This window comes from Hyaena hyaena, unplaced genomic scaffold (assembly GCF_003009895.1).
Source record: "Hyaena hyaena isolate Hyena2069 unplaced genomic scaffold, ASM300989v1 scaffold_423, whole genome shotgun sequence".
Taxonomy (NCBI): domain Eukaryota; kingdom Metazoa; phylum Chordata; class Mammalia; order Carnivora; family Hyaenidae; genus Hyaena; species Hyaena hyaena.
Window position 1 is genome coordinate 972,406 of NW_024081058.1, and position 72,089 is coordinate 1,044,494.

Here is a 72,089-nt window from a genome sequence, read left to right on the forward strand (position 1 = left end):
GATGTAGTGAAACACCTTTGCTTTTTTTTTGCAGTATTCCTTTTTGAAATCTGTTTTAAACTATAATAACTGTAAACACAAGGTAGCTTATACATACCATAAGTATAATTTATGCAGGTAAGCTGCTGTTTTTTAACAAGCTTCTAATGCCATTATCTGAGTTCTTCTAAATCAGCATTTTCATTATAATACATATTTAAGCTCTTTATCACTTGCAGACACTATCTCAGAGACTCTGCCAATTATATATAAACAACTATACCAACATCTATATATAAACATATCTATCTATCATCTATCTTGCCTTACCCAATGTTTTAATACATTTATTTGCTTTTAATTTTGAAAACTAATTGGCAACTTTTACTTGAATAAAAAAGTATTTAGGTAATAATTAAAAATGAAGCTTATTCAACACCATATTTTCCTGTGTTGAACATGGCATATTAAAATATAACGTTCATTCCACATTCTACTTGTGCAAGTGTATTTTCAAAAATTTCTACTACAACCCATTATGATAATACATTTTACATAGCAATTCAAGACATACACAGATACATATAAAACCAAATTGTTAGGAAGCTTCTTCTTACTTCATGTAATATAACCTTAATGTTGTCCATTTTATACCACTGCTATTTAGTTCTTTATATTTAATTCTGGGTATGTGCTGTAATCATTAATTTTTTCTATGCTACCGTTTAAAGAACCCACTTGTAGTATGCTTTATTCTACTTCTGAGACTAAAAAGTAAAAAGAGAACAAAAATACATATGTACTTATATATATATCCTTTTATGCACATACATTCCATTGATTCCTTTGCAGTTATGGTTGTAGATATGAACTGCATTGTTCAACCATATTGGAAAGACAAAAGGAAGCATACATTAGGACATGGTGCTGCTTCTTTTTCTCCTTGTAACTAGAGCATGGTCATCTGTTTCAACCACAGAGCACACAGCAGATATGATGTATTTTTAAAGCCATGAGCAACAACAGTTGTTTTTGTTTTTGGTGACAATTTTATTTTCATCCAGCTTCTTAATGACATAGAGGTAGTGCAGTTCTAAAGCCAGAGGCTTCCTAACATGTAAAAGGTAATGACTAATAACATCAAAAATAATGTAATACTTAAAATAAATTCATCAAAAAGAAAAAAAGACCCTCATCATTAGTAAAGTAAAATTGTTGAAAGAATTTTTAAAAGTTATAAATAATGGAGAAGTCATTGTATATTCATATCAGCAGACGTAATATTTTTAAATGGCAATACTCCTAAATTGATTTACACATTTAACACAGTCCCTATAAAATACCATCTGGCTTTTTTGTAGAAATTGACAAGAGCCATAACAATTTTAAAAAAGAAGACAGTTGGAGTGCTCAAACTTCTTTATTTAAAACTGGGTGGCTCAGTTGGTTAAGCCTCCAAATCTTGGTTTGGGCTCAGGTCATGATCTCACAGTCTGGGGGTCTGAGCCCCATGTCAGACTCCGCTCTGACAACACAGAGCCTAGAACCTACTTCTGATTCATTGTTTCCCTCTCTCTCTCTGCCCCTCCCCTGCTTGTGCATACTCTCTCCCTCTCCCTCTCAAAATTAAATAAATAAACATTAAAAATAACTTGTTCAAAATACAATATTCAAGAGAGAGTGATACAACCGGAAAGATTAACTTATGGATCAGTAGAATAGAAGTCAGATTCAGAAAATGCAACTTACATTTATGATAAATTGATTGCAACAAGAGTACTACACAACTTAAAGGAGAAAAAAATTGCCTTTTCAGCAAATGGTGCTATGGACAGCCACACGTAAATGGACAGACTTGTACTTCTGTCTCATATCAAATATAAAAAATTAACTCAAAACAAACCAATGCCTAAGGGCATGAGCTAAAACTACAAAATTCTTAGAAAAAATAGACACTAATCTTTGTGGCTTTGAAGTAGGTGACTGATTCTTAGTATAACCCAAAAGCATACGTGACAAAAGAAAACTACCCAAAACTATATTAATCAATTTTTTTAAAAAATTTACTTGGAAGGCCACTATCAAGAAAGCAAATACAACTCACTGAGTGGAAGAAAATATCTGTAAATCATGTATCTAATAAGGGACTAACATTAGGAATATACAAAAGATATTTGCAATTTAAAACTAAAGAGCCAGTTCAAAAAAAGGGCAAAATATATGAATGGCCATTTTTTTCAAAGACAATATACAAATGGCCACATACAAATGTCAAGATGCTCAACAACATTAGAAACCTGGGAATATAAATCAATTCCAAAAATGAGATGGGATGGCTAATACAAAAAAAAATAAAACAAGTATTGGTGAGGATGTGGAGAAACTGGAACCTTCATACACTGGTGGTGGGAATGGAAAAGTATGCAGCTGCTTTGCAAAACATTTGGCCATTCCTCCAAAAAGAAAACATAGTCATCATGTGATCCACCAATCCAACTCTCAGAAACCTATTAAGACTACCAATAGTATATATCCATGTAAAAAGTTGTACACCAAGATTCATAACAGCATTACTTATAATAGTCGAAAGGGAGAAACCACCCAGATGCCTACCTAATGATGAATGAATAAACAAAATGTTCTATCCAATGTGATATTAATCAGAAATGAAGGGAGATAATATAAATGAGTCAGTATAGGGAAGGCAAGAGGGACTTAACTCCTTAAAAACCACTGGTCTGAGGCAAGTGTTAAAAGTTTCCATATGTTTACAGATAAATTCCTCCTTCTGGGCAAGAGAAGAAAGAAGATATAATAGGCATCAAGAAGTAATGGTTGTTTGGGCAAAATTAGAATTAATAATTTAAAGCATGCTTACACAAGTATTTCTATTTTCCAGAAGCCCTAAAACAATATGAACCATGAAAAAAAGGCATCCTGTGACAGTCTTGTGTCTACTAAAAAGTAAGGACTATAAGATAATGGCTGTGGCCTAAAAGGCGCTTTCCCTCTCCCTGTCCCCTCACCCTTAGGAAAAAAATACCTTATTAAGTCTTGCTTGCTACCCCTTCTTAGAGTGACATTCCTTCTCGTCAGCTTCCTCGTATGCAAGCTACCTCTAATAAACACTGCCTGTTTTCTTTTTCTTGAGTTCAGAATTCATTTTTTTATTACATAGAGATTCAAGAACTTGGTCTTGGGAGCCCAATAACATAACTACGTGTGCCACGACATGGAAGGACCTAATAATCATTATGCTCAATGAAAGAACTCGGACACAAAAGACCACATACCGTACCATTTCATTCATATAAAATATGCAAATCTATAGAGACAGAAAGTAGATCAGTGGTTGCCTATGGCTAGGGTTTGAGTGGACGGGGACAGGGAATAGCGGCTAATGGTAATGTGATAATGAATGTGAACTACATGTACATATTTGAAAACAGTTTATACTGTGAATTAATTATATAGTACATAAATTACATATCTTTATAAAGATTCAAAAAAGAAATAACTACCTCTGTAGCATAGTTCTAAGAGTGTGTCCTAGGAATTTTCTTGATACTTACTCTGTGTGTTTCTTTAGGTGTTCCTTGATTCTGTCATTTACGCCTTTAAAAATTCTACTCTGGCTTGAAATTAAGTGTAATTCTCTTACATTCTTGCACATTTTCTTTATGAAATCCACTATTCTTTGAAAGACTTAGGGTGGGTAGTAATATCCTGAGAATCTACACATACAGTCAAAATTAAAACCATGTCCATTCCCATACAATTAAGTATCCATGAATATATTTGAAAAAATTATATAAGAAAATTCCAGGAAATATTTCTATGAGCTAATAAAGAGCATTTCCCTGTTTATCTGTAATCTATTTCTATTAGCCATAAGTGAGGTTTGAGTGTTATTTTAATATTGCTGTAATCTATGTGTATTTAAGCAATTTTGGTTTTAATTCTTTAAAGAAAAGGGAATGAAATGTATTGTAATATGGTGCAGGTATCCTGATTAATACTTTGAATATTATACTAAAAAATTGAAATGATATATTAAAATGAAATCATGTTGAAATTATTTAAGAAATAAATTATAATATGTTCCTGTATTTTACAAAAAGTTGACTACTGTAGCTATTTATTTGTCATAAGAGGTATTTGTTTTCTTTCAAATTTTATCTCATTTATTTTCATGTACTTTAAATCTGTTTTAGAGTGCAGTTAGCACAGTTAAACACAACTGATCTAAAATCTGAGAATATTAACAATAGAATCATAATAAATACTTTTAATTTATTTTCTAATAAATGAATAAAAGTGATACTAACTCTTAAATCCAATGAATTTCTTACACAGGTAAGCTTGTAGGTCCTTATTTGTTTATTTATGTAATTATTCACTTACATGGTCATTTATTAAAGCACTCTAAATTTTTTTAATGTTTTATTTATTTCTGAGAGACAGTGAGACAGCGTGAGAAAGGGAGGGTCAGAGAGAGAGAGAGATACAGAATCCGAAGCAGGTTCCAGGCTCTGAGCTAGCTGTCAGCACAGAACCCAACAAGAGGCTCGAACCCACAAACTGTGAGATCATGACTTGAGCTGAAGTCCGACACTCAACCAACTGAGCCACCCAGGCGCCCCTCATTAAAGCACTCTAATACTTATTTCTTACTATACATTATAAATTCATATCTTTTTATGAGTATTTTTAAAATCTTTAAAAATTCTTTATTTTTATTTTTGGGAAAGAGAGAGACATTGAGACAGAGTGCAAGTGGGGAAGAAGCAAAGAGAGAGGGAGACACAGAATCTGAAGTGGGATCCAGGCTCTGAGCTGTCAGCACAGAGCCTGACATGGGGCTTGACCTCACGAAACACAAGATCATGACCTAGCCCAAGTCGGACACTTAACTGACTGAGACACCCAGGCGCCCCTCATCTTATAAGTATTAAAAACTATAAGAAAAACAAGTAGTATATATGTGAAAAAAAGAGCAATTACCTGTTAAAATGCTATTTTAGAAATTAAAATTCCTAATTAGGAACTAAGAAATTCTACAAAATGTCAAAAGCTAAATTCTAAATGAGGCTTTTTTTTTCTCATTTGATGCCTTATGTTAATTTTTCATTTCATATTATTTACTATTCTTTCTCTTTCTCCATGTAGATTCTTTTTCATCCCTATGTTGGTATCTGTTAGAGTTCTGCCTTTAATTGTGCCCAACCCTCCCGTAAAAATTCATGGTCCCATTGTCCAGTAATACAGTTTTCTTCAGAATTTTAGTCTTATAGTTACCTGTGGTTGAGATACAGTCACTGTGGTAGTTCAAACACAAAATGCCTAAAACTAAACTCTTTCTTTCTAAATGCTTATATCAGTCAGCTTTTGCTGCACACCACACCACCTAAATCATAGTGAATTAAAGCTTCAATTATCCTCACAGATCTGTCTCAGCTAGGTGTGTCTGCTTACAGGCTGAGATTGTTCATGCACTTGGAGGTCATACGGGATTCATCTAGGCTGGCTTAGATGAAGTTACCTGATTTCCCTGCCATCCAAAGATTGTACAGAGGGAGCAGTCCAACCTGGATTCAGGCAATAAGAAGGTGTAGTGTCCATAGAGAAATTTAGATTCGTAATAAAACTGATAAGAAGTTGTCTCTGTTTTATTATTATTATCACCAGGAGCCTGTAGCTCTAAACAAAAACAAAGATAAATATATAGTTCTCCCGAAATATTTTATTATCTTAAATTCTAAACAACAGCCGTGTTGTTTAGTTTTGTATATATTTCAAGTGAACACATTTTAATTATTTGCCTTAGTAAATACTGACTTGTACCAGAAGCTTATTAAGATTAAAACTATACAGTATGTGGAGGACAATGTGAACTCAGCTGCATATGTTTCTTTTAAGAGTAATTTCATAAGATTTGAAATTTCGTAAATTCACTGTGTGTACAGTTCATATTTTGAACTTCTCTGGTTCTATTTATTTCTTGGGAAGACCACACTCCATAAATATTTTAACATTTCTGCAAGATATGAGCTCTCTGAGCAGAGTACGGAAACCTGGATTAATGGATTATTGAAGATACCTTGGAAATTAGAGACAGTGAATTGCTCTGAACAGATTTAAAGACCCAAACCCAGAACCACTTGCTTACATTTAGGAACAGTAAACATTTTTACCTTTCCATCTCTGAAAGAATTTATTTATTTACTTTTTTTATTTTTTACATTCTAAGGTAAATGCACACACTCTCTTTCTCTCTGTTCCTCACTGCCCTTTCCTTGACAGAAGCAGAAGCAGTTATGCCAGCTGTCCTATATAAGCACCAATTCTCATAATTTTGGTGTTCTTCCCCTGAGGTGCAAACCCAGTTGCTCATGTAGGTACATCGATTGTTTGCTTTGCTACCACATGGGAAATGGGCATGAGGGACAAACATTACGAAGTTTCTTAGTGAGTAAATAGAATGTCTGTTATTTGATAGAGAGGCTTAATTATTCTGATAGTATATATATCTAAATGTGGAGTGCTAGTATTTTCACTATGCAATATTTCTGATCATAGTCTCTTATTTAACAATTAGAAATCCTTTTGGTTCCCACTCCTTTTTTCTTCTGATTTATATATATATATATATATACACACACATATATATATACACACACATATATATGCATATATATGTATATACACATATGTATACATATATGTATATATGTGCATATATATGTATTTATTTATATATAATATACAATGCATATATATAATGTATATATACATATATGTATCATGTACATATTACCACATATACATTTGTACACATATACATGCATATATATGTATATATGGTAATGTGTACATCATATATACATATAGAGTATATATATATATATATATATAGTGTGTGTGTGTATATATATATTTTTGTATTTAGTGTATATAGTTTCTGTTTTAAGTTTTCTGTAAATTGTCTTTACAACTTTGGATATATCATTTGTCAACTTATTTGTTGAGATAACATTAGACTACATATTTTCTAAATATAAAATATGATACATTACCATTCCACTATTATCTTTATGAAAATTTATACTTAAAACTTATTCATTTTATTATTTATTTAGATTGTTTAGATTGTTTTTCATGTAATGCACATTTAATATTTTTCTCAATACCTGCATTGCTATTTTTATGTTGACAAGATTTTAAAAGTGCTACTTTGTTTTTGTTATCAGTTTATAGTTATTTCTAAATTTCAAAAACTAATATATATCTAAATGTCTATGTTCTGTCTGTACTGATGGAAATATTCTATAACTAATGGGTAGTATGGTAATGTAAGGATTTAAAAAGAATTCCACAGAGCATAAGATTTTTTATTTAAAGACAAAGCATATGGTGCATACAGCAAGAGAAACAGAATGCAGGAAGCATCAGAGTTCTGAAAACTATCCCATGTGCCAACTCCCCAGACATTTATTTGTATATGTGCTGTACAGGGTTTCTATTTGTACATGGTGTATCTGCTCTCCTTCTCTCAAGGAGAGGCGGGGGGAAGGAGAAAAAAAGGAACAAAAGAAAAAAGAAGAGAAGAAAAGAGAAGAGAAGGAAGAGAAAGATAATTGGATTGAATCACCATGATCCATGAGGAATTTTAGCTTTCCTTGAGTTTGGAGTTCCAAGGAGGGTTTTCATACTTCCATGGTACTTGATCAGGCCAGGATAACAAATGAGCTAGACTAGTTGAAACTTTTAGTAAAACAAAACAAAATCACAAAAACACAAAACAAAAACCTGTCTGGAGTTGCTAGTGGAGTTTCAGTCTTTCAACACTGCATAAAAACCCACTGATTTTATCCTGGTCTAGAGTCAACAAACAGATATCTAAGCATCCCTAAAGACAAATATAGAGTTTTTTTTATAGAATTTTTCAATCTACATGTAAATCAACTCTATCTACTACATGTAACCACTAGCCACATGTGGCTCTGGAACACTTGACTTGTGGCTTATAGGAATGTAGAATTAAATACTGTTTACCTATTATTTAGTTTTGACTTAATATAAAATTAAGTAGCCACACGTGGCTAATGGCTACAGTGTTGGATAACACAGATCTAATTATTTATAATATAATAGCCATGTGAATATAAATCACAACATATGCAAATTGAATGAGTAAGCCTGTAGAACTGTTATTAAAACTTGAGTATAAAGGAGAATGTGCACATATCAACTCCTAATGGTTCCAGCTTGTTTTGTGTGTATACCAAAATCTGTCACATGTGTTCTTGTTTAAATATAATACATTATATATATAATGTATTTTTTTACATTTTTAATTTTGGGGATTCTAACTATAAAGCATAATTTTAATTTTCATATTTGGAATGGACCATAAATTTAGTTACCCTTTTTTTGTAAAGATGTTCTTATTTGACAACATAATTTCTGTGAGCACAGATTCTAAGAAATCTATTTGTGGTCTTTCCAATTTTATTTTTTTGTGGTTGATTTCAAGTTTCATAGCATTGTGGTCTGAAAATATGCAGGGTATGATGTCAATCTTTTTGTACTTGTTGAGGATTATTTGTGACCCAATATGTGATTTGTTTTGGAGAAGGTCCCATGTGAACTTGAAAAGAATGTGTATTCTGCTACTTTAAATGAAATGTTCTGTGTAAATTTTTAAGTACATCTGGTCCAGTGTGTCATTCAACGCCATTGTTTCCTTGCTGATTTTCTGCTGAGATGATCTGTCCAGTGCTGTAAGTGGGGTGTTAATGTGCTCTATTATTATTATAATATTATCAATGAATTTGTTTATGTTTGTTATTATTTTATATATTTGGGTAATGCATGTGGGGGCATAAAATATTTACAATTGTTATATCTTCCTGTTGGATAGTTCCCTTTATAATACTATAGAGTCCTTCTTCATCCCTTGTTACAGTTATGGTTTTAAAATCTAGCTTATCTGATATAAGTGTAACTTAAATATTATTATTCCGGCTTTCTTTTGATATCTATTTATATGGTAAATCATTCTTCATTTCCTCACTTTCAATTTATAGGTGTCTTTACATCTAAAGTGAGTCTCATGTAAGCAGCATATAGATGGGTCTTGTGTTTTATCCATTCTGATACCCTATGTCTTTTTATTGGAACACTGAATCCATTTACATTCAGAGTAATTATTGATAAAAATTCACTTAGTGTCATTTTATTACTTGCTTTGTCATTATTTCTGGATATTTTCTCTGTTCTCTTCTAGTCTTTGTCACTTTTGGCTCTTTCCTTTCCCCTCAAAGAGTCCCTATTCATATTTTTTGCAGATCTGGTTTAGAGGTCACAAACTCCTTTAATTTTTGTTTGTGAAACTCTTTTTCTCCTTCTATTCTGAATGATACTTCTTTCAAACCTGTATACATATTTATATTTTGACCTATTCCCATGATTCATGGATACTTTTTTATTTTTTATTTATTTTATTTATTTTTTAATATTTTTATTTCTAGGAGACAGAGAGCGCGTGAGCAAGGGAGGGTCAGAGAGAGAGGGAGACACAGACTCTGAAGCAGGCTCCAGGCTCTGAGCTGGCAGTCAGCACAGAGCCCGATGTGGGGCTCGAACCCACGAACAGCGAGATCATGACCCAAGCGAAAGTCGGACGCTTAACCGACTAAGCCACCCAGGCGCCCCATGGATACATTTTAATAGTACATTTGGAATTGTAAATCCTTTCCATTTTTTCAGCTGACTTTACCCACAACCATCACAAGAATCACTATCTAATGCAGCCTAGAACCTTACAAAATTTATTTCTTAAAAATTGTAAGATTTGAAGTTGAAATTACTCCTTGAAACTTGGCATGAAGAATGGATATTGCGTTAGCAGACTTGAAATGATATTAATTTCTATGTGCATCCCCATCAGACCTCTTAGGAGACCAGGCACAATGTTAATTAACAGTAATATTTTGAAAGTAACCTTTTTTGTTTTCTCCTGAGAAGGAGGTCTGAGTGGTCAGTTTAAGAGTAAAACATATTGTGAATAGATATACTGTCATTCAGGTTTTGTTGTTCTATTTATGTTCTAAGATGGCTTCTTATTCCAGTAGGAGGCTGTTTTGTCTATGTTGAAAATCCGTTGTTTAATTATCATTAAACAATAATTTAATTATCTTAGCTAGATCTTCTGGAATACTTGCTGCAGCTTCTACATCAGCATTTTCTGCTTCAACCTGCTCTTTAGTTATGAACTCGGCTTCTTTTGTTAAACCTCATAAATCAACATTTACTAACTTTAAACTTTTCTTCTGCAACTTCCTCGCCTCCCTCTGCCTTCACAGAATTGAAGAGAGTTAGAACCTTGCTCTGATTAGGCTTTGGTTTTAGGGAAATGGTCTTCCTGGTCTACTCTATCAAGACCACTAAAACTTTCTCCATATCAGCAGTAAGTCTATTTTGTTTTCCTATCATTCATGTGTTCAACGGAGCAGCACTTTTAATTTTCTTCAAGAACTTTTCCTTTGTATTCAAAATCTTTTGGTTCAAGAGATTTAGATTTTGGCCTGTCTTAGCTTTCAATATATCTTCCTCAGCATGTTTTAATTACTTCTAGCTTTAGTTTTAAAGTGAGAAATGTGCAACTATTCCTTTCACTTGGACATTTAGAGGCTATTCTAGGGTTATCAATTGTCCTAATTCCAATATTGATGTGTCTCAGGGAACAGAAAGCCCAAGGAGAAGGAGAGAGATGGAGGGACAGTAGGTCAGTAGAAGAGTCAGGACACATAGAATATTTATTGATTAAGTTTGCTGTCTTAAATCGGTCTGGTTCATGGCATCCCAAAACAATTTTACTAGTAGAACCAAAGATTGCTGATCACAAATCATCGTAACAAAAATAATAATAATGAACTTGTTTGTAATATTGTGTGAATTATCAAAATGTGATACAGAGAAAAGAAGTGAGCAAATGCTTAGAAAAAATGGTGCCAATAGAATTGCTCCATGTAGGTTTACCACAAACCTTCAATTTGTAAAAAACAGAGTATCCGCAAAGCTGGATAAAGTGAAGTTCAATAAAATGAGGTATTCTTGTACAGAGGAAAGCAAAGGACTGCATATGAACCTTTCATCCTGTATTACATTAACCTTGCTATAACTGCTTATTAGTTTTGGTAGTTTTATTATTATATTTATTATCATTGTTTATTATTATTTTTGGTTGATTCTTTTGATTTTTCTACATTGACATTCATGTCATCAATAAATGGAGCTTTATGACCTCCTTTCCAATCTGCCTGCATTTTAGCTTTTTATCTCCTTTTTCCCCCCTTATTGCATTAGCAAGAGCTTCCAGTAAATTATAGAAAAGGAGTAGTTGGTGGAGAGACCCTTGCCCTATACCTGATCATAGAAGGAAATCTTCTCAGGTTTCTCAGCACTAAGTATATTAACTGTTAGGTTTTGTACATATTCTTAAACAACTTGAGAATTCTGCTATATTTCTAGTTTACTGAGAGTTTTTGTCATGAATGAGGCAATATTTTTTCAAATTATTTTTCTGCATGGATTGATATGATCAATGGCTTTTCTTTTTTAGTCTGTTGAAATGACAGACTATATACTCTGATTTTGTAATGTTGGACCAGCTTTGCATATCGAGTAAATCTTGATTGTGGTGTTTAATTCTTTTTTTACTTTTTGGATTAAATTTGCTAACATTTTATTGAGGATTTTTACATTCATACCCATGATAGATTTTGTCTGCAGGTTTATGAATAATCTTATACTTATTCTTAAGTTGCATTTTTAAATATAATAGTGGATTCACACTTTTCAATTGTTATAGCTTCACTTTCCAAATGTAACTCTTCTCACATTACTAGAGATAAGAATCACAAAAGTTGTAATTATGTAGTAATTATGTATAATTAATTCTGTTTCTTAAAAAACTCTCAATGACTAAATCATTCAGTTGCTATCAATAAAGGTGTCATTGTTTCCAACTCACTTTAAAATGCAGTATCTCATTCTTAAAAACTGAGTTTTAATACTACTTCTAGTACCAGTTGTTCTTAGATAGGGTTTTCCCCAAAAGTAGGCATTGAAACAAGGACTTAAATACGTATAATTTTATCTGCAAGGTGGCCTCCAGAAATACAAATGAAGGTCTGTGGATACTGAGGCAGGGAATGTAGTAAAGATGAAAGCAATAAATGTGTTAGTAAGTTGACTATTTCTGGGGACAACTAGAGGTCCATCCTGTTGGTGGTCCTTTGAGGAGTCATACTGAAAATATATAAGAATTAACCCCCATTAGATGCAGAAGCTGAATATTTAGCCACAAAATTTCCATCCATCACTGTTTCAGATTTGCTTCCCTCAATATTTAATTCTTGGAACACTAGGCTGTCCTGATGTATGGGAAATGTCCATGCAGTTCTAGAAAAAGATCCTGGGAAAATAGGTAAAATATACAGGTACTTGTGACGAAAATCTATAGGTACGAGTGGTATAGCATCACTTTCAGTGAACTCAGAGGAGGGTCCTGCTACCACATAACTGAGAAATTTTATAGATGTACTAAAAAAAACCCAAAACTTAAATTGGAAGGAAACAAAATAGTAGGATGTTTTGTGGCCATACAATGGGACATTCTTCCATGAAATTTAACAAATGAAATGTGAAGCAATTATTGCCAGACTACATAAATGAATCTCTAAAACATAATGTTGAGTGAAAGAATCTAGATACAAAAGAATGCTAGCAGCACAATTCCACTTTCAGACAGATACTATATTAACACTTCACCCATAAATATAATAAAAATCATTATTAATTACGGAATATTGAACAAATTTTACTGAGTCTATATTTCTCTTGTCATTTCATTAGTCTTCAGAAGTATCCACAATTCAACTTGGAGAATATTGAAGGACATTTATATAATTACATATTTAGCTATTTGCCAAAATTATTCAAAGCCAAGAAAATTATTTCTCTACATAAAACATATGCCATCATTTGACAACAGAAAGCAAAATCTAAATCTATGGCTAAAATAAATTGCTAAATTCTAAGAAAAATGCACACTATGATAAAATGTGGAAAATGCAATGTGATGTAGATGACATAAAAAATAAGTAAAGGGGCAACCAATACATAAAATTGCTTTTCTCTTAAGTGTCATAAATAAGTATATATCATGAGCAGACATTTTGCATTCTATATTGATTTAGTGAAAACTTAGATGATACATTAAATTATTTGTACTAGTTTTTGAAACAATATAATAATATAAACTTATTAAGTGCTCTCTTTGCAACAGTCATTACATAAACTCTTAAATTTTTAAACATTTATTCTTATATAATCTAAATATGTTTTGTGAATATCATCATGTTCAAGAAACAGGATCATTGGGAAGCTCAGCAGTCTTACCCAAGTTTACCCAGTTACAAGGCACATACTTCAGATTCAAAATCAGATTTTTATTTCCAATCCAGTTATGCTATGGTCAAAGGAGGCAAATTAATTATGACCTGATGTGAGTGTCTGTGTGTGTGCTGGATATGGGACACTTTAGGCAAGTATAGTTCCAATTATAAGGATTATTATTTTTAATAATGTAGCTCCCGTTTCTCATCATTGAATATAAATAACAAATTTATTCTAAGGACTCTGAACACTAATATTTTCTAATAACAATCCCCCAAATACACTTTATTATGACAGGTTTTAGCAACTATATTTTCTCTGAAAACAACAATAACAACAACAAAACACCTTTAGAGGGAGTGCCTGGCATGATGATTTATACAAAACAGCACTCAAAAATAATGGAAAGTGTGTGCACATCTTTACTTCAGAGAACATCTCTCCATGTTGCTTTTAAGTATATATAAAAGACAATCCTCAAAGTTTCATCCCTTGTAGCCACCCATGGTGTATGAATTCTTCTATTGCTTTTTGGTTTATACTAGTATCTCCTCTGGCCTAACCTTGCAACAAGCATAGATAATCTAATGAGTGGAGATAGTATTTGCAGAAGATAGCACTATAAATAATGGTACATATGGCACTCAAATAATAGCTTGAAAAGTTAAACGCAATCCATACATAAAATGAATATAAACATTAGGAAAGAGTAGCATGATTTATTACATCTTACAAAAAATATAGATCTTGTGGTAAGCAAAAAAATGAATTTTATTTCCTCCTGAGGCACTTGCTTCTCAACTACTTTCAACACACACACACACACACACACAAACTTGTTTTTGCATGCAAATTGTTTTCAAGAATCAAATGAATTTTTGGTAGGTCATCATTTACAAGCAGCTAAGTATTGATGATAGGGTTGATAATTTTTGCATTCTGTAGCTGTGACTAAATGCAGCCCTGGATTTCAAAATTTTAATAATGCTTTTATCACTGTTATTTACATGGCTAAGTGCTTTTGAAGTTGTTTTGCATTTATCAGGTGTCAGAACACACTCCTAGAATAATGAGGAACAAGTTAGAAAAGTGCATTAAACACTGCTGACTACTGTCATCATCTTATCAATGCTACACAACAAGAAACTATTGCTAACAATGTAAGTAATAAAAGTCAGAGAAAATTGTTTTAAAAGCTAAAATAATGAGTTTTAAAATGATAGCATAATGAAAAGAAATGACAGTAATCAAGTAGCAGATAAACGCAAATGAAAATAAAAATAAAAGTAACAATGTAGCAAAGGCATATTTGGTTTATTCAGCCAATTCAGAAAAATAATGTTCCTTATTAATGTTTTGAATTTAAATCAATAGGTTTCATTAAAATATGATTTAACATAGTTATATTAATTAATAAATCAAGTTATTAAGGATGTGGCTTTTCTGATATTAAGTTCTAAATTTATCTCAAAATGTTTTTCTCCATTAGGTCAAGAGTTTTGAACAATTTTTTAAAAATTTGAAATCATTGATTTACATATGATAATTATTTCCTAAATATCACTCATTTTAGTGCTAGTGATCACTACCTGAATAACCAGAGCAATTAACAGGGTCAATAGAGATTATAATGGTTGTGATGGAGCATTGCGATGTGTCAACTTGGCTAGACTAGGGTATCCAAATATTTAATCAATCTTATTCTAGATGTTTTGGTGAAAGTATTTTTTAGATGCAGTCAATATTTAAATCAGCAAACTTTGAGTAAAGCAATTATCTTCCATATTGTAGGTGGGACACATCAACTCAGTTGAAAGCCTTAATAGAAACACACTGACCTCCCTGGAAGAGGAGAGAATTCCTGAAGCGTACAGTCTTTGGACTCCAATTGCAGCTCTTCTCTGGGTTGTCAGCCTGCTGTCTGTCCTACCCATCAGGTTTTGGACCCGGGAGGCCTCCACATTCGTGTAAACCAATTCCTTAAATAAATGAATCTCTCTGTCTGTCTGTCTATTTACATATAAAACGTAAAAGTGGCTTTGGCACTGGATAGTTGATGGAGGCTAAAAGAATTCTGAGGTGCATTTTAGAAAAGAGATTTCCTTAAAGAGATTCTTGTCAGGAATATGGATGTTCAAGGTGCTTCTGGAGGAAAGGGGATATATAATCTTGAAAACACAATTCCCAAAGTTCTGCATAGTCCATATCACCCTCATATTAATAAGCAATTTTTTATGAAAAAAATCTTATTTTATCATACAAAACCTTTCATTCTGACCAATTTCTTATAATTAGTTGATCCTTCATTATTCCCTAGTCAAACAATAATCTATCCCCAAGCTCTACATGTAAATTTTGTTTCTTCACACATTCTCCCTAAATTGGTGCCTGACACTTGCTCCTACCTCTTTGTTAATGAAGCAAAGAATATGCTTCTGAAGGTGGCAGAATATGCCACTCCAAAATATGTCTCTTTGGCAGAAGGCTTATTTTGAGCTGATTATTTTGAAATGCTGCAGACTGAGGAGAAGCTCTAAAAACAGAATAGAAGTTACCCTTGTGCAAGGGCAATTAACATTAAAAAGAACCTGTACCAGGAAGAGAGCTAGTAACAGATAGCACTTTCTCACCTGAGCAGCTGATCTGCATTGCAGAGCAACTTTTGTTTCTCAAATGCTTCCTTTCCTCACCTTCCTGGGTATTGCCTTCCCCCAGCTTGAATCCCCAGACCTATATCCCTTTCCTTAGCTCAGGATAGTGTATAAGCCTCAGTGGTCTGGCAACTTTGAAGCTCCAGACCCTTTCCTTTTCTAAGGAAGCCTCAGCTGTCTGGTCACTTTCTAAGTCTAATATCTTTTGGGGACCCCTGTGCATATGAATGTAATTATTTTTTTTCCCTCTGGTTTACCTGTCATTTATACAAGGTCCAGTCTTAGCCAGGAATATAGAGGAATAGAAGAAAACTTATTTTTCTTACCCTACAATTAAATCATAATTCTTTCATGAATAATTTTCAATGTCCTCTTTGATAGATACTACTCTGGATTTCTGCATTACTAAATTTATCACTGATATGTAGTGCATAATATATCTTTGTGTCTGTGTTATACATTTTCATTATACCTCTCCCCCCCTTCCTCCCCCACCTTGCATAAGAATTATAAATCCTTACAGAACAGAAAGCCTACATATATCCTTGTTAACCTAGTGTCAATTCACCTATTGGAATTTATCTTTTATGTCCTCTCATTTCATAAAATGTTACGCGTAACTCCTCAGTATTCAATTAAGATCATAAATTCTTGGGCCACCTGGGTAGCTCAGTCATTTAAGGTCCAACTTCAGCTCAGGTCATGATCTCATGGCTTGTAAGTTCAAGCCCCCTGTTGGGCTCTGTGCTCACAGCTCAGGGCCTGGAGCCTGCTTCATATTCTGTCCCCATCTCTTTCTGCCCCTCCTTCTTTCCATCTCTCTCTCTCTCTCAAAGATAAATAAACATTAAAATCTTTTTAAAAGATCATAACAAATTATCTTTCAAAGACTTATAAAGTTGATCTTTAAACAATTAACTTCACGTGCAATTCTATGTTCTATGCCACAAACAGAAGTATGAGGAGATGAAGGAGTCCTTCAGAGATGACAACACGTATGATCTAAGTCCCAAAGGATGGATATTTAAGGAAGAAAAATGATTCAACCAAAGTGAAATCCAGGTATGGGTTAAAATGATTATGCCATGTTCATACAGTTTGCTGTATTTTAGCATGGATGGAACAGAGTGGACATGCGTTTCGCGAGGGGAAGTATGCCAATTGATGAAGAGAAAAGGTAGACAAATGTGATATTAATAGTCTTCTACATTTTGCTAATATGTTTAATCTTTATCCCTAAGAAAATGAAAAAAAAACCCAGATATATTTTAAGAAAAGGGTTGAAATCATATAATTTGCATAATGCCTTGATATCAGTAAGCTTTCAATACACAAAGAAGTGAATTAGTTAATTTTCTGTTTGAATTTGAAATAAATTTCTCTTTAAAAATATGCATCTATTTTCAGAAAAAGAAAAACTTATGAAAAGACCTTGAATAGTTTCTTTGGACATACACAGAATTATTAGCCAAAGAGATATGGTGAAGATAATTTGATATTGATTTAACATGAATAGCTTTCTTTATTCTCACTCTTGAAGGATTGTGTGATAACAATGCCACTCATTTATTGAAACGTTTTCCTTTAACAGGTATTTGATGTAACAAGTCCTAGTTGGAACATTAGAAAACTTACAATGTTTCTCTCACAGAGTAATCTTTATAAGTTTGTAAGCCTACGATATTTAGTTAGTTATGCATGTATGTATGCATTTATTAACTATTAAGATTTCTATATCAAGTTTGTAGCAGATGCTCTAAAATGCCAATAACTTATTGTGAATTATGATTATAACACTGGAAAACACTGTGAAAAAAAATTACTCTTCAGGATGCCTGGGTGGCTAAGTCAGTTAAGCATCCAACTTAGGCTCAGGTCATGATCTTGCAGTTCATGAGTTCAAGACCCACACTGGGCTCTATGCTGTCATATCAGAGCCTGTAGCCTGCTTTGGATTCTGTGTCTCTCCCTCTCTCTGTCCCTCCCCCACTCACACTCTCTGTCTTTTTCTCAAAAATAAATAAACAAACATTAAAAAATTACCCTTCAAAGCAATGGTACTATATAACCAGATTATACTGGTGTTGAAATAATATGCTAGGCCTGTCTGGTGTGCCAAGATCAAAAACCTAAAGATAACTTTCATGTCACTTGACCAGAAACACAGTATATCTAGTCAGCCAATCTCCAAATGCCAACCTTAGGCCTTCTTATCCCAAACAAGGTTGACTATGTGGTCCTAGCCAATCAGATATTTTCTATTTATATCTTCCTGTTCTTTCTTCTTTATCCTATAAGAGCTTCCTGCCTTCTGCCCCATTTTGAAATCCTCATTCTGAAGTACTAAGTAAAGTTTATATCACTGAAATTATCTTCTTTAATAATTTTTAAACAGCTGGTTATATTTTGATTATATAGATTGAGTTTTCTTCATTCAACCCATCATTTTGAGCACTTCCCATTTCCAGGGCACTGTTCTGGGCTTGAGAGCAGTGAATGAGCAATATGAGGTCCTCAGAGTTAGCGTCCAATCTTGAAAAGTTATAATAAGCAAAAAGACAAAGTAACAATATTTCAGATGGCTATATTTGAATTAAATATGGAAAGTAATATGATCCAGTTTCTAGGACAGGTAGAGGTTAGAGAGGCTTCTAAAAAAGAGCCAAAATTTTGAATTAAAAGAGAACAAGCATTTCAGGCAGAGAGAAGAGCAATGCAAAGGAATGAGGCAAAATGGTCTTGACACTGTCAAGAAAAAGTAAGAAAGCAGTTACGTAGCCTTTATTTAAATCAAGTGTTGTTCATGTGTAAGTGTAGTCTTTATGGTTTCTAAAGAGGCTTACAATAACAATGGGACATGATACTGGATATTAGAGTGAAGTCACATATTTCTGCATTTTATTTTATTTTTTTAAAATATTTTTATTTATTTCTAGGAGAGAGAGAGAGACAGCGTGAGCAGGGGAGGGTCAGAGAGAGAGGGAGACACAGACTCTGAAATAGGCTCCAGGCTCTGAGCTGGCAGTCAGCACAGAGCCCGATGCGGGGCTCGAACCCACAAACCACGAGATCATGACCTAAGCGAAAGTCAGATGCTTAACCGACTAAGCCACCCAGGCGCCCCACATATTTCTGCATTTTAGATTGTACTCGTTGCAGCAGATTCTTCACAGTCCTGTTTCTAAGACAAAGAAGTCAGAACTGAAATAAAGAGTCAGCACAAGACCGAACTTGATCTCATCAAGACAGGAATCCTGCTAGTACAACATCTAAAAAAGTACAAAATATACATTATTTTAGTATAATCCAGTTATTTTATTCATTTGTTCTTGTCTGCCCTCTATATCTACATGACTACTTTTCTATATGAGTAGCACTTCATTTTTGCCCTTGCTTATATTCTAAATTTATCTTGCCCAATGAGAAATATACAATTATTCTTCAGAGTTCACAACTTGGTAGTTTATGAATATATCAAAATTATTTTTGAAATCTTTTAGACACACTCTGGTGTATAACTGCATTTCCTAAGATTATTACACTTGGAACTGAAAAGAATACATGTATAGGCTGAACTAAACAGAGAACCATGAAACTAATTTCTCTGCTCCTGAAATTATAATTCAGCTAATATAGCAACCTAAAATGTAACTAGATTTTATTTTTTAAGTTGTGGTGAATCATCTAAGTTTTTTAGTAAATTAAGAGTCTATGGAAGAAAATTAATCATTTAAAATCATACAACAAATGATAAAATTACTATAGCAAATACATTTACACACCTCTCTCTAAACTTCATGGTACAATTCCTTAGCCTCACTTCCCAAAATTAATTTTATTGACATCTAACCTACAGACTGTGATAGATCAGTCAGTTAGCTAGATAGGAGAAGGAAACAGAAATGTCCAACCACTGAAAAAGACTGAAACCACAAACCACTTCTGGAACTCAAATACCAGGGGAAAACTCCATGGGACATGCATGTGCTCTTCCCTGTGAGTACTGCTCTAAAGCGACCTATAATTTCATTATAATACATTTGCACTGATATTTTAACCTCCCTTTGTGGTGGATGATTGCCATGACAGTTCCCACAAAGAGGATATAAAGCCAAAAACTCCCCCTCCCAACTAGTAGGAGGAGTCTTGTAGATGACTGGAGAGAAATTTAGTCAGAAAGTGCCCTAGCAATGACCCATAACCCATGCAAATATTAAAAAAAAAAAAAAAATAAGACAACCCTGACTCCTGACACAGTTGCCACCTCAGGGCCTGACTGCTCTCCCCGCTTAAGAGTGTACTCTCACTTTGACCATAATTAAATGCTTCCTTAAAAATTTGGCTCTGATTTTTTTGTTGGCTGAACTCGAGAACTGGGGCCAGACAACAGGACTTATCACTAACAACTAAAAGCCCAGTATTTCTCACATCCTGTAAGTAACAGTTCCATTCATGGTACAAGCAGCCTGTTTATCAAGTGGCCAGCAACAAGAGAAACATTCAGTCCTGCTCCTACAAGCAGAAAAATGGAAGCCCTTAGCAATGCCTGAGTGTAATTTTATGTTACTAGAGAACATACTGAGTAGAATCCTTGAATGGAAGGTGTTAGCTATGTTGATTCTTAAAAGGTAGACCAAAAGAAAGATGGGGTTTCTCTGATTATCTTACATTTTAACAAGAGTGAGAACTGGGTTCACTGCCCATGCAAATGACACCAAGGAGAAAGTTTTAAGGAAAAATTGGAGGTCTAGCAAACCCCCATAAGTCTACCTTATCATTATTATTTTTATTACTTTCTATAGTTTATCACACAAAATTTTTTCAACGATCACATTAAGATGTTAACTTTCATGGTGGAATGCATAGATGAAGAGTGACCATTTTAGGTCTGATATATTACAACAGTTCCATAAAATTCTTGATGAATACCAGCAGCAATAACAGTCAGCATACTGGAACATATGGGATGATGGGCCTACGTGCAGGTATCTAATGTCCCCTAGAGATCTTGTGGAGAAATATATGTTTTTCCAAGAGACAGCTACAGCACTCTGGGCTGTGCCATTAGTGGAGAAAACACACACGACATTCCAGATCATCATATCATCTCCATAAAACATATTATTAAAGAAATTATGACTTTTAGCACTTTTAAGAAAGACATGTCCCTTGAATTGATAAGTTTAAAATGGCCATGAATCAATACTTGGGAAAGTAAATACAGGTGGTTTTATTTACAAATACTCTTCTATTTCCAACTTCTTATTTATGTTTTCAGTTCAAATTAATAGAAGTAAGAAAATAAACTTATTTTATCAGGTGTAAGTCATTGCTACTTGATGTTTCATTACCTAAAAGAAAATTTTTATATCTAAGTTTTCTTAAAACTAAACTACTCCCACATATCCAAATATTTATGAATTTAATGGGATAATTTCTAGTGACATTCACTCATTTTGCTCTTTTTTATTTAAAAATTTTAAATGTTTTATTTATTTTTGATAGGGAGATAGAGAGAGTGTGAACAGGGGAGGGTCAGAGAGAAAAGGAGATACAGAATCTGAAGACAGGCTCCAGGCTCTGAGCTAACTGACGCAGGGCTCGAATCCACAAATTGTGAGATCATGACCTGAGCCAATGTCGGACGCCTAGCCAACTGAGCCACCCAGGCCCCCCTCATTTTGCTCTTTAAAGTTAAAATATTCAGTTAAATCTATTTTCCATAAAAATATCCCTGATTTACAATTTCATTTATTTTAGTGCACAATTTGAAACTCAACAGACTGAAAATTAGTTTTAAAAAGTTTACTTAATAAAAGAGATAGCTTATATTCTATTATGAGAAAATACTTTATCAGTAGAAATTTCAAATTCAAATAACTTCTCTCAGTTCATTAAAATACATTCTATATTTTGACAATAAATTCAAGTTTTCATACTACAAGACAAGGATGGTTATTAATTCAGTTAGATTTTGCTAAGTAGTTTGCATTTTATAATCTCTCTTATAAATTACAATAAATATGAAAACCCTTGACTGTCCACTTAAAAGTTTTGCTCCTGGAGAGCCAACACTGGATGATTAACAGAAACAAAACTGCAGAGAAAATTTTACAATAGGAACAGTTTTCCCACATTTAGTATTCAGTAGTTTTACTGATTTTGTAATATTAGGGGCAGTTTTAAGAAGTTTGAGCACCATGCAACTTAAAAGGCTCACCCACCCAAGCTTATTTGTCAAAGAGGATACCCTATTCTAAATTAATCTCCTCAAGAAAGATGCCATTTTTTTCCCATTTCTACATCCAGGAGTCGTTATTTTTGCTAATTTACTAAGGGGAATTCTATACATTAATATAACAATGTTTTATAATAAAATTTTTAAGTCTACATACTATATTACAGTGACATTCACATACTTGTCCTTTTCAGCACTTTCTTTTGTGTGTTGCATGAATATTGACTGATCCTGACATTCATTGCTCAATATATCACAATGGTGTTTTATGTGCTGGGGAGGCCTGAGAAATAATAGTGACAAAAGAAGCAAGACATCACCATGGGGAATATAATCTGTATTAACATACTTCAAGCATGATTTTCCAGAGTCATATCAATATGTCAAGAATGCAACACCAATTGCTTCTGTATCCCATTTAAGGGATCCTAAATTTAGATGAGACATGGCCACAAAGGAATGAAATGTTACAGCTACTTTAAATAATGTTGTTAACATATTAACATATTAACAGCATTCCATTACTACTAAATGCCTTTAGAACTCTGTTGAGCATTTATTTTTAAAAATACAATAGTACCAAAAAGAGCAATGAAAAACTTCAGAAATTTTACTGTTTAAGTGAAAATACAATGTTGATTATATTAGCAAGCAAAGAATCTGAAAACCTAAACTAATTTAGTCCATATGGTGTGTTTGATATGCATACAGAAATTTTCTTCTCCTTGTGCACAATGATAGCAGTTTTCTTAAGCTCTTTATTATCAACTCTTCAACTACTATAAGGTCACAGAAAATATTACTTGATACAGGAAGTTCTGTTTAGAATTAATATAAGGTAACTTAGAGATGATTCTTGCCTTCTGTCAGGGGGAGTTCAAGGTTTCCTTCCTATTGATTCCTAGATCCTTCACTATTGAGAAAAGCAAAGACCAAATGAAGACAATTCATCCAAATTTCTGGCTGATGATTTAATTGGATTGGTATATGACAAAGGTGTGTTGGAGCAACTGTTATCTTTGAGGTCTCATTTGTTTAATCTTTTTTTCCCCTTGTTTTCTCTTTCTAATGCTAATTTTAGATGAGTTAACACTGTGGGATTGGAGAAAGAGTCCAAAGAAGTCATATAGCTAGCTTGTCTTATAAGAAATAGAGCAGAGGTGTTAAAGAAATACTTGCGGGTCACCTGTAGCAGTGCATAACTATTAGGATTAAGTGTCTGTAGGAGAGTTTTGGGCTAAGTCTTTATATCCTCATCAATGTGCCTCAGTCTTCAAGTCTCTTCATTCTGTAGAACTTCCTTAGAAATATCCCAGTTTGGGTTACAGCTTCTCAACAAATTTAGATCCAGTGTCTCTATAATGCAAAATAAAATGGCAAAAACCACACACACGCGAGCATGTGCATACACACACACACACACACACACACACACACACACAATCTTTAATGTTTATCCCAAAGCAGGATAAGGTCTTACACATAATTGTCGTGTACCTGCTGTTTTAATACTATCAAACACTCAGACTCCTTTTGACATAACCAACAGCATATAAAGCATTTCTGAATGTAGCTTAGAAAAATTATTCCATGTGCCCACTAAGTAGCAAGGGACACAACTGCCTATGGTTTCCTTTCTGAACCACTCTTTTCCTGGAGACCTTCATACCATAATCTTCTTGTTTACCCCTGTCCCAACTCTCTGGTCCACAACATAATTCATCAACTGCCACTGCTTTGGTGCCTCTCCAATGTTTCCATTTAACAATGAACTCCAAGCTTAGACATCAAATTCCACGAACCCTAAGCAGAGAAAGCTCTCATTCTCTCATACAGACAATACACAGATCTGTCTCGCTGTTCTTACTTTTTACAATAACCTATCCAAGTTACCAGCATGTCATACTAGGGGAATTGTAATAATTTTGTAATTAATCTTCCTGCAGCCATACTTTATTTAACCCAGTAAGTGTTAAAACTGAAGAAGGTAAATTCATTTTAAAATACAAATTAGATGATACTGATTCCCTATTCATTATTCCCAAATAAACAGAAAACATAGTAAAATGTGACCCTTGGAAAACACTGTACCCTTATATGTCATCATTCCATGGTTTAGACACATAGGATTTTTTAGGCATCTAATATCCAAGTTGCTTGATGCCTAAGTAACTCTGTCCACACTGTCAGTACCAGATTTGAGTCTCTTTTTCACACATCACTTTCATTCTTCCTTTATAGCACAAGATTTATTTACTGGTTAATGTTGTCTATGCTTCCTTAAAACATTGTATTTCCTTGCTTATATGACTATATAAGAGTTTGACATTCATACTTTTTGGAAGAATTTGGCCCAAATGTGGTAAAGGACGTAAAATGTAAAGAACTCCATAACATAATGATAAAATATAACAGACAGTTAAATTTAAAAGTGTGCAAGATATCTGTATAAGATATCTTCACCAAATAAGATAAACAGTTGGCAAATAAGCATAAGAAAAGGTACTCAGCTCATTTGTGATTAGAAAACTGTCAATCAAAACAGCTACGAGATGCAACTACGCATATATTAGAATGGCTAAAATTTTAAAAGAAAGAAACAAAAAAAGCTCTGAGACTTTAACTGCTGGAGACTGTAGAGCAACAGGAACTCTCAACAATTACTAGTGGGAACACAAAAAGTTCAAAGATTTTGGAAGACAGTTTGACAGTTTGTAACAAACCTAAACATCCTCTTTCCATGTGACCTGACAATCACACCCCTAGTGGGCTTAGTAGGCGTCTTGCCCTACACTCCCAGCTGTATATTTTCATATAATTGTTCTTTAGAGATTTAAATTATTCCTCTAAATGATTCCTAGATCCTATTTCCTGATACAATTTTTCAAGTCTCCAAATATTCAAACTTTTTTTTTTATTTTCCCAAACACTTAACAAAACATCATATTATTTTATGCACATGCACACCAAAATATCATCATAAATATTAATAAACACTTTTAACCATGTGTTAGAATACCATTATTTTCTAGAGTGTTTCAGTCTTGGAATGCAATTAGCACCCATTATCAATGAAAGTTAATATGGATTAATAAGCTTAATAAGTTTTAAATGATCAGAAAGCTTTGTGAGAAGGAGTGAGGAGGAGGCGGCAGCGAGGTAAGAGAAGCCAAAGCTTAGATAGGGCTGTAAGAGAGAAACATCAAATCCACAATTATAAATTGATTAACCTGTATCTCTCAATAATTGCTAGAACAATTAATTATAATCAGTTGATTACATAATATCATCAACAAGAATGTGTCAGATCTCAACAAAAATATCAACAGGCAGGATCTAACTGTATAGAATACAATTGTATGTATAGAATACTGCATCCAACACCAACAAAATACTTTTTTAAGCCTCCCCATAACATGCACCAAGATAGCTGTTGCCCCAAATCATAAAACGAACCTGAACAAATGTAAAGGAACCAAAAACATAAAATGTATTCTCCAAAAACAACTGGATCAAACTAGAAATCAATAACAGATGATATGATAGTCTGCAAAGATCTGAAAACTAAATAGCACAATTATAAATAATCCAAGGATCAGAATGAAAATAAGAACACAAGATACTAAAATCTGGGGAACACACTGAACAATTAAAGTACTGATGATATGGACATTTGTAACATTTAATACATATAATCTAAGTAAAAAAAAATAAAAAAAAACTCAAATAAATTATTTAAGCTTCCAAATCAAGAAAGAGCATAATAAAAGCAATGTAAGCAGAAGGAAAAAAATGATAAATTGTGTAACAGGTGTGGATTGGGAATGACATAAATCATAAGTCACAGCCTCCAAACCACAATATTGCACTGATATATGTTAAAGGAGGGGTAGATTGGACAGGCACAAAGTCTCAGGATGAAAGGAAGCTCTGAGAAAATCCCAGCATCCCAGCCAGGGCTATAGGAGGACAAGAGAAAACAGCCTGTTAGAAGATTCCCACATCATTGTATATACTGAGTCTATTTATTGACTGGGTCAGCTTAGGGAGATTGTGGCCAAAGCACAAACACTAAAGTAGATGCTGAGGGCAGAGATACTGGATATTGTTGGCTAACTGTAGTCCTTCTCAGCAGATTCTCTCCTTAAGAGATAAAAGGTCAGTACATTTCCATAGCTCTTGGGTATCTGTGTATGCGCATTTGTGTGTGTGTGTGCGCGTGTGCATGCGTGTGTTGTACATATATACACACATGTACATTTGAGATTACTGTCATTTCTTGATTTAAAAGTAAGTAATATTTTACACATTTCTCTTTATTTTGATTCAGTGTCAAAAATACAATATGGGGAAATAAGGGTGCCCAAAATATACATAGTAGGAAATCACCATTAATGAGGTTTATTTAAATTTTGTTTTTAAAATTTGGGGCACTATGTCACAGGAATATTAAATTCTTAGCACTGTTAGCTCCTACACTGATGCAGAAGTCATCAGTACTTGGTGGAGAAGTATCAGTGTACAGTGGATTGGAAAGATATTTTTGGCTAATTTTGCTATAAGAAGATACTGCAGCTGCTGCTGATAGTACTTTAAGTTAAAGACACATTTCATACAACTTCTGAATTACAAATTAAGTTGAAAAATTCCATATAATTTTGCTCATGAAATTTCAAAAATGAAGCTTATTTTAATGTGTACATTATTAAAAAGACTTTTTAAACCCTCCTGTATATTTGTTTCTAATGTTATATTTAAATAGTATAATTTTTCACTTGAGTGAAAATGTCCCTTTAAAATTTGTTTTTTAATTTTATTTTTGAGAGAGACAGAGTGACAGTGTGAGTGTGGGAGAGGCAGAGAGAGAGGGAGACACAGAATCCGAAGCAGGCTCCAGGCTCTGAGCTGTCAGCACAGAGACAGATGTGGGGCCCAAACCCATGAACCATGAGATCATGACCTGAGTCAGGACACTTAACTCACAGAGCCACCCAGGGGCCCCCAAAATTTCCCTTTAAACTTGAGACTTGGAAATGTAGCAATATCAATATAATTGGATTTCAGGATAAAATAATTTCTTTTGTATTCCTAGGTTTGCAAAATTAATGTTCAGGTTGGAATTTTGTTGAATATTCCATTTTTAAAACACTGAAAATACTTTGTGTTGAAAAATCCACCTTTTTCCCTAGCTCTGAGTTCATACCCATGATTCCTCAAGAACCACTAACCAGTTTGATTTAGCACTATGGCCCTGTCATTATTGGGGTCATTTCTGCATGTAATATTGAATACTTTTAATATCATGACTGAATAGCTTCAGTTACAGCATTCCATCCAGCATAGAATGATGAGAGGACCTTATAGCAAATATAACTCAGAAATTACTGTATTTTCAAGGCAAGTCCTTGGTTAATTTTCTGCACTAGTTGAAAGTGGCCATTGGTTGTTAATAAGTCTTATCATATTGGTATTGTTAATTAAGGAGCTCAGTATTAAAGTTTTTGTTGTTGTTGAAGACTTTTGAAATGTATACTGGTTGTTTTCTTACCTTGCTGGAACATCTTGTAAAATCATTATGTGGTTTGAAAATGTCTGTATATTATGTCTTAATTTTGGCTGAAGAAAATTAATTCCAAAAATCAATTTCTTTATTCTTAATACCAAGAATTCTACAACATTCCTATGTAGTAAAATAATTTTCAAACATAAATAATAAGGTAATTGAGTAAATGATCATATGTTCAGGTTCCTAAATCACATTTATCTTCAACTATGTTCCTGGAATTGTTCTTTACTAGCTTTGCATTCTATAAATATTTCTTTAGGTAGATTTGTTACACTGTGTGAGTGACTGAAACCACATAGCAACAAATAAAGAGTCAAATTTTACCACATTATTTTTTCCACTCTGAGGTAAATATTTAAATGTTTGGATGTCTGAATATCTGAGTTACTTTATTTAGAAGTAGCATTTATTAACAAAACTAATCATTATGATACAAAGTGTTCTTGAAAAATAATTTTTCTATACAGTCTTTAATTCCCAAAATTCATGGATTGGAGAAATTATAAAAAGCCTCTACAATTATTAAAAATTAGCAGTTAATAGTATTACTTTTGGGAAGCTTTTTGTGTAAGTTTTTAGATTCACTTTAAACAAAATACATTAGGGACTACATTTTATTTTTATTTTATTATTTTATTTTGGGGGGGCTACATTTTATTTTTTTAATTTTTTTCTTAGTTTATTGTCAAGTTGGTTTCCATATAACTCCCAGTGCTCATCCCAACAAGCACCCTCCCCCATGTCCATCATTCCCTTTCCCCTCTCCCGCACCCCCCATCAGCTCTCAGTTTGTTCTCTGCACTCAAGAGTCTCTCATGGTTTGCCTCCGCCCCTCAACTATTTTTCCTTTCTTCTCCCCCATGGTCCTCCATTAAGTTCCTTCTAATCCACCTACATGTGCCAACATATGGTATCTGTCCTTCTCTGCCTGACTTATTTTGCTCAGCATAACACCCTCAAGTTCCATCCATGTTGCTATAAATGGCCAGATTTCATTCTTTCTCATTGTGGGGAGGCTACATTTTAATTCTTTCTTGGCTTTTGATTTTCTCTTTTAATGTTTATTAATTTTGAGAGAGAGACAGAGAGACAGAGCGTGAGCAGGGGACAGAGAGGGAGGGAGACACAGACACTGAAGCAGTCTCCATGCTTTGAGCTGTCAGCACAGAGCCTGACACTCATGAACTATGAGATCATGACTTGAGTCGAAGTCAGATGCTTAACAGGTGAGCCGCCCAGGCACTTCATCTTTGGACTTTTTTGGTTTGAAGTTTAGATTTTTATTTTTAGGGACAAAATGTCTTTTGGGCAGCTTAATTTTCCCAATATTTTCTTGTTTCTTTACACTCTAAATAATGATTTAGATTACAGGTGTCTTACAATGGATGCAATAACACATGATATTAGTTTTTCTCCTTATGAAATTTTAACATGATAAATATAAAATTTTCATTTTAAATCATCCTCAGAGAATGTGAAGAGATCCAAAACATTCTTCTTTAAACATCCGTGTGCTACATGTAGTCAAATTACTAATACCTAATGAGGTTATGCTAAATTGATATAATAGTTTATACTAAGTATACTTATATATAAATGTTTTTATAATTAAGAAATGAAATACAAAACAAAGATGCCAAATTATATGTTTTAATAGTCATTTCCAGATGGTTTTCTAAAAAGCTTGCAACTATTCTTATTTCTGGTAGGAGTCTATGAAAATACATTTCCCACTTCTCCATATTCATTAGCATTGGAGATTGCTTAAAAATTGCACGTATGGACAGACAGACAAAGAGACAGAGAGAGAGATTTTTTAACTGTCAATATTGTAATGTAAAATGTGTTGTCTTTACTACCACTATTGAGAAATTTTCATAAATATATTAATCATTTGTTTTGGCATATCACTCATTTTTCTATTAGTTTATCTTTTTCTTAATGATTATAGACGTCATGTTAAAGACAGTTTATTATAGAGAACTTAATTAACATATGGACAAATGAATACTGTAAATCTTTGTTTATAATATGACTTTCCAATAAATTTTAATATTTATATAAGTAGTCTTAATAGTAATATTCTATATATTTAATGTTTTCTGTTTTGTTAATGGCTAGATTTTAGGCTTGTTTTACATTACCAATTATAAAACATATAATAATGGAAACTGTCTATTAAAAATTGAGGAATTTTGAATACTACTGAGGGCTGTTAAGCAATCATGCAAAATCTACTCTATTTTTAAGGATATATTTTGAGCATATTTAATTTTCTTTCCCACTTTGTATTGTATTTTGTATTGAAACACATCAATTAACTTTACTCTGTTTGGCTTTTCTTAGAAATACTTTATTGGGGGATATAGTTGACTCAGCTATTCTTCATAGTTACCAAGCAAGTCTACTTACTCTATTAAGCACAGTGGAGAATTGTTCAACTTTTTATTTTATTTTTTTAAAGCTCTCTTCATTAAAATCAAGGAAATTATATGTTACAATGTGTGTGGTTTGGGAACAGGGTATCTACCTGTTACTGAGTGTTTTCTCTAAGAAATGAAAGTCATCCTGTCATATGGCATATTATAAACTCAAAGTGAATATCACATTATTTACTTAATAATCAACTATAACATAAAGCATTTAAAAGATATAAATTATCTAGGGGAGCCTGGGTGGCTTAGTCGATTGGGCATCTGATTTCGGATCAGGTCATGATCTCACGGCTAGTGAGTTCAACTCCCGTATCAGGCTCTGTGCTTACATTTTGGAGCCTGGAGCCTGCTTTGGATTCTGTGTCTCCATCTCTCTCTGTCCTTCCCCCTCTCTGTCTCTCTCTGTATCTCTCTCTCTCAAAAATAAATAAACATTAAAAAATATTTAAAGGTAGTAATCATCTGTATGAGTCAATTTTACTTTTTCACAGAATTTCATTAAATGAATTTTTAGAATCAGTTTCTCTTAAACCTAGTAGTTTTGGTGTATAATTGTATATTTTGTAAAACCTTTCAAGGTGACCAATGTTTTTGAAAATCTTTTTTATTTTGTTCATTACAGATATTAGATAGTTGACTCTACTGAGAAAAGGAAACATTTCTTTCATAAACACTTCCTCATATCAGTAAAAATAGAAGTAATGGTTTACTTTTTAAAAAATCTGACCACAGTTGCTTTTTACAGTATATTAATAGTTATAGAAAACATCTATTCTAATAAGAACCAAGAATAATCAGTTATTGATTGTTCATTATTTCAAGTTCCAGATTTGAGAATATTCACCTTGAAGAGCTCATCCAATATGCAATGTGAACTCCTAAATTACAGGTTCAAGGAAGTTTAATTTGAGGTGCAAATCCTAGCTTCTAGTGAAAGAGTTAAAAGTCACTGAATTGTGATGAACTTCTTCATTCTGGCTTGTTTCTTCTATTTGATTAATAATAATAGCTTTTTTAATTTAAACTTAACTGTCCTCTTGAAATAAAGCCTCAGTTGATATAATTTTATTACTAGACCTCCATAAGTAAATAGCATTTTCATTGAATATACTTTCTAAAATATTCATTTTAGAATATGTAAAATCCCATCTTCTATCTCTGAATACCAATTCTTTATCTCCTAATCTTCCATCTCCAAATCCCAATTCTCTTGAGAATTTGGGGCAAGGGAACTTTCATTTAAACTTTAACGGAGTAGTATTTTGTGTAACTCATAGCTGATGCCAAGCAAAACATAAAATATTTAAAATAAAATAAAATAATATCTCTTCTAACTTCTATCAACATTAGTAAAACTGCTGTTGCCCATAATAATAAATAATATTTTTGGCAAGGATACTTATTTTTAGTTATTTTATATGTTCTTTATTTTGTTTATTTATAAGCCACTCTTTAAGACTAGTTTTTGAGGGTTTTTTTTATGTTTTATTTATTTTTGAGAGAGAGACAGAGAGAGTGTTCATGACCAAAGAAGGGACAGAGAGAGGGAGACACAGAATCTTAAGACAGGCCAGAGCCTGACGCAGGACTTGAACCCATGAACCATGAGATCATGACATGAGCCAAAGTCAGACACTTAACCAACTGAGCCACCTAGCCATCCCTAAAATTGTCTTTAAAACCACTATTAAGAATTTTCAACATATTACCTACTTACACATTTATTTTTAGACAAGAAATTGGTCATATAAATTATGACACCACAGTCATTATTTTAATATAACTTCATAAAAATGGAATTCATGATTCATGATTTGTGGCCGATAGTTTGCAATCTTTCCTCTGGTAGTTCAGAAACCAGGGATGGTACTTTTCCCATTAATAAAGGATCATGTGCTCCTCATGCACACATACATGCAAACAGAATATTTAAGCATAGCAATTAATTATTGTAATAATTCTAACTAGAATGAACATTTTGTTAGGAAAATGGTAACATAAAAAGGAAAGAATGTTTAAAGTTTATCTAGCAGTGCCATAAGCCAAAGAATGACTGACTATAAGTAAATGCACTGATACTTCCAAAGTATTAACTAGGTATGTTTTAAAGAAAAGCATTATTGAGATATGATAAATCTATATAAAACCTAATAAAATATGCAACCCATAAAAGGCTCATTCATTCTAGGAAAAAATTATAACTTTAAAATATAAATATTATCTTAAATATAATATTATTTTAATATATATTGATAAAGGAATTTATCTGATTTTATTCTAGCAGTGTCTTCAGACTATGAATTACTGTGTATTGCCAATACTATTTCAGATAAATTTTCTGATGAGACTTTTAGCAATGCAGAGACTTTGTCTTACTTGCTAAGTCATCTAACTTGAGTGAAGATGAAAGAATTAAAAATTTGCAGCATTGTTTTTTTTTTCCTTTGCATGTTAGATATCCTGCTGGAGAATGAGTCAGTTTTATTAGGTATTAGCTTGTCTACTACCATGGTGGAATACTGGATATTTATGAAGCTGGGTTACTGATTATTTCCATGGTCTTCAAAAGAAAAATAAACTAGTTTGCACATGCTGCAAGCCATCTACCTCTCAGCCTCACCCAAGGGTATCAGCCCTTGAATGGTCTCCAGAATGTCCTCATCTGTCAGCTATAGCTGTCAAACAAGAACACCAATACGCGTCATGCTGAAAGCATAATGCATTCATAGATGTAAGTGACCAGGATATTGGAACAGAAAGCATAATGAGGAAAAAATTTATGGTCAACACCTTTTGCTTAGGGAACTGTAAATTTTATATGCTATGGGTGAAGATTTCATTCTCCATATCCAGTAAGGACAAAAAAAAAAATAGAAGAATTAAATTCCACAAGGTGAAAATAGTTCATGTCAGCAATCCTTCCACTACATTCTGCATTAAGCATTAGTCAAGCTTCTATAAAGTATGGCTACTGGCAGCATATTTGTTCTTTCTATCTCAAATTTGTTCAGATTGAATGCATTGCTCATGCAGGATGACAGGATGACAGGCTTCTTAGATAAGAGGAAAGAAAAAATCTAACAAATCTGTATTTTATTAAGAACTTCTGGCACTATCTCACGTGGTATTCTCATCAATATGCTTGATAAATTGTAGAATGTGTAGAGAAGAGTCACACCCAAATAGTGGTGATCAATGACCCTGTCAACCTAAAGCAATATATTTAAAAGTATCAAAATGGACTGAGAAATGTTATTGGTATATTTTACCAGAAATCTAATGGAAAAAAATATTAGTTTATTCATTAAATTAACAGATTATATTAATCCAGGTGAAGTGGTTATTACCTAAGAGATCAACAATAGATATTTTTATGATTGTAATTAATTGGATAAATTCTATTGTAACTTCATTGAAATATGCTTTACTCCTTAGTAAATAGTACAATCACACAACTGAACTTACCATGGTAGAAACTGTTTAGTTTACTTCAAACAAATAGAATACAATTAGTAATTATTTACCCATGAATTTCCTCTTTGCTTTAATCTGTTATACAATAGCCCTATCTAACCAGAATTTGGCCAGCCATTACTAATGTAAATTCTACTTACGTCTCTATAAAATGCCAATGAATACACATCAAATATATGAAATTAACAATTTTGCACCTGTGAGGCTTCACAGAGTCCAAATATTTGATGGATTTCTTTATCCTATAAATTTTCTGTATTATAGATTTGGTAAATCATTAGTGGCATAGTTTTACTTGATTAACTACAAAAAGAATAAATTTGTTTTATAAAAATAATAGCTAAACAAACACTGTTTCTCTTTCACTGACTCCTGATGTACAGAGAATCTGTATGATTTGAAATTTCTTTTTGACATAAGCAGCCTCTAAGATAGCACCCAGTGCTTTCTATCTACTAATATTTACAACATCATTTAATCCTGTCCCCTTGAGAATTGACTGGAGTTACTGATTTGCTTCTAATGAATATAATATGGCAGGAGTAATGGGGTGTTACTACCAAGATTAGGTTATAAAAGGCTGCAGTTTTGTTTTGATTGTGCTCACTCTCTAAGTCTCTCTTCAATTACTCACCCTGAGGGATACTGTGTTGTAAACTAGCACTTTGGAAAGAGGACTTGGCAAAAGAACAAGGTGTGCCAATGACTATATGAATGAGCTTGTTTATCTCTCAATAATCAAACTTTCAGATAAACCTGCAGTTGACAGCTTGACTTCTACTTCATGGTAGCTCTTGAGTCTAACCAACTAAGTCACTTCTGTATCCTTGACCCAAAGAAACTGTGAGATAAGATTTGTTGCTAAGAATCACTGCACTTCAATAGATAATGATGCAGATAATAGAAGCAAATTTTATTACCATGAAGCAGGTTGCTGCCTAAAATATGAGAGTGGTTTTGGGACAAAGCAATGAGTAGCAGCTGAACTTTAAGAGACAAAACAGTAGTAAAGCTCTACATTGCCTTAAACAGACTGTCAGTAGAATTTTAGACATTGGATCACTGCAGTTGAGAGCTTATGTGAAAGTGAAGAAAATACTATATTAAATGGGATTATGGGAAATACTTTCTATGTACTGGCATAAACTTTAGCAATGCTGCTACCTGAATATATATGGAAATTAGAAAAACTGTGTCCTGAACTAGCTGATCAACCTAGAGAGACACAGAGACAGAGGGGATGACACTTACATCCAAATAAGAATTATATATTGCATTCAGGTAGAATAGTAAGTGGAATTGAGATAGAATTCAATGATAAAAGAAAATCTCAAAGTAATCAAGACTCAAAAATCAATGAAAATTAACATAACATAAGCATATTGTGAAAAAAGAAATAGCTTTTAAATTAGGGCATCCAAATCCTAAAATTAGATACCAAATCTCAAAATGATTTATGAAGAAATAAAAATAATTTTTGACTCAAAAAATACTAAAAAAAGAAGGCAACACAATAAAGAGCTTTTGATATAAAAAGTTGTTGGTCCCTAAATTTATATTGAATCAGGTTATTAGTCATGTTAAAAGCAATAAAATTATATGCTCAAATTTTCAGTCTCAAATTTAAATATAAATACAAATATATATATAAATATAAATGCATATGTAGGTGAGACAACAATACATGATTACAATAAGTGTAGCTCTTGAGTAAAATAGTTATCAATGCAGTCAACTTATATGTAAAGAAGATTCAAAAATAAAGATACAAAAAAATAAAGATCTTTTATCCTTTCTTTCTCTTCCTACTTTATAGAACCATAAAGTTCATATGACTTAATATAAAGAACAGAGTAAATTAAGCTTTCAAACATATTTAGAAGACCATATAGACATAGATAGGGATAGATATAGGTAGATGTATATAGATAGATATATAATTACTCTTTAAAGTGGTATTAAAGATTGGGGCGCCTGGGTGGCTTAGTCGGTTAAGCGTCCGACTTTCGCTTAGGTCATGATCTCGCGGTTCGTGGGTTCGAGCCCCGCGTCGGGCTCTGTGCTGACTGCCAGCTCAGAGCCTGGAGCCTGTTTCAGAGTCTGTGACTCCCTCTCTCTCTCTCTGACCCTCCCCTGCTCACGCTGTCTCTCTCTCTCTCTCCTAGAAATAAATAAAACATTAAAAAAAAATAAAGTGGTATTAAAGAGCTTGTTTTCATAAACAAGTTTGGATTTACTACCAAGCAGTGTAGTGAATTACCTAAAAGCTGTATTTTCCTTCTCATTTATGTCAAGTCAAAACGAATGGATTCAATTATGATATTGACAATCACAAGAATATAAGAAGAAATGTAAAATATAAGAAATCAATAATAACTAAAAATAAAATATAATTTAAAAATCATCTCAGAAAGTATAGGAAATCACTCAGCAATGCAAACTATGGTTCATAAGTATCTCATAAAGCAAAGCAAAAAAAAAAAGCAGAAAGAAAAGAAAAATATAAAATTAATGACACTTATATTTGCTGCAGAAAAATTACTGCAGAAATTACTGCAACATAATCACCACTGCTTTCCACAAAAGTAGATAGCATAATTTTCCAACTGTACTACTTCTTACATTGGTAACTCGGGCAGAGAAATTCAAATCTCCAGGTATATGTACAAAGAATATAGGAAGATATGCAATTATAAAAAAAAAAACAATACTTTTCTTATGAATGTATGTTTACATATATACACACATGTAAAACATGTAACTTCCTGTGTACACATGTAAACACATATATGTATATATTTCCGTGTGTATATGTACATACACATACATGTATGTATGACAGAGACTCATAAAAAATTTAATTTCTCACCTTTTTCTTAGTTCATTTTGCTTATTCCTTTATTTCTGAAACTATTTTCTATAAGGTAACTAAGACCCACTATTTTATAAAATTCAAGTGATATATTTAATTAGTACTCCTTTGACATTTTCAGCAAAATGTGTATTTAATGGCTGCTACCCCTTCCTGAAATGCTCTCTGTTCTCAGCCTCTAGACCAGCAAAATATACTCTAATCTTCATCATCTTCCTATTGGATACCTTTTGCCTTTACCTATGGATTCTTAAATATTTGAAGATCCTGCCTCTTGTCTTTCTAAACTTTAATTAGGCAATATCCACTATTCCCATGGTATTAAATACCTTCTTCATGAAGATGATTCTCTAATTTATTTCCAATTCATGCCTCCACTCTAATCTTTGCCTTTAGTTATCCAGTCCAAGATAGATACTTCTGTAACTCAAAGTTAAAACGTTCAAATCTAATTTATTGACTTTTCCCCTTGACAAGTCAGCATAGATTAGGTTATGCTATTACAGGGGAAACATCATTAATCTCAGTAGCTTAAAATGACAAACTCTGATTTCTTTCTCACAGTACTTGTACACTGTGGTCAGTAGACAGTATAGTAAATCATAGTTACTCTGGAATCTAAGTTCACAGAGCAGCCACGTTCTTAAAATTGACTAATAGCAGGTCCAATAAAAAAGAGAGCTCTAAGAGTGTTTCCCATTGATAATTAAATACCTGGTTTGGAAGTATCACCTATGTTGGCTTTAATCAACCACAAGAGGATTAGAAAAAGACAATTTTATCTTCTGTTTGGAAGCAATCAATCCAAAATATTTCATTAAAAACTAATTATATTTTATACCCCAAAACTAATTCTCCAGTCTTACTAACTTATTAGCAAATACTACCAATTTAGACACAGAAAAATGTGAGAACTCTTTATTATCTCCTTCTCCTTCACTCTCCATTGGCAATCTACCAGAATTTTTTTTTTTAAATTATGTTTCCAAAATATATCACAAATCTTTCAATATAAACTTACTATTCCAAGAATATTCTTTTCACTATTATTTCCTCCAAACCACCATCATCTCTTAACCTGACCATTGCAATTCTCTTATATATAAACTTTTGAAGTCTATAATTGACTCATTAAAATACCTTCACATGTGACATCTAGAGACATGCTTGAAAAAACACAAACGTCATCATGACACTGAGTTGGTAAAAATATTTGGGGACAATTGGTCTTTTATGATAAAATCATATAATAAAATCAATAATTCTTCAGTGAGTAAAAAGTTTAACTTCTACTTTCAACTTGGAGAACTAGCAAGCTAGAAAAAGGTTTCTGTTGATTCTAAAAACCAAAAGAAAAGTACAGGTTAATTAAAAAATCAGTGATTTGCTTTAACCCATTAGAAAAAAATGATGTCACAGAAACTACTGCCATCCCAGAATTTAGACACATGTACATCCAGGCAAAAACAAGGCCCAAGCATTTCCTCACTGAGGGATACCCAACCCGAAGACATAGAAGCCTGCAGGGAGATTAAACTAGATTTTTTTTTTTTTTCTGTGAATTGCTTATAGGTGATTATGAGTGTTAGCTATTGTAAGAGTATGAAACTCTGGGGGATCATAGTCATAGGACAGTTCTTGTCACCTTATAAACTCTTCCCCACGAAACAGGTTGTCAAAAGGGAGGATCATAAAGAATCCAGAGAAAGCCACCCCTATGGTGATGGCTGGGAGAGAGGAAAAGAGGTCACACATAAATGTGGTCTCTTTTCTCTATCTCTCATAAAAGAAAAGATTTAATATACAGCAGATTTTCATTAAAGCCTGTATCTGGAGAAAACTAGTTGAATCTTATCACAGCTGATAGAAAGGAACAGAGACTGAATTTCAGCCTAAGCCACATACCTCAACTCCTAAGTAACAAATACCCTTAATTATTTGGGTAATTAGCATGACACTGATGAATACACACAGCAGCAAGGAGAAAAATCAGGCAGGCGAAAAAGGAAGTCTACCAATGGAGTAGGGGAATTCTTGTGAAAGCAACAATGCTAAAACAGGTTGTACTACATGTTTCTGTGAAAAGCTAAAGGAGTAAATCAGGGAAACTTCCCCTTTCCTATTCCATTTTAATTATATAACAAGCCTTGTTTAAAAATAGCAGGGGGCACAGTAGGAGGTGCTCAAGAGATGGATTTTCATTGAGAAGAAACACAAAGGGAAGACACAGAGCCAAGTGGGAGATGAAAACAAGGTTTCACTAAAGAAATTTAAATCCTACGGTGGTGTCCATTTTAACTATAAACTTCACCTCTGATAACCATCACAATAATATTTAAACACATAAAATATCCTAAATAGATTAACAAAAATCTCAACACGATAAGTTGAGAATAATAGCCATGAAGAAAACTCATGTTCCTCTTAGCAGTCCATATGTTGACCTAGTTCACAGCTTTCCAAAAAAAATAATAATAATAATAATAAATAAATAAAATAAAATAAATAAAGTAAAACATGAGGCTTATCATAAGGCAAAGCAGAAAAACAAAGGAGTCTAAAGGCAGTAAGCATTCATGAGAACCAGAATAAAAAATGACTCACATGTTGGGAAAAACAAACAAACAAACAAAACTTAAGGGATGCCTGGATCTCTCAAGTTGGTTAAGAGCCTGACTACTGATTTCAATTTAGGTGATTAGATCAAGCCCATGTCAGGTTCTATGGTGGGCGTGAAGACTGCTTAAGATTCTCTCTCTCCCTCTTTCTCTGCTCCTCCCCCACTAATCCACAAGTGTGTGCCCCCGTCTCAAAAAAATTAATTAAAAAAAGAAACTGAAAATAACAATGTGTAATATTTTAATGGATTTCATGGAAAATAAATATTAAATATAAGGTCAGATGGGTATCAGATGAAAATAGAAACTTAAAGAAAGAATCAAATGGAATGTTACAAATCAAAAACAAAGTAACAAATGAAAAATTTGTTTTTAGTAGACTAGACACAATCAAGAAAAAAAATCACTGAACTTGATACATGAAGTGAAAATACTCTTCCAAAACATGAAGTACACACACAGACACACACACACACACACACACACACACACACACACACACACCATATGCAAACTGTTAAAATCACAGATAAAGAGAAAAATCTCAAGATAAAAATCCTACTTATGGAGAAATAAAGATTAGAATTACAGTCAACTAGGGGCGCCTGGGTGGCTTAGTCGGTTAAGCGTCCGAATTTCGCTTAGGTCATGATCTCGCGGTTCGTGGGTTCGAGCCCCGCGTCGGGCTCTGTGCTGACTGCCAGCTCAGAGCCTGGAGCCTGTTTCAAACTGTGACTCCCTCTCTCTCTGACCCTCCCCTGCTCACGCTGTCTCTCTCTCTCTCTCCTAGAAATAAAAAATAAAAACATTAAAAAAAAATTAAAAAAAAAAAAGAATTACAGTCAACTTCTCATCAGAGATCACGTGAACAAGTATAGAGGAAAGTGGTATCCTTAAAGTGTTAAAAGAAAAAAAAAACAACTATGCCAACTTGGAATTCCATCACCAGTGAAAAAATTCTTCAAAAGTAAAGGAAAAATAAATACTTTCTTAGATGAATAAGATGAGGGAATTAAATGCCAGACTACTTACTTGGCAAATATTTAAAAAGTTCTCCAGAATACAGAATTATTTTAAAGGCTAGAATCTGGAATTTAAAGAAACAAATGGACAGAGTTACAACAAACAATCCTAAAGTTTGTATGGAAACACAAAAGACCAAAATAGCCGAACCAACCTTGAAAAAGAAAAGCAAGGCTGGAGGCATCACAATTCCAGGCTTTAAGTTATATTATCAAGCTGTAGTGATCAAATGATTAAAATAGTATGCTACTGGCACAAAAATAGATGCATGAATTAATAGAACAGAATAGAAATTCCAGAAATAAACCCACAACTATATGGTCAATTAATCTTTGATAAAGCAGGAAAGAATATTCAATTGAAAAAAAAAAGAAAGTTTTTGCAACAAACAGTGTTGGGAAAACTGGACAGCTACATGCAGAACAATGAAACTGGACCATTTTCTTACACGAAACACTAAATAAATTCAAAGTGGATGAAAGACCTAAATTTGAGACAGGAACCATCATAATCCTAGAGGAGAACACAGGCAGCAATCTCTCTGACCTTGGCAGGAACAACTTACTACACATGTCTCCAGAGGCAAGGGAAGCAAAAGCAAAAATAAATTATCGGTACTTCATCAAAATAAAAAGCTTCTGTGCAGCAAAGGAAACAATCAAAAAGGAAAAAAAAAAACCTAAAAGGCAACCTAAAAAATGGGAGAAGATATTTGCAAATGATATATCTGATAAAGGGTTAGTAATCAAAATATATAAACATAAATCTAAACACCCCCAAAATGAATAATCCAATTAAAAGTGGGCAGAAGATATGGACCGAATTTTTCCAAAGAAGACATCCATATAGTCAACAGACACATGAAGAGACACTCAACATCACTCATCCTCAGGGAAATACAAATCAAAACTACAATGAGATATCACCTCATACAGCCAGAATGGCTAAAATCAATAATACAAGAAACAACAGGTGTTGACAAGGATTAAAGAGAGACAAACCCTCTTGCACTGTTGGTGAGAATACAAACTGGTGAAGCCACTGTGGAAAACAGTAAAAAGTTGGAAATAGAACTACCCTACAATCCAGCAATTGCACTACTAGGAATTTACTCAAATAATACAAAAATAATAATTCAAAGGGACATATGCATTCTAATTTTATAGCAGCGTTATCTACAATAGGAAAACTATGGAAACTGCCCAAGTATCCAATGACTGATGAATGAAACAAACACACACACACATACCCATATACACACACAAAGACAATAGGATATTGTCAGTCATTTGCAATGACATGGATGGAGCTATGAGTATTACGCTAAGCGCAGTAAGTCAGTCAGAGAAAGACAAATATCATATGATTTCATTCATATGTGGAATTTAAGAAAGAATACAAACAAGCAAAGGGGAAAAAAAAAAAAAAGAGTAGAGAGGCAAGCCAAGAAACCAACTCTTAACTATAGAGAACAAATTGATGGTACCAGACGGAAGATGGGTTAGGGAATTGGTTAAATAGGTGATGGGAATTAAGGAGTGCATTTGTTGTGATGAGCAACTGATGCTGTATGGAAGTGCTGAATCACAATATTGTATACTTGAAACTAATATTACACTGTATGCTAACTGAAATTTAAATAAAAACTAAAAAAATGAAATGAACAATATAGAAATGGCATAAAAGAAGGGGATAATCTTACTTTTCTTTTTCTAAAAGGTAACTGGATATTTAATGCAAAATAGTAAAAATGTATTGTGTGTATATAATATATAATTAATAATAAATAAAATAAAAATAAATAATAATATATAACAGTTGGGTGTATAATAATATAGTGCATATAAAAGCAAAAATGACATGGCATTGGAATATAGGAATATACTATTATAAGAACCTTACATGTGAAGCAGAAAAAATTGAATTTAAACTGATTATATTTTACTCAGTATTGTAAAATATAATTTAAACATGCTTTAAAAGGCAATAATTGATAAATAGACAAGAAAATATAGAATCCTAAGAAAAATTTAGTTAAAATGAGAAAAGGCAGAATAAGAAGAAAAATGTTACAAAAAACAAATGATAAAGGAAATTTATAACAATATGACAGATTATAATCTAACCATACCTATAATAATTTTGAATGTAAGCAATCTAAATACACCATTTAAAAGACATGGGGCGCCTGGGTGGCTTAGTCGGTTAAGCGTCCGACTTTCGCTTTGGTCATGATCTCGCGGTTCGTGGGTTCGGGCCCGCGTCGGGCTCTGTGCTGACTGCCAGCTCGGAGTCTGAAGCCTGTTTCATTCTGTGACTCCCTCTCTCTCTGACCCTCCCCTGCTCACGCTGTCTGTCTCTGTCTCTCCTAAAAATAAATAAAAACATTAAAAAAAAATTTAAAAAAAATAAAAAATAAAAGACAACAATTGTCCCACTGGATAAAAGTATAGGACCATCCTTAAAGAAACCCATTTAAATAGCAGGACATAAGGTGAGATTACAATAAAGATATGTAAAAAGATATACCATGCAAACTCTAACTAAAAACTAGGATGACTTTACCAATTTGAGATAAAATAGACCTCAAAACAAGGAAGATCATGGCCTAAGGAGGGAGGTCACTTTATAAGAAAGCAGCCCATTTGACAAAAAGACAAATTAATCCCAAAGGAATACAAATTTAGCAACATAGCTTCAAAGCCTATGAGGCAAAAACTGATATCTGAATGAAAACTTAAACCAGTACACAACTATAGTTGGAAATTTTAATACGCTCTCTCAATTACTTTTCAATATGTTAAAAGAAAATCAGTGAGGCTGAACGGCACTAGCAACCAGCTTGACCTAATTGACCTCTATGGGAACACTATCTAATGACTTCAAAAAACATTCCTCCCAAGTGTACATGGGACATTTAACAAGATATAACTCATTCTGAGCCAAACACCTTTATATCTAAACAAATTTAAAAGAATACAAATCATACAAAGTATATCTCAGACATAATAAAATGACTCTAGACATCAATTACAAAATGGTCTCTCAAAAATACCCAAATATTTAGATATTAAACAACACACTAGTACATAATTCATGTGTCAAACAGTAAATAGTGAGAAAATGTGAAAAAAATATATTTTCCTAAAGGAGAAACATAAAGCATCAAAATTTGTGCAAGGCTACTAAAGCATCATGTAGAAGGAAATTTAGAGCACTGAGAACATACATTAGCAGAAAGATTTACAATCGACAGCTTCAAATTCTTCAAATAACTGGAATAGATATCAAGCAAGAAGTAAAAGAAAACAAAGTTTAATAATAGATATAAATTAAGTTGAAAACAGAAAAACAACATGTTTATATGTATGTTTTGATTTTAGATTTATTTTTTATTTCAAGTTTTTATTTCAATTCCAGATAGTTGGGGTGCCTGAGTGGTTCAGTTTCTTGAGCATCCAACTCTTGGTTTCAGTTCAGGTCATGATCTTATAGTTACTGGGATTGAGCACCATGTCAGGCTCTGTGCTAACAGCAGGGAAGCTGTTTGCATTTTATCCCCCTCTCTCTCCCCCACCTGCACACCCACACTCTCTCTCTCAAAATAAACTTTACAATGAATGAATGAATGGATAAATGAATAAAGTCTTGCTAGTTAACAAATAGGGTAATATTGGTTTTATGTGTAGAATTTAGTGATACCTCACTTACAAATAACACTCATCATCCATTCACCCCATCCCTTGCCCACCTCCCTCCATCAACCCTCAGTTTGTTCTCTATATTGAATATCCTCTTATGGTTTGCTTTCCTCTCTTTTTTTTTTTCCCCTTCCTCTATGTTCATCTGTTTTGTTTCTTAAATTCCACATATGAATTGAAGTCACAGGGTAGTTGTCTTCTTCTGACTTAATTCTTTTAGCATATAAACTCTAGCTCCATCACATCATTGCAAATGGCAAAATTTCATTCTTTTGATGAATAAATTATATATTCCATTGCACAGACACACCAGTTTTTCTTCATCCATTCATAGTAAATAGACATTGGGCTCTTTTCAGAATTTGGCTATTTTTAATAATGCCGCTGTAAATATCAGGGTGCATGGGCCCCTTAAAATCAGTTTTGTATCCTTTGGGTAAATACTCAGTAGTTCAACTGCTGGATCATAAGGTAGTTCTATTTTTAACTTTTTAAGGAACCTCCATACTGTTTTCCAGAGTGGCTGCACCAGTTTTCATTTTCACCAACAGTCAAGAGAATTTCCCTTTCTCTGTATCCTCGCCAACACGTGTTGTTTACTGTGTTGTTAATTTTAGCCATTCTAACAGGTGAGATGTCGTATCCTATTTTGGTTTTGATTTCTATTTCCCTGATGATGAGTGATGTTGAACATCTTTTAACATATCTGTTAGCCATCTGGATGACTTCTTTGGAAAAATGTTTACGTCTTCTGCCCATTTCTTAACTGGATTATTTTTTGGTTTTTGAGTTTGCAAAGTTCTTTATAGAGTTTGGATACCAACGTTTCTCAGATATGCCATTTACAATTATCTTTATTTGACTGGTTGTCTTTTAGTTTTGTTTATTGTTTCCTTCCTTGTACAGAACCTTTTTACCTTGAAAAATCCCAATAGTTTGTTTATTTTTGTTTCCCTTGCCTCAGGAGACATGTCTAGTAAGAAGTTGCTCTAGCCAAGGTCAAAGAGTTTGCTGTCTATGTTTCCCTCTAAGATTTTGTTAGATTCCTATTTCACAAATAGGTCTCTCATCCATTTTTAATTTATTTTTGTGGTTGGTATAAGAAAGTAGTCCAATTTCATTCTTCTGCATGCTGTTGTCCAGTTTTCCCAACACCATTTGTGAAGAGACTGTTTTTTTTCCATTGGATATTCTTTCCTGCTTTGTTGAAGATTAGTTGTCCATATAGGTGTGACCCCATTTCTGATTTTCTACTCTGTTCCACTGATCTATGGATCTATTCTTGTGCCAGGACCATACTGTCTTGATAACTACAACTTTGCAATATAACTTGAAGTCTGGAACTGTGCTGCCTCTAGCTTTGCTTTTCTTTTTCAAAGTTGGTTTAGCTACTGTGGTCTTTTGTAGGTTCCACACAAATTTTAAGATTCTTTGTTGTATCTCTGTGAAGAATGTTGGTGTTATTTTGATAGGGATTGCATTAAATGTGTAGACTGGGTAATATACACATTTGAAAAATATCTGTTCTTCCAACTGATGAGCATGGAATGTTTTGACATTTCTTTCTGCCCTCTTCAATTTCTTTCATAAGTGATCTATAATACTCAGAGTACATATTTTTTATCCCTTTGGTTAGGTTTATTCATAGATTATTTTATTAAGGTTTTGGTACAACTGTAATTGGGACTGATTCCTTGATATCTCTTTCTGCTTCTTCATTATTGGTGTACAGAAATGCAAAAGATTTCTGTACATTGATTTTAAATCCTGTGACTTTGCTGAATTTATGTATCAGTTGTAGTAATTTTTGGAGTGTGTATGTTTATGTAACATATGTTTATGCCTGTTTGTGTATATTATACATATATACATATGTATAATACATGTACATAATCAATGAAAACAAAAGCTGGTTCTTGAAAAATTTCAGTAAAAATAAATCTCTGAGGTAAACCTAGAAAAAAGAGATAAGGAAAAAGTATCAACATAAATAATGGACATCACTACTAAAACTAAAACTAAAAGTATAATAAATCAATATTACAAAGGTGTATGTCCTATGTTACAAATGTCTTTGTAACTTTGGTAGCTTAGAAGAAATTGACTAACTCCTTGAAAGATGCAAATTAACAAAAAACACTCAAAGGGAAATAGATAACCTGAATATCTCTATGTCTATTAAACAAATTATATTTGTAGTTTAAAATATTCCAAGAAACTCTTGACCCTGATTAGTTTTGCTAATACATTTTACCAAATATTTAAGGAATAAATGCTATTCTACACAATTTCTTCTAAATATTTAGGAAGGAGAAAATACTTCTCACATGTTTTATGAACCCACCTTTTTGCTAATACCAAACTAGACAAACAAATGATAAGCAAATATAGATCTGTATATTTTGTAAATGTGAACATTCCAATCCTTATTTTCAGACCAATATTTCAAATTATCATAGGCATGCAAGGCTAATTTAACATTTGAAAATCAGTTAGTACAGTTCACCATTTAACAGATTACATAGAAAAAATATGAGTAAATTAATATGTGAAGAAAAATAATTAGACAAAGTTCAATATCCTTTAATGATAAAAACTTCAGCAAATTAGGAATAAAATATCTTTATTAATTCTAATATATCTATGGAAAAAATCTGCATCTAATATCATACTATTAATAGTAAGAGATTAAATCTTTTCTCACTTTGACCAGAAACACAGCAAGATTTCAACTCATATTATTTCTATTTGACATCATACTGGAATTACTAGGAAATGCCATAAAGCAAAGAACAGAAATAAAGACATGCACATACAATGGAAAGGAAAAAAAAAATAGAAGCCTTAATTTGCAGAAACATGGTTGTTTATAGAGAAAATTTCAGAAAATCAATAACAACAACAAAACCCCAAAACCTAGAATAATAAGTGAATTACCTTGTCACAGTGTATAAATCAAAATAGCTTTCCTATATAAATGCAATAAACAATTGGAATCTGAATATAAATAATACATTTTACAATCTCTAACTGGAACATTTATTATATATAACTAATAAATTTAGAATAGCCATGGGAAAAACTATACAGAGGTTATAAAATAAATAAAAAGAGATCTATATTAATGGGTAGATATAGTCCTTCTATGAATATCTTAGATGTTTTATAGCTTTAGAAAGTACATGCTTAATTCCAATTCAAACTGATTCGTAAACTGCTGCTGTTACTGCTGCTGCTGCTGCTTCTCCTTCTCTTTTTAATAATCCTTTATTCTATTTTGTTTAAAGTCACCTATGGTTCAAAATTTGTGCTGAGGTACAGCAGGTTGGAGGCATTTTGGAAAAGCAGTAGGGCTGCTTCAAAACTGAGACACCAGGAGGTCTCTGCATCTATGTCTAGGCTTCTACTTTAAATAAAACTTGCCTTCCTAGATGTCTGTTTTAAAGAAGGCAGCAAGGCTTATGGAATCTCAGCTACACATACCTAAGCTAACATGGCAATGACAGGAAAGGAAATGTAAATCTGCCATGACAGAACTGTCATGGACTAATTTGTCTTGGACAGTGGTTGATTTATGGAAGTTAACGCATCTTTGGGACCCTTGTCCTCTAAATATGATGTTTGTCCTACTTGGAACTACAAACACTGCAAACACTTTCTTTCCAAGGATACCATACATAATCTTTAAGATTGTACTTCTTTTGTGGGATTCATGATTTCACTTGATTCCCTCCACAAATTATAGTGATTTACACTTAAGAAGTAATCATAAAAGAACTGAATGTATTTAAATAAAACCACATCATCTTGGAAGGCATTCAAATCAGCCTTAACTTACTGGCCAGAGTAGTTATGCATGATGGAAGTGCCCTATACTTATCCTTTGTGGTCAAGGTGAAGTCTGGCTAATAACTAATACTTAATACCATACCTGGATCATAGGCTTGTGGCAAATGGAAAAGTCCATACAGAAACTTAAGGAGAAATAACCTAGTCTATTAAGGCAGATCTTTATCATTTATGGGATTTTTTTCATCTGGGATACTAAGGAGCACAGCTAAGGTCAAATTGGACTCCATCTGCTGCATTTAGACCTACTGATAATTGATTTAATTAAACTGTGCATAATACAAAATATTTTTTTTAAATAAAGCTCAGATCATGTTGGTCAGGGTAATTGGAATGGTTGAAAAGTGGTATGGAAATCTAGATTAAATTAGATATTAAATTAGATAGATGTAGATATAGATATATTCAACATAGTGCATAACCAAGAATTAAGTATTATAAAGAGTCAATCTTCCTTGAGTCTCTCCCATTTCTGCATAGTTTCTAAGCAAAAGTATTGATGATGCTTTATACTATCTTTTCTAAGATGTTTGTATAGCAAACAGTCTTGGACAACAGAGATAAGCTCTCTCTCCAAAGAAGAGAGTAGATTTATTTTCTGTCCAGCATAACAAAATATTATGTTATTATATGGCAAAACATAACACACTGGCAAAAGTTTGCTAACAGGCCCTTTAAAAGTTTGAGGTTTCCTGGGGTGCCTGGGTGGCTTAGTCGGTTGAGCGTCCGACTTTCACTTGGGTCATGATCTCGCGGTTCGTGGGTTCGAGCCCCGCGTCGGGCTCTGTACTGACTGCCAGCTCAGAGCCTGGAGCCTGTTTCAGAGTCTGTGTCTCCTTCTCTCTCTGACCCTCCCCTGCTCATGCTGTCTCTCTCTCCTAGAAATAAATGAAAAACATTAAAAAAACATTAAAAAAAAAAAGTTTGAGGTTTCCTTAGTTCAGGGTTTCTGTCACTGTGTGTGCAAGAGTCACCTAGCTTTCACTGCCCTTCCACTTGGGAATTTTAATTTGGGATCAGGGAACCAGTGCAAATAATATTACTCTGAATATTGGTATTGCTCTGAGTAATACACAGTTCTTTTTCTCTAAACAATGTGTTTCATGTTTTTTACTAGCACCTGTTAAAAACCTGTGGTCCTGCAATTAGGATAAAATATGAGAGCTTTGATAGGTTTTGACATATAGGTGCAAGCATTAGTCAAAACACAATATATTTAATTACATATAAATATTACAATGGACACCAAAACTTAAGTTTTAGTGAATTATATCTACAATGAAAAACTTATTAAAAATGCAATTATGAATGCAATTCACTTTTAAATGCATCAAAAAGTAAGTTATACTAATAGGAAGATGAGAAATAAATCATTGATAAATAGCTGATTGATAAACACTAAAACAAGTGTTGTAGTATGCTAATAATAGAATCTAGGTGGTGTTCACTGTAAAATTTCTTTCCATTTTGGAATATTTACTGTGATAAGGAATTTAAAATGTATTTATATTTACATAAATCAGAATTTATTATACTTTTGGCTTTCCTTCTGAATGTTTCATAGAAACCTACCAGGGATTATGGTTTACACAGCTATTAATGCCTCACCTTGATGATGGAGGGAGATTGGGGAACTATATTTGAGTTGGTTAAAAACATAATACCTGAAACAGCTCTCTTACTAATTACTGTGGAACAAAATGGAACTTATTTTCTGTAAGATTTAAATCTCATCTCAAATTTGATTTAGTTCTAAGATTATACTACAGCATACCTTTTTTATTGCACTTTGCTTTATTAAACTTCAGTGATAATGCAGTTGTTTTTACAAACCAAATGTTTATGGCAACCCTGGGTCTATCAGCACCATTTTTCCAACTTTGTAATATTTCAAACATTTTAATTATTATATTTTCTATGATAATCTGTGATCAGAGATTATGAGTCACGGAAAGCTTAGATAATGGTTTGCATTTTTTTTTAGCAACAAGGTGTTTTAAGGTATGTATATTGTTTTTTAAACAGAGTGCTTTTGTACACTTAATAGAATACAGTATCATGTAAACATAAACTTTTATATGCACTAGGAAACCAAAAAAAATTATATTGCTCACTTTCATGCAATATTCACTTTTAAAGCAGTGGTCTAGAACCAAACCCACAAAATCTCTGATGCATGCCTTTATTGCCTTACGGGAAATAAAAGTGGGAAAAGTAGGAAAGAAATCATGAAAATAATTACATTACTTTAGAGAAAAGACCATCCATACATGTTGACATAGTAATACTCCAGTTGAAATAGAAGACAGTACTGAGTAAACATCTTGATATTTTCTTCATGACCTTTTTCAGACTGTGAAAAAGAGTAAAAAAAAAAAAAAAATCCTTCAATGCTCCCCAAAAGAATCTTATTTCATAAGCATACTTATTTCCTAAAAAAATATATTTTTATTGCATCAAATTTGTGAATTCAAAAGTTTCTTACTTCTGAATGGGAAATTTAAAAAAATTGTGTTTTAGTCCCTCTGAATACAATTTCATATATTTTTCCCTTCAGCGTTCTGATGGGCCTGGGTGATGTAACTTCCCTTCTCTTGCACTAATATCCAGCATTACCAGGGTGCCTCTCTGGCACTAAAAGAATCTTACTCCATCATATAATAATAGCTGGATGAGCTTAAGATGTATAGAGCCACTGAATACCAACAAACATACTTGCTTTTAAATTTATAACTCTCAGAGGCTATTTTTTCATTGCTAATAGGATAGATCTTCTTATCTCCAGAGTTATTCATCCTATATGAGTAGTGCTTTCAAGGTGAATTGATTTCAGCTTGTGAAAACAAATACACTGCTCTGCCACATGCGTTATTAATGCTGCCTAGTGTGCTGCCACTGTCTTAAGAGCCTGGTTATAAATAAAATGACACATGTTAAGTGAAAACACTTCTATGCCATTAAGTCAGCCCAATCAGAAGACACAACATGTAAGAAGAGTTTTAAGACTAAAAACTTACATTATAAATGGTGAAGATTGAAACCTAATTGTATAAACTTACTAGTTTATTTTCAAGTTAAATGAATACGTATAACAAGCAACAGTTATGCTATATACACAATATTGAACAGTGTGGAGAAAATCATATAGTAGATTCTAAAGCAATTAAGATCAGTTATGAAATAGCACAAGCTCAGTTATTTATCAGGTGGTATACACAAATATATGCATTAAATTAATTTAAATTTAAAACACTTTTAATTATTTAAATTAAACAGTTTTAAAAAACATAAAATCAAATGTATAATATTTGAGAAACAAAAATTGCATTTATCAATTCAGCATTTAGTAACAAAATATTTTAAGGATAGAATTTTGGAAAAAAGGTACTTTGAATTAATTCTCATCAATTTTTTTTTTTTTTAATTTCTGAGAGAGAGAGAGACAGCAAGAGCAGGGGAGGGTCAGAGAGAGAGGGAGACACAGAATATGAAAGAGGCACCAGGCTCTGAGCTGGCTGTCAGCACAGAGCCCGACGCGGGCCTCGAAACCACGAACCGTGAGATCATGACCTGAGCCAACTGACTGAGCTACCCAGGTGCTTCTCATCAATTCTTAAGAGAACATAAATTGATACTTTCAAAAATATTACTTAACACAAATATTTCTCAAATCGTATTACTGATGTAACATGCAAGGCAAATGATTTATTCCCATTTAGACATTTTTTTTCTTATGGATAAATATCAAATACTAGTAATGAATGAAGGGAACTGAATTGGTCAAAGTAACATATGAGTGATATTACAAATGCACCTAAGAAAATAAATTTGAAAATTTAGATAAGTAGACATTTTCTTATAAAAATATAACATGACAGCATAAGCACAAAAAAGACTATCCATGTACTAATTTGAAACTCTACGGTTTCCTTGGTCTTCCCATTTAATGAAGGTGCACTTCACTTTTCATGACTTCTTTCTCTCTCTTCTGAAAACTTTAGTCATATCCAAAACATCTCAGTTCAGATATTTCTAGCATCTGTCAAATGCCAGTCCTCCCTGTTCTCCAAATCCAAAGGACACATGTCAAGTACTGTGTATTTTTCTTAAAAGATAATAGTTCTTGACACACAATTGTAAAGCATTAGTGAAATCAGCACTTTATGAAGCACTCTGACAATGATCTCCAGAGAAATTCTCTAGTGACTTCTTAAACTCAACACTTTTATTCCCTCCATGTGGGTTTTAAGCTAAGGTTCAAGTGGCAGAGACACATACTATTCATATAATATACAATTTGTTCCCCTGAATTTGTCTTTATCTTGAAATTAGTTGGTCTTACAACTAATCGTGCCCATAGAACTCAATGTAAGTGGAGTGTATGATTTCCTGCAGATGCATTTCAGAACTTGTTCCAAAAACAATTAGGTAGCTTGTTCAATTGTCATAGTGACAATGGAGAAATTATTTTCTGCAAGATATAGCTACATAATTTTAGAGGCCCTAACAGCCAGAGTACTCAAGCAGCTCTCTAAGAAAAAGGCTTTTCAACTATGAAGCACATAAGAAACAAGTTAAAAATAAACGTTTGTTGTGGTAAACCATTGCAATTTTACCCCCCTCCCCAAATTCTCTACTATATCCAAAATAATGTAGAAAGATATCATCGCTTAGTGTTTTTATAAGAAAAACTAAAAATATTGGTCATTAGTCAGAGGATAGGGAAAAACTGAATACTTTTTTTAAATGAATGCTTTTAGTTAGAAAGTAAGTTTTTAATTGTATGCACTGGTAAAAACTCTTGCTAAACCATCAATTGTAATGATTTTGAAAGGAGACCACACACATACTGAGCAATCCTAGGAGAAAAAGGTTATAGTGGCTATTGGTTTGTATTGGTTATAGTTAGCAAAGTGCCAAAAAATAATGAAGTAAAAACAAAAATCAGCAGGTTTTCAAGTAAAAGTGAGAAAGGAGTGTTTAGAAATTAGGTAACTTGGAGAACTTTGTAAAAGCTGATTCCTGATACAATCCAAATAGCAAATATGCAGGTTAATGCACATCCAGTTATCTCTTTCTTTTATCATCTCTCTAACATATTTCTTTGCATCATCCAAAACTCCATACAGGAAAAATAATTAATATTGCTAAAGTGACTAAAATCTTTCCTAGCAGTAGAAAAAGCTAGTCAATCTATGCTATAGTTTCATGACCAATGAGGTAGAGTAAAATGGCAATGAACAGGAATAGTGGGTATTTTATTTAATATTTATTAAACAATTTCACTTACTTGAGGCCATAAGATAGTATGCAAAAAATGCATAAATCATATCATTTTGCATGAGATTACATATATACACACAAACATATATATATATGTGTGTATATATATATATATATATACACACACACACGTATATGGTCTTATTTAGCAAGTGATAGGCATTGTTTCACTTCATAAGAATAGTATTCATTGATGCTCCATTTCTCGACATTTTTTTCAAAAGTATGTCTTCAAGTAATACATTTCACAGTTATACTGAAACTATACAACAAATTACAAGTATAGATTTTACCTTTAAATCATTTTATTTAAATCAAAATTCTAGAAGCTTTCTAGAAACATTATTACCAGATATTTTAAGCAACTTATTATCCCTGATATTTGGCACATTAAAATGCTAAAAATGCAAATCTTAATGAGACATCAAAACTAGTTTTTTAATAAATGACACAGAATAACAATTTCATGCATTAGGAGTTGACTTGCATTTAACAAATGCAGTAATCAGTAATTTAATAAGATTATTAAGATTTAAACCAAGTCTTAAACATAAAATAACATTATATGGTATTTGTTGCTACTCTTAAAAGATAAAGAACTAAAATATTGCTTGTCCTGCACAGTTTTTCCAACAAAAGAAAGAATGGCTAAATAGCAATTCTTTTTAAGTAAACTGAAGTTGGGTGAATAAAGCAGTTGTTGGTTGTATTTTTATTGTTATAGTGTACACCATTATGCTAATTGCAAATTTAGATTAGCAATTCTTCAGAATTTCTGAAAGTGTTTCATGTTTACGGCAGTAATGCATTTTTTGTATATCTAAGTATTTAAGAAAGTAAATATTGTTGATAACATTTGAATATTGCCAAAATTAAAAATAAAATACAAAGGGGTCCTGGGTGGCTCAGTAGCTTAGATGTCCAACTCTTGATTTCAGCTCAGGTCACAAATTCTCATAGTTGGTGAGTTTGAGCTGCACATTAGGCTCTGCTGTGATGATGCAAATCCTGTTTGTTATTCTTTCTCTCTTTCTTTAACTTAAAAAGAAATTGCAATTGTTCTGTCCTTACCCCTCCTGGTCTACTCCACAAAGACTTTTCTTTCTTTCTTTTTTCTTTTTTGTTTGTTTGTTTGTTTGAATTTCCTATGGTAATCTTTTAGAAAATATTACAAAAAGTTCTTCTACCTTCTATTCTGTACTTTGGTTGTAGTTTAGTAATTGATATTTTTTGTATCTTACACATAAATCTACCTGTGTCCTTTTAAACACCATTTTACTTATGACACATACTGTATTTATTCAATTCTTTCTTAAAAACTACTTTGGGATACTTCCAATCAATATAGGGGTTAAATTATTAGTGCATTTTTACTTTGAAAGTTATCATGAAGACTTTACCAAATAGGTTACTACTTACTCATCTAACAGTGTCGTATTGTTAGTATATTTTTATTATAGTCCTTTAAGTGTCAGTGATGGCATTTTAAAAATTGGCACCTCACATTCAAATGGGTAGGTAGGTAGTTGAGAGATACATAAATAGATTAGATATACTTTTCAAAAATATTCTTCAGAATTTCTGAAAGTATTTCCATATTTATGGTGGTAATACATTTTTATATATTTAAATATTTAAGAAAGGGAATATTGTTACAAATAATTTTCAGAATTTTAATTTAAATAATTTAATAATTCAATTTTAAGAAAAGTTAAATACTACTAATATAATTAGTAATTCCATAGTTAACTGTTTGATTATTCACTTTGTGTTAAGCTCTGAATATATAAAACTGCATTAGACACTGCATGTATAATGTACTAAAGAAAACACTGAAAAGTTACTTGCCTTCACTGGTACCCATAAAAAATGTGAAAGTGGTGAGTGTATCTCTATATCTACTATAATCTAAATATGACTTCTTTCCTAATATTAAAAAGAACACTGATTATCTTCAAGGTGTTTATTATGATATTGTCTATTTTAAGGTTTTAATTCCATTTGCACTTATAAATATGAAATTACCGCCCATCTAAGTTTCTAAGGCAACATCTGAGAACCTCAGGGGTCAAAAGATAGTTAAGAGGAGATCAACCTGGGCATAGCTGAAGGTCATCCACTGACCCACTGCTAGTGATAGTGGTGAAAGGGTTTTTGTTTGTTTGTTTGTTTTTTATTTTATTATTATTTTTTAATAAACAATCCGGCTTTAAAATCTTTTTCTTATGTTTTTATTTATTTTTGAGGGAGAGAAAAAGAGAGCACAAGTGGGGGAGGGTCAGAGATAGAGGGAGACAGAATCCAAAGAGATTCTGTGCTAGCTGTCAGCACAGAGCCCCGTGAGGGGCTTGAACCATGAACGTGAGATCATGACCTGAGCCGAAGTTGGACGCTTAACCGACTGAGCTACCCAAGCGCCCCTAAACAATCCAGCTTTTCAATGAATTCTGGAAATGCCCTAAGCATGAACATAAAATGAACAAACCTCTAAGCAAAAACATCTACAAAAAATCAACAAGGATGGGAGACTGTGGTATTTACTTGTCAGGCAAAGTCTTTGCAATTACCAATGGTTGGGCCTAAAAGAGAACTCCCCAGTTTTTATCAGGAATAAGTGTTGAGTATGACAAAATATTATCTTTCCCATGTTTTATTATTTTTAGACTTTAATTTTAGAGCAGTTTTAAATTCACAGCAAATTTGACAGGAAGGTACAGAGATTTCTCATATACACTTTGTCCCCACACATGTGTTGCCTAGCCTGTATTCAATATCCCCCACCAGAATGGTATGTTTATTGCATTATTAAACTCACACTTACAAAGCATAATCACCCAAAGTTCATGGTTTACATTAGAGTTCACCTTTGATGTTGTACATTTTACGAGTATGGATAAAGTTATAATGTCATGTATCCATCATTAGATTATTTTCATAGCCCTAAAATCCTCAAGTACTCTGATTATTCATCCAGTCCTGACATCCACAATGATTGGCAGCCACTGTTTATTTTAGATTTTCATAGTTTGCCTTTTCTGAAATTCCACAGAGTTGGGATCATATAATATGCAGCTTTTTTACACTGGCTTCTTTCACTAACAAATATGCTTATATAATGTCTTTTCATAGCTTGATAGCTTATTTCTATTTACTTCTCTAAGCTTGAAGTCAGATAAAGTCATTCTTCTAACTTCTTCTCCTTCCATAATAAGTGGGTTTTTCAGTTCCTTTTGTCCTTCCATATAAATTTAAGAATTTAGAAGAAACAGTACAAAAAATTAGTAGGTTGATATTCATATAATAACCTGATAAAATTTTGATTGCCATTGTGTGAAATCGATAGATCAACTCGAGAACAACTGACATCTTGAAAATATTGAGTCTTCTTCTCCATGAGCATTTATTTAGTTTTTCTCTGATATCCTTAACCAGAGTTTTGTAGCATTTCTCATATAGGTCATATACATAGTTTATTAAATTTATACCTAAGTATTTAGCTTTGGGGCAATGATATAAATGATAATATGTTTTTATTTTCAAACTCCATTTGTTCATTGCTAATATACAGAACAGCAATTAATTTTTGTATATTAACCTTGCACCCTGAAATCTTCCTGTAATCACTTATTAGTTATAAGAGAAGTCTTTTTTGATGTTGTTGAGTTTTTAAATTTTCTACATGATGATAATGTGCTCTTCTGACAAAAAAAAAAAGTTTTCTTCTTCCTTAGGAATCTCTATAATTTGGTTACTTTTCTTATTGTACTAGCAAGGACTTCTAATACAATGCTGAAACATAGTAATGAGAGGGTAAATCTTTCCAACACCCAGTCTTATCCAGAAAGAAGTTTTTCACCACTATAAATAAAGTTAACTGTAGGTTTTTGTAGATGTTCCTTTTGAGTTGAATTAGCTCCACTCTATTCTTAGTTTGCTGAGAGTTTCTAATCATAAATGGGTACATTTTGACAAATGTTTTTTTCGTTGTCAATTGATATAATCATGTAATTTTTCATGATGCGATATATTAATTGATTTTCAAATGAACTAGCTTTGCATATCCCAAAGAGATGACACTTGGTCTTGGTACATAATTCTTTTTATGTATTGTTTAATTTGATTGATAACATTTTAGGAGAATTTTGCATTAACATTCATGAGGCATTTATTTTTATGCAATCTCTTTCTTTTTGGTATCAAAGTAATGTTGACTTTATTAGGAATGTGAATTATGAATTATTCCTTCTGTTTCTATCCTCCTATAAGACACTGTGGAGATTTTGTATAATTTCTTTCTTAACTGTTTAGCACATTCACCAGTGAACCCATCTGGGCATGGTGCATTCTATTTTGAAAGGTTATTATTATTTTATTCAATATTTTTAATAGATATAAGCCTTCAGATGATAATCATTCAGATGATTCCTCTTCTTTTGGAGAATTTTGATAGTTTGTGTCTTTCAAGGTTTTGGTTGATTTCATGTACATTGTTAAACTTGCGAACTTAAAGTTGTTCATATTATTCTTTTACTATAATTTAACGTCATGGAGATCCATAATAATGACTTTTTTCATATTGGTAATATGTGTCTCTCTTTTTTTCATGATTAACTTAGCCAGAGGTTAATTATTTCTATGGACATTTTTCAAATAAACATTTTGGGTCTGGCATGATTTTCTTTATTGTTTCCTGTTTTCATTCCTGTGCTATATTTTGTTATTTCATTTTATTGCTTGTTTTAAACCTAGATTGTTCTTCTATCCCTTGCTTCTTGAGATAGTAGCTAAGATTATTGATTTAATCTTTCTTATTTTCCCAAATACATATGTCTCTAAATATGCTTTTATTGTGTTCCACAATATCTGATTAGAGTATTTTCTTTTTTGTTTAGTTTAAAATATCTTAATTCCTCTTGATAATGCTTCTTTGATCCATGTATTATTTTCAAAGGTTTTGTTTAATCTGCAAATATTTTTTAATTCCCCCAGAATCTTTCTATTATTGACTTCTATTTTAAATATGTTGGGTCTGAGAGCATATTTTGTATGATTTTTATCATGTTAAATTTGTGAAGGTGCATTTTGTGATCCAGAACATGGTCATTCTTGGTGAACACTTCAATGACACCTTAAGATAAATGTGGATTCCACTGTTGTTAAATGCTGGACTTTAGAATTGTAAATTAGATCAAGTTGATTGATGGTGCTGTTCAGTTCAATTATATCCTAATGATTTCCTGCCTGATTGATGTATCTGTTACTGAAATAGGAGTAATAAAGTCTCCATCTAGACTAGTATATTTTTGTATTGTTGTAGAACTATCAGATTGACCTCATGTATATTAATGGTCTGTTGTTGCACAAATAATGTTAATGATCACTATGTCTTCCTGATGAATTGACTCCTTTATTGTTAGCAATGACCCTTTATATTGCTGATACATTTTCTTTTCCTGAAATCTGTTTTGTCTGAAGTTAATACAACCATACCATCTTTCTCTTAATTAGTGTAAAACTGTATAGCTTCCTACATTCTATTATGTTTAATCTATCTGTGACTTTACATTTAAAGTGGATTTGCTGTAGGCAATATGTAGTAGGACCCTTTTCTTTTTTTCCACACTGGTAATCTCTTTTATTTCACATATTTGTACCATTTACATTTAATATGATTATTAATATGTTTAGATTGGTATACACTATATTTGTAACTGCTTTCTATTACTTGCACTTTTTCCTTGCTTCTTTTTCTTCAACTGTTTTAATTGACTTCACTTGCTTAATTTTTATGATTGTTTTATTTCCACTTTCTTAACATATTAGTTATATTTATTCCAAAATTCTTCAGTGGTTGCCAAAGATTGTGCAATATACAATTATGACTAATCTATATCCATTTTCAAATAAGACTATACCACTTCAAAGGTATACAGGCAGTTTGTTAAACAGTATTCCCATTTCCTACTTACTATGACTTATAACATTGATATTATTCACTTCATTTATCCATACACTGCAGTCACCAAACATGTTGTTACTATTATTACTTTGACAAATTGCCTATCAGATTAATTAAGAATAAGAAAATAAATGATTTATTTTACTTTCATTTATTCGTGTGGTAAAACTTTCCTTTTTCTATGTGGATCCAAGTTTCTGACATATATTATTTTCCTTCACCTTGTAGAAGTAATTTCAGCATTTCCTCAGAGTAGGTGTGCTAGCAATAAATGTCTTTAATTTTTGTTTCACCAAGGGAGTTTTTATATTTCCTTTATTGTTAAAGACTCAATTAATTGGATATAGAATTCTACATTTTTTCTTTTATTCTTTGATATATTTTATTCCATTTCTTGACTGCATTGGTTTCTGATAAGAATTCTGATGTAACTGTATTATTTTTATTTTATGTTAATTTTTCCTCTCTGGCTTTTTTTTTTCCAAGATTTTCTACATCCATTCATGACTAAAACTCTACAAAATATGTATATAAAGACATTTTTGCAACACAATAAAGACCATTTATATCTATTCTGACCAGTTTATTCTATATAGTAGTGGAAATCTTAGCCAGACCAATTAGGTAAGAAAGAAATAAAAGTTATCCAAATTGAATAGGAAGAAGTGTAAGCATGTCTGTTTGCAGAGGATACCATAACATATATACATAAAACCCTAAAGATTTAACAATAAATCTACTAGAACTAATAAAATAATTCAGTACTGTTTTAGAATACAAAATCAACATACAAAAAAATGAATGCAATTTCTATACACTAACAATTAATTATACAAAAAGGAAATTAGAAAGACAATCTCATTTATAATAGCATCAAGAATAGTAAAGTCGTTAGGGATAAACTTAACCAAAGTGAAAAGCTTGAACACTAAAAATCAGTAAAGATTGATGAAGGAAATTAAGGATGACACAGGTTAACAGAAAGATATTACATGTTCATGGAGTGGAAGAATTAATATTGTTAAAATTTCCATTCCAGTTAATCTACAGGTTCAATGAAATCCTTATCAAAATCTAAAAGACATTCTTTAAAGAAATAGAAAAAAATGCTAAAATCCATATGGAAAAAAAGACTACAGGAAGTGAACCAATCTTGACAAGAATAAAGCTAGAAGCATCACACTTAATGATTTCAATTATGAAGATACAGTAATTAAAACATTCTAGTACTAGTATCAGGATAAACACATATACTAATAGAACAGAATAGAGAGTCCAGAAATAAACCCATGCATATAAATTCTACCAGTTGTTGACAAGAGTGTTAAGAATATGCAACAGGGAAAGGGCAGTATCTTCAAAAAATAATGTAAGAAAGGAAGTTGGATATACACATGTAAAAGAATGAATCTGGATCCTTCTCTTAAACTCTTTAGAAAACAAAAGCTAAAAATGGAGTAGATACTTATATATAAGATCTAAAACCATAAAACTACTGAAAGAGAACACTAAAAACAATTATTGACATTGCTTTGGCAATGATTTCTTGGACATGACACCAAAACAAAGGAAATAAAAATGTAAATATATAATTGGAACTATAGCAAACTAAAAAGCTTCTGCAGAGCAAAGGAAACAATCAACAAGAAGATAAGACAATTATAGAACAAGAGAAAATATTTCCAAACCATCCGTTTGATAAAAGCTTAATATCCAAAATATATAGGGAACCCATACAATATATATATGTAAATGTGGAAACCATATAACTCAATTGCCTAGGAAATAAATAACTTGATTTAAAGATGGGGAGAGGACCTGAAGAGGCATTTCTCTTAAGAATGCATACTTTGTGCAATGTGTATATGAAAAGGTGCTCAACATCAGTAATCATCAGGAAACTGAAAATCTTAAGAATAATGAGGTATCACCTCATAACTCTCAGGATAGCTATTATCAAAAAGAGGTAATAAGTGTTTGTGATGATATGAAGAAAAGGGAACTTTGGTGAACTGTGGATGAGAATGCAAATTGGTGAAACCACTTGGAAAACAGTATGGAGATTTCTCAAAAGATTAAAAATAGAGCCACCATATGATCCAGCAATTCCATGTTTTGGTATTTATCCAAAGGAAATGAAATCAGGATCTTGAAAGAATATATGGACTTCTATTTTTATTTCTTCATTATTCACATTATTCATGATATTGTAAAAACGTAAATGGTTTTCACCAGAAATGTGGCATCTAGAATATTAATAATATTAAAAATACAAAAATGGAGAAAATCTTGTCATTTGCTACAATGTAGATGAACCTAGAAGACATGGTGCTGAGTGAAATAAGCCAAACGTGCAAAGACAAATACTGCATGTTCTCACTTTAAGTGGAATCTAAAACAGTCTAACTCAGAGAATCAGAAAATAGAACGCTATTTGTCAGGGATTGGGGGAAATAAAAATGTCGAGATATTGGTCAAAGCATACAAAATATGTATTAATTGACTATGCTATTATTAAAGCTTCCCATTAACAATAGGCTCTTAGTAGTTAAATTCTGGGGGAGTAAAAAGTTATACGTGGAGTTTTAACTGCACAGGGTTGGCTGTTACTAAACCCTATGTTGTTCAAGAGTCAACTGTATAAACAGAGCCAAAGAAATATGGCATTTTCCTATTAATAAATCCTGAATAAAGCCTTTGGCCATATTCAAATCCATTTTGGAGGAAACTTGTCAATGAATTAAATTGAATGATTATTTAATATTCTCCAAAGCAAAATCTCACTAAATAGTACAATATTTCTCCACTCTGTTTAACATACAAAAACATAAACCTGTAAGTTATGATTCCTATTGTTAAACATTATATTGGAAGCATTAGCCAATGCAATAAGATAAAATCAACTATCAAAGGCATACATATTAAAAAAGGAAGGGAAAAGAAGGAAGCAAGGAAACAAAACTCCCTGTATTTGTAGATGACAAGAGTATAAAGAATCACTTGAAGAGTAAACAAGAAGCCAATATAATTTTATCCATTTGGGGAAAGCATGCGAAGTTGGATAGAGGTCATGGGACTACTAGAAAAGTCTTCTAAAGTATAGGTAACTTACTATATGAATTTGAATGTAGATTATGTAATTTTTTTTACTATTTTCACTTAAAAATGTTATATAAAAAAGAAGTGATCCTGCAAATTTCAAATAAACAAACAAATGACATTAACTGTACATTAACTTGGTTCCATAACCGTGATAAGATAATAATTTCAACGGGCTTAATACACTAAATTTTGATTGCATGTCAAAAGTCAGAAACTTCTCAAAATGTGGAAAGATGCAGACCTCTGACACTGCAGCTTGATCGTGTAGGTCATATCCTTCCAGAAGTTGTTCTAGTGCAATAGAGCTGTCACTTCCATGGACCCCTGGTGTACGAGAGTTCTCCTTATCACCGCTTTCTGGAGTCATGGAGCTGTTTCTGTATAGGTGGACTAAGACTTTAGCAACTCTCTCTTACAACCAGCTAGATAATTCTCAATTTCATATACACATATACACAATTCTTTCTAAATTGAAAAGAAAAAGTGGGAGGCATTTGAAATGTTCCATGCTCCATGGAAACATTATTGAATACAGATTTGGGGCAAAAAATACATCAAATGAGTTTGGGATATCTTATACCAGGAAGCAAAACTAATGAGCAGTTGTCAGCATGATACAAGGAGCAGGTTTAAATATCTTTCACAGTTTAATTAGTGGAAATTTTATGTTAAAAAATTATATGTGGGGGTGGCTCAGTTGGTTAAGTGGTCAGCTCTTAGTTTCAGCTCAGGTCATGATCTCATGATTCATGTGTCGGGCTCCATGCTGAAAGTGTAAAGCCTGTAAAGCCTGCTTGGAATTCTCTCTCTCCCTCTCTCTCTGTCTCTTCCCCACACATGTTCATTCTCTCTCTCTCTCTCTCTCTCTTTCTCTCACAATAAACTTTAAAAAACGATATGTGTTTGAAATGCACTGAATATTCAAAAAAATCCATGCAATAGTACTACAAAAGGAGGAAGAAATTTGAAAATCTCAGGGCACCTCGGTGGCTCAGTTGGTTGGGCGTCCGACTTTGGCTCAGGTCATGATCTTAACGTTTTGTGGGTTTGAGCCCCGCGTTGGGCTCTGTGCTGACAGCTCAGAGACTGGAGCCTGCTTCAGATTCTGTGTCTCCCTCTCTCTCTGACACACCCTGCTTGCACTGTGTTTCTCAGAAGTAAGTAAAACATTAAAAAAAATTAAAAAAAGAAAGTTGAAAATGTCATTTTCCAATATTGAAGTAGTGTTTACATCAACTTCTTACTCTGAAAGTTGGGAAATAGTAAGATATAGTTAAGTCTTTATCTTGCCTTTTGCTAGATGGCAACCAAATAGCCACAGATAAAGAATGAAAAGTATTTTTTTATAGAAGAATGACATCTCTACATGGAGAATAAAAGCACAGGATTTAAGCATAGTTTCACCATAGAAACCTTTCTGAATGGTAAAGCATAATTAAAAACAAACAAGCAAATAAAAACCTATGTTTTTATATTATTTATTAAAACCCTAAATACATTTTCCAATTTCCTTTCATCTACCTCAGATTTGTAATACAGAAATGATTTGCTAAATATGTTCACTGTTTATTTTTTAATCATTCATCTGTGGCTCTCAAATGGATTTAATCTGGGATAAGGATGTAGGCCAAAACAAGCAAAGCACCACTTGACTCACAGAGATAAACAAAAGGATCTGCAGTTACCAGAATATGCATGTAGTTTAATAAACTCACAGAAAATGAAAGTTTAAATTTTAATATGATTGCATATATTATAATAGCAAAGCTGAACCTAGTGTGACTATTTTTCAGCTTGCTACATTAAAACAGAAATAATATATATTAAGTAATACTCATTCCTATTTAACTGAAATTATGCTAACTAGAAAGCATGCCTCATGCTAAAATAAATAACAGTGTTAATCCAGTAGTTCATTTAAACCTCATCTATTTTAGATTTGAAATATTTAAAGTAAAAATTTATAAATATCAAGGGAAGCCAAACTCACATATTGTCCTATTTTGGAAAATAATCTTGGTAGTTTAAGAAGTCAAAGAGTAAAAGTAAAAGAGTTACCAGAAATTATCATAATAGAATGTATGCCATAAAAGATAAACAAGGTTGTATGCCTTTTCCTAGATGGGAAACAATCGGTAACAAAGTTGGAAATTATTTGATCTTAAGAGCATATTAGGAATTACTAAATATTTTTGGTGACGTTTTCCTTGTTAGAAATACAGTCAACATGATCATATATTAAATATCTATCTTAAATATCTGTTGAATAGGTTTTATTTGAACTTTTACATTACTATTATATTTGCAAACCACAATAAAATATCCTTTCATATACATTAAATCCGTATGTAATGCCGATGCTATTATCTTTTTAGAAGTTACTGATTTTAAAAATCTCACTAAGGTATGTCCTTTGAAAATATCTTCTCCCATTCAGTTGTTGTGTTTCAGTTTTGTTGTCTGTTTACTTTGCTGTATAGAAGCTTTTTATTAATATGTGATCCCAATAAGTTATTTTTGCTTTTATCTGTGTTGCCTCAGGAGACATATCTAGAAAAATGGTGCTATGACCAATATCATAGAAATTAATGCCTATGCTCTCTTCTAGGATTTTTATGGTTTCAATTCTCACATTTAGGTCTTTAATTTATTTTGAGATTATTTTTGTGTGTGGTGATAGAAAGTGATAGAAAGATAGAAAATTTTGCATATTCTGTCCAGTTTTCCCAACACGTTTATTGAAAAGAGTGTCTTTTTCCCATTGGAATTTTTTTTTCCTGCTTTGGCAAATATTAGCTGACCATATAATCATGGGTTTATTACTGGGTTCTCTATTCTGTTTGATTTCTCTATGTGTCTCGTTTTATTCCAGTACCATACTGTTTTGATTACTACATTTTTATAATATAACTTGAAGTCTGGAATTGTGGTACCTCCAGTTTTGTTTTCTTTTTCAAGGTTGCTTTTGGGTATTCATGAAAATTGCTGCTGCTATTTTGATGGGGATTTCATTAAATGTGTAGATTGCTTTGAGTAGTACAGAGATTTTAACAATATTTATTCTTCAAACCCATGGAATGTCTTTGCATTTATTTGCATCATCTTCAATTTCTTTCACTAACATTTTATAGTTTTCAGAGTATAGGTCTTTCACCTCTTTGGTTAAATTTATTCTCAGATATTTTATTGAAAATAAACTTTCTTGTATCTTTGCAGTAGGAGGTAACTTTATAATTTGAAGCAAGGTTCCTATCTAAATTAGATTCCTACCCTCTCATGGAGATGGAGAGATTAAGTCTCTGCCTTCCTTGATTATTTAATTTGAAAGGATGGCTCCCTGCTCCTTGAGAAAGACAGTGCAGATTCTCAGGAATCCTTAGATCACAGAGGCTAAGCAGTTGGGAAGAAACCTAAACTATGTGACTGATTCAGCAGATCACATAGGGTAACATTTATGTCTGGCATTGCTGCTACATGGGTCATTCGAGCAGTATGCCAAAAGTTCTGCATGTTCCATACTCTGCTTCCCAAATAATCAGGATCATGGACAGTCAACCAAAACCACCAACATCACTGCCAGAGATATACAAACGGAAGCAAGAGGTCCTCTACAATCATTGGTCATGATTATTCCTTCTCAAAGAGGTATTTGCGCCGTGCATGAAAGTTTCCACTGTACATTGTGTTGCACAAAATGTCTCTGGTGTCTACGCCATCACCAAATATATTTAGACTACAACCTGGGAAATTCATCAGATTGCACAGTCACACTCACTCTACCATTTAAAGGCATTTTAAGCACTCTATCTTATATTTGTCTGAACTGGCTTCCTCCAAACCAAAAAATCTTGGTTTTATTCCCTTAGTTCAACTTTAATTTTTTTGTAAATGTTTTATTTATTTCTGAAAGAGAGAGAGAGAGACAGTGTGAGTAGGGGAGGGTCAGAGAGAGAGGAAAGTACAGAATCTCTAAAACAGGTTCCAGGCTCTGAGCTAGCTGTCAGCACAAAGCCCAACGCGGGGCTCAATCCCACGAACTGTGAGATCATGACCTGAGCCAAAGTCAGACGCTCAACCGACTGAGCCACCCAAGTGCCCCCCGCTTAGTTCAACTTTAACAAATATTGTATTCTTATATTCCTAGATACAGTTCTCATTAAATACTTGATCTCTAAGGTCTTCCAATAGCTATAAGTTCAACAATATTCTCAACAAATAATATAACTAATGTTTTCGAGCCAACAAGAATGTGAGGGCAGCCTATCATTGAAAAGTACTTGGATCAACCTTAATATTGAAATGTTAACCATCTCTAATCGTCGAATTTGTCTGTGTTTAAAAAAACAAGGGGAACTGACCAAATGCTTCAGTTACCCATTTCTCATCCCTTACTTTGTCTTCACCAAACTGTGACCGACTTCTACTCTTTCTAAGTACCAACTTACCCCCAAGCCTGAGCAAACACTAAAAAGTGGTATCATATCAGCCCATTCTCAGAACTGGCTGACTGCAGTGAGACATATTTTTAAATGTTTATTTTTTTCTTGAGAGAGAGAGAGAGAGAGAGAGAGAGAGAGAGAGAGAGGAGGAGCATAGAGAGAGGGAAACAGATGATTTGAGTGGACTCTCAGCAGAAAGCAGAGAGCCCAATGCAGGGCTTGAACTCACACACTGCAAAACCATGACCTGAGCCAAAGTTGGACATTTAACTGCCTGAGCCACCAAGGTGCCCTCACAGTGAGACATTTTTAGAGTTAGACTCACTTCTTCTTGCTTACTACCCAACTTCTACTTAGGAGTTTCTGCAAAAACTTTTGCTTACCTCTGCCTACATTATAAAAGGAAACTTGTATCTCTTTGCTGAGATTCCTGCAGAAATGGGAGCATTTTACCCACTGCAATAGTCTTTGCAATTAAAATTTCCTTTTTATTTAAGTTTTGATTTGCTCTTTAAAAAATTGAATGACTTTATTGAGGTATAGTTGGTTTATAAAACTGCACATATTTAATGCATACGATTTGGTAAGTTTAGACATGTGCAGACACTCATGACGGCATCATCACAATCAGGACTATAGATATACTCATCATGTCTAAAAAGTCTTCTGGTGCTTTTTTTGTTTTTGTTTTTGGTGGTAAAAACACAATGTGAAGCCTACCCTCTGAATACAATGTTAGGTGTGCAATACAGTACTGTTAACTGTAAACACTATGTCCTACAGCAGGTCACTAGAGCTTATTCAACTAGGATAACTGAAACTTTATACCCATTGAACAACATCTTCTCATTTCCTCCCTTCTCGCTCCCACCCTTAAGTCTCTGACAAGTGTTGATGAGGAAAAATTGGAAGACTTGTACACAGTTGGCGGGAATATAAAATGTTGCAGCTTCTTTGAAAAACATTCTGGAGGTTTCTCAAAAAGATTAAAAATAGATCTACCATATGATCCAGCAATCCCACGTCTGGGAATCCAAAATAACTGAAATCAGAATCTTGAAAAGATATCCACACCTTCATGTTAATTGTAGTATTATTCACAATTGCCAAAATATGGAAACAGCCCAAGTTTCCATCCATAGATAAATGGATAAAGAAAAATGTGGCATATACATACAATGAAATATTCAGTCTTAAAAAAAGCAGGAAATGCTGCCATATGCAATAACATGGATGAATCTGAAGACCAGTATATAGTAAATAAGATAATCCTATCTAGAAGAACAAAGACTACATGATTCCACTGATATGCTATATCTAAAATAGTGACACTCATAGAAGCAAAGAATAAAATAGCAGTTGCCAGTATGTTTTTATTTGACACAAGTTACAGACTGCTTTTGTTTTTAAGTATGGATAATTAATAAAGGATATAACCACTATAAGAAGAATTTGAAAAAAATATACCATCTTATAATTATTTCACTGATACAGCCTTTATAAAAATAGATCAGCAAGCTATTTAAGAAACAAACAAAACTTAAGTGGAAGGACTCTTTGTGACCATCAGACACAACTGTCTTTGTCCAACAATTTAAAAATACTGTGCAGATGTCTATTTCCCTCATTTTGTGTTCTACTCTCCCCATTAAAATCCAGATCTAATTTTACCTTCATGCTAAGTAAGGCACAGAGATGTGAGTAAGTTTACACAAGCATTATCACTCAAAAGATAATTAAATCAAGAGGAAGTGAGACTAAGTAGTTACTTAGGGTTTACTTTTTTTAACAAGTGTCACATCTCTTTGTAGGGTCCTAGGAATGACCAGAGTTAGCAGATTCTTCATGCTTTATAGTGTTGGCTCTGAGTAGGGGTGACAAAGGCACATGTCTGGGAGACTGGTTTGGTCAGAGAGTATTCTGAGCTTTTACGCCTGGAGCAATGTTTTCCTGGAGTTTTTATGAACTAACATCTTGTAATAAATTTTATTTTCTGTTGTAACCAGGGAAAAGATCTTCTGCTAATTGCAACTAGAACTCTAATTACACAGAGCTATGGTTCTGAAACACATGGATAAGAAAAAATAAGTGAGATGATCTTCAAAAATGTAGCTAAACAAACTTCATAAAGAAACAGCAGCATATAATGGCTGAGACACAATGCAAGTTTAAATAGAGAAAATTGAAAATTCTCAGAAAGGCCAAAGATACAGTTCTATGACAGTGGGGTAAGGAGATAGGCATTGATCAGTAAAATTAAACTAAGTACTCTGAATTGAACAATAAAGGAGTGGACATTACTCCATGTTTAAAAGAGGTACATACAGGAAGAATGGGAGTGAATTGATAGGTTTAGTTTGGTGCTATGTCAGATTAGCCATTAAGCTTGTGCTTTCTGATATTATTTAAATTTAGTTTGCTTATGGTATTAATAGTGTTATGTGAATAAACAAAATGTTTAGAATGTGTATGAACATTTTGCTTTTAAAAATAACCGATTGGTTCAAAATTACATATGCAGTATTACTTGAAGATCAAAAAGAATGAAATCTTACCATTTGTGGCAACGTGGATGGAATTAAAATGCATTACTCTAAGTGAAATAAGTCAGTCAGAGAAAGATAAATATCATATGATTTTTATGATATCCATATCGTATGTGGAATTAAAGAAACAAAATAGATGAACCTAAGGGAAGAGAAGGAAAAAATAGGGTAAAAACATAGAGGGAGGCAAATCATGAGACCCTTAAAAACAGAACAAAGTGAAGGTTGCTGGAGGGGTGTTGGGTGGGAGGATGGGCTAAATGGGTGATGGGCATTAAAGAAGGCACTTGGGATGAACATTGGGTGTTATATGTAAGCGATGAATCAGTAAATTCTACTCCTGAAATCATTACTACACTATATATTAACTAAATTGGTTTAAATAAAAACAAAAAATGTAAAACATCAAATTGCATATGTATACACAATATGAATGTAATCTCATTAAATATGTGTTAGTTTTATTATGTGGCATAAGGAAAGGATGGATCCCTTCACACAAAGGAGTTTTATTTTTTTTCATTTTTAAATAAATAGAAAAGTAGAAAAAGTATCCCAAATTACTATCTATTAGCTTAATGGTATTTTATTTCCTTTCTTTTTTACCCTTTCTTTCTTGACTTATTTTATGTACAAATACTCCCTTGGGCTCTTTATGCTAATCTTATGAGCACTAATTATTCAGAATTCTTATCTGACAAATGCATACTCACATACCATTTGTCTCTAGGCTTAGCAACATTTTAATGGTGATAAACAGAAATACTTCCAAGAGTAACTGACTTGCTATTTTCTAATTATGTTTTATTCTATTACTTTGCTGAAAAGATTTTTAGTGATGCATAAAAATATTCCAAAAGCAGGAGGCATATTTTTAATTATTTTATTGTCTTCTTCCAGAGGTTTGGTTTTGCTTTAAATCTAGACACTGGCATCATTTGGTGTTTGAGCATACACAGCCTTTGTTTCTTCGGAGTTGTAAAGTTGATTAACACATATTTAAAAAAAAAATTATAGGGAATGACTGTGATAGTGAAGTTTATCTAAGATGACTATTTTAAAACCCTACTTTATTATGTACATAGTTGTTTTATGATGCTCATCTTTCATGACAAACATAAAATATCTAAGAAAACATCTAAGTAATGCAAAATAAATTTCAAGTGTTTGAAAGTATGCCTTTTTCTTAAGATTATAACCAAAGTAAATTGAAAGATGAAATATTTAATGATATACTGGTGTTTGGGGTTGCTTCAATTAAAACAGAGTTTTTGCTTATTTGTTTTTTCATGAGGATAAAATGAAGCTTAGTTGGGGAAACTTTTATTAGTAAAATCCACTTTGAATATGATGCAAATTTGATATAAATGAATAGATCATTGGAATAGTACACTTATTTACTTAAATTTTGACAATACAAGATTATTTCTCTATTCAAATACATATTCCACCCTAAGAAAAACACTATTAATAAATCTTCTAATGACCTGTAACATAAATATGCATTTTATATTTTCACACTATACTAAATTATATTATATTATATATATTACACTATATTACTTTGTATATTATATTATGTTATATTATATTATTATATTATATTATATCATATTATATAAAATAGCCTTGATTCTATGTTAAGAATTTATAATGAGTATCAACATATTAGAAATTATGGCCACTATTAATACTGAATTTCTACTTTAATATTAAGCTTGTCTTCCTTTTGTGCATTCTTTCAACATAGAAAAATGCTTACTCAGTATCAGTTGTGTTTCATGGAATGAGACTCTTATAGAGAATAAGACAAAGACTGCCTTCTGGATTATTTTAACATGGCCAGAGACAGACAAACATATAAAAAAATAATTAGGATCAAAAAATTACTTCAATTAATGATAAATTTATGATACAAATGGAAGAATGATGAGGTAGTTATAAGATATAAGTACTGTTGTCTCAATGATCTAATAAATTATTTCTAAAGAAGTAGTATTTGTGCTGAAACGGAATGAAGATATATTCACAATTAGGAGAAGAAGGTCCCAAATGGAGGAAACATCAGATGTGAATAACCTTAGAAAAGATACAGAGATCCTGTTGCAAAGGCGAACACAATAAGGTGACTCAACATTGATTATTATTCTTTTCCGTTGGGCACTTAGTAATTGGGAAGCATAACACTCAGATGCCAGTTAGAAAAAAAGATGCCAGAGCTTGTGGGAATATCACTGGCTATGGCAGACAGAATTTGGATTTCAAAGTTAACAAAGTAACCATGACATGAGAGTATTAGATCCTACAGGAAAAGGGAAGTACCAAGAAGTAATCCCAAAATTATATCCACAAGTCATCTTTAAGGCATTTCCCCTTAACTAAACCATGGATATGTGCATAAACCAAGCAGAGAGAAGCTTTTAGGAAATTTAAAGAAGTGCAGAGATTCTGGTAAGAAATTTAAGCAAATACCAACATGGAAGTTTCAGATTCTATAAGAAACTTAAATTCTAGAAAATAATTCGAACCACCAGTTAAGATCTATAAAGAATTATAATCTAAGTAAGAGTAAACAAGAAATACACCATGGATAAGCCTGAAAATTAGTATTGTTTGTGCAAGTGCTCTGTCTATATTTAAATCCTTTTTTAATAGGATAACATCATTCATATCAGCCAGAATTTTTCCAAATGAAATATTCAATATCATGCAATATTACCAGATGTGTTCAGAAACAGGATGGAATGACAAAGAAAAAAAAAGAAAACAGAAAAAATACATGAAGAAAACATGAAAAGAATCACAGGTGGTCTTGTTACTAATGTGAAAGGGAAAAAAAGACCTTAAGAACTTTTAATAATTTAGTCAATAGGCAGAAAGAATTTTCTAT